This window comes from Copadichromis virginalis, linkage group LG14 (genome assembly GCF_057382275.1).
Source record: "Copadichromis virginalis isolate Kocher_CV1m ecotype Utaka linkage group LG14, C_Virginalis_male_GT1.1, whole genome shotgun sequence".
Taxonomy (NCBI): Eukaryota; Metazoa; Chordata; class Actinopteri; order Cichliformes; family Cichlidae; genus Copadichromis; species Copadichromis virginalis.
In genome coordinates, this window is record NC_140631.1 from 20,913,812 (window position 1) to 20,985,900 (window position 72,089).

Here is a 72,089-nt window from a genome sequence, read left to right on the forward strand (position 1 = left end):
CGTAAATGTATAAGGCGATGCTGCCTTTGTAGATTACTGACTTCTTCTGGGTATTTTGTTGCCTTTATTCCCAGCATACACTGTTTCTCACGCGGAGAAGAAGATTTATGGGAGAAAATAACGCTTTCAAGGATATTTGTTTCTCATCCAGAAGTGCATTAGTGGAGTGATGACGTGTCCGACGTGTCTCATTAATCCCGGAAAAACAAAATAAAAGAGAGAACAAAAGGGCCCCTGATGGTTCTTGCTAAAAATAAATGCATTGTACATGCATGGCTGCATTTTAAGAGGCATTAGTGGTGTTCAAGACAAGTAAGTTATATATTGCCTTTCCCTGAGATAGATTTGCCATCACTGCATATGGTTCTGTTACGCAGAATTTACTACTCCACAGGCAGTCCGAAATCAGCACCTTGGACAGCAACCAAGAAACATGGGGCTGTCTGATAGTGATGCTAGTACATGTATTATGCTGTTATGATGTATTAATTTTAAGTATAATAGCAATTTAGTATATAAATAAAGTGTTTTTGTTCCTTAAAGTTCTGAAATGTCTTTAATTTATGTCAGAATAGATTTATTGCTTTTCTCTTATAATTGCAGGAAGTTAATTGCTGCTGCTGCTTATTGTCCATCAGATTCTTCTCTCTGCTGCTGCATTTGTCATTCAGTTTTTGCATCTCAGTGTGTGTGTGTGTGTGTGTAGCTGCAAAGTGTTTGCTGTCTGTCTTTGCCTTGGCAGGGAAAAGACTAGGTGGAAAATTGGTCAGCAGTGCCCTTCCTCTCTGTGCCAACTGTGTCTCCTCTAGTGGATGTGTACAGAACAGCATGTGGACAAAATCTCCACATTAATGTCACCTTGTGCATATGTGTGTGTGTGTGTGTGTGTGTGTGTGTGTGTGTGTGTGTGTGTGTGTGTCTGTCTGTCTGTGTTTGTGTGTCTGTCCATATTTTTACATGCATGAAAAACTCTGTTTATAGTTGTACTCTGGAGTCACTGTGTATGTCTGCAGACAGAGTTCAACAGCTGCGGTCCTCTCTGGTGCCTTACAGCGCTATCTAGCAGTGCATGTGCAGCACTGCATACCAACAAGCACACTCCCAACTCATGGATTAATCTAACGACGCAAAAATGCAGGCATACACAAACAGAAAGGAAGCCATGATAATAAAAGGGTTATGGCTGTAAAGGTTAGGGAATTGAGCAAAACAAAGAAAAGAAAAGGACATTGAAAAGATTCTTGCATATTGCACTTTTAGCACTTGACATGTATATCTGATATTTCAACCTAAATTCTTAAAGCATGGAAATGACTCACTTGATCTTCTTAAAGGTAGCAGACAGAGTACAAGGAAGCGCAGATGTTGATGTGATAGAAGGTGGACTGCATGGATGGACGGATGGATGGCGAGTGGGAGGATAGAAAGGAGGGAGGTAGGTGGATGAGAGGTAAGTTGCCAGCCAGCGTGGGAGTTTGAGGCCATGTTTAAGAGTTGTGTCTGTAAGCAAACGTGTGTGAGTGCATGTATGTGTGTTTGTGTGCGTATGTGTGCGATTTCGCTCTGTGTGGGCGAGCGAGCATGGGACGAAGCGATGGCTCACAGAGAGGCAGTTGTCATGGCAACAGAGGATGTCGTCTTGTTCTGCGAGATCTCAGCTGTCCCAGAATCAAACAGACCTCGCTCCTCTCTTTTCTCTCTCTGCAATACTTAATCTGTTTCTCCTGTTTTTGAATACTTTATTTTTATTTTTAAAAAATGCCAAAACACCCACTCTCTCCTTTCTTCCTTGCCCTCCTCTTATCCCCTTCTCTCTTCTGTGACGTTCTCTATATCCCTTTTTCGCTGCCTCTTGCCCCATTTCCCTGCATTCTACAGTCACTAGTTCTCCTCCTCCCACTCACTTTCACTCCTCCTCTCCCACATAGCCGTAACAGATATAAATAGAGGTAATAAATTGCAGTGAATGTGCTGGGGTGTGCATTTATGTGTGTGTGTGTGCGCTCGTGTGTGTACTGAACTCTATACATGTTGCACACATGACACATTAATTTACAGCCATGCTGATTTCCAATTACCAAACAAAAAACAACAGCAGCAAAAAAAAAATAAAAAATAAAATAAATACTGATGGAACTTTACTCAATCTTAAATTTCACTGGTTTTTCACTAAGGGGCAAAAATACTGCACATATAACAGTAACAATTTAAAGAACAAAAAAACATCAAAATGCTGTTGGGTTTCCTTACACAAACATAAAAATACCACACATACATAAATTATTAATATTATATATATTGGTAATAACTTTATACCAATTTTGTGAGAACTTGGTGGAGACCAAAACAGAGCTGAAAAAAGACTGATTGTGATGTGTGTATTGATTGCACCATGATTTTGTGTAAAGGGACAACTGGAAATTGGTACATTTGGCTCCTCCCTTATTTCCCAAATTTCCACCCCAGTAGAGGATGCATTCATTTGATATAACACAGATGTGAGATGCCCTCACCTTTATTTGGACTTGGGATTTTTGTGTGTCCTTCCAAGTGTCATTTTTTTGTATGAACAAAAGAATCCACGTGGGTTGCCATTATCACACCAGAGGCAACTATTATTGCCCTCAGACCAGCCAGAAAAGCCATTTAAGTGCATACATGCATGCTGACTGTATCAGCTTAAAGACTAATGTTACACAAACTACACTTCAGTATTCACTTTTAATGATTCACTGGTTTATAATTATACTATATAAACTGAAAGAACACACATACATAAAAAACAGGGGTGGGAGAGCTACAGGGAGTGAGAAACATAGTGGATCATGGTCATATGATCTGTACTGTGAATTACATTTAAGGTCAAGGACTGTACCTTGGTCAGTTAAAAGATCGAATCTCTTCAAAGCCTTATCTTTTATAACTGATTTGTAAAATATTTGTATGTGGATCTGTTACTTGTATCCACATTAAGATGAATGTTTCAGTTTTTCATGATAACCTGAATGTGACAACTCTGAAAGTCCACAAAAGTCCTCTCACAATTGTGCAATGGCACAATTAGAATAATACTGCACTCTGTATACAACAGGATTCTTTTGATAAAAATCACAAAAGGTAAAAACATTCAAAGGAACTTGTGTATCTTTAACAGCATAATTGAGCATTGTGATTGGGTGGCGAGAAGCCAATAAGAGCAAGAGGGGGCAAACTAAGGAGTCACAGAGTCAGACAGCAATTGAAAATTATGTTAATTTATTTAAAATAAATATTAAATTCCTGCCCACTAAAACACGAATCTTATCAAAAAATAACAAATAAAGGTTTTTTTTGGTTTTTTTTGTTTTTTTTTTTTTGGGGGGGGGGGGGGGGGGGGTGTTACTGCCCAAGGCAGTAAAAATACAAAAATAATGAAAATAAAATTGCACAATGTCCCAGAGTAAAACCCATCTCAGCAGCTCAGCAGTGTAACAGCAGTACGCTCAGTCTTTCATGTTCAGTTCTCTATCTTTCTAAATCATCTATTACTGTTGGCTCTGTCTCCTCCTCTTGGCCAGATGCTCATCCTGAAGAAACAACTCCATGACCTCCATTTCCAATTGAAGATTTCCATTTTCTGTGGCCATTAAGCTGTGCCTCTCTGCCAACCCCTTGCTTTGCTAGTACGGTGGCCTCCTGTCTCCATTTAAACACAGTAGACTAAGCATTTGTGAACTGTTTTGTTAACTTGGAAGATGTGTGTACGAAGTAAAATGCCAAAAATTTTTAAAAATGTAAAACATGCAAAAAAGTCCACACCAATAAAACCAAACAATAAATCATGGGATAAAATACAAAAATTGCCTCTGCTGGGTGACACGCATAACTGCAACTGTGCAAAGAAAAGGTCTCTAGGAAGGTGCGGATGTGATCAGATTCCTCTCTTAGCCTTAAAGTACAAGCACAAAATAGATCATAAAATAATTAATCAGTATATAAATGACGACTAATTAATGTTAGACATTATTAGTCATGATATTAATTACTAATAAAGTAGTGCAGCCACCATGACAGTAAGTTCATTTTTATACCACTCTATTCATCTTTCATTTACACTGTATTTAGTTACACAGCGTTTTTATTGAAAAGTTTTGGGAGACATCCACATCCTTGCCACATGAGCTACATCCTATGACAGCTGGGACAGACTCTCTTCTATCCAATCCTTCTAATCTCTTCTAAAAAAAATGGATGAATGTACTTAGGAAGCAAGACAAATAAATACTTCTGTACAACCTGTTTCCCACATTTACTTTTCCCTGGTGGCTCTTACCTTATGTATTTCTTAATCACCTCTCAGTCCTTTACTCACACACAGAGGCAAGTAATATGCCATGTGATTTATGGTTGTATTAGCATCAGTATGTGTCCCTGGGTGTGGAAATAAGGTGGAAAAACAGAGCAAACAAATGAGCCCAGCTGAGACCTGACCCTACACTCATCTGTCCATTGGGGGAAAGAGATAGGAGAGATAATAGAAAGGCATTAGAAGATAAATGTGAAATATATTATATGAATTTCTAATCAGAGCTTATCAACACAAGACAGGAATTCCCAAGATTTATCTTAAAAAGACAGCGCTGCCAACTGAGGTGGTTTCAGGTTGCCATTTATGTCCCAAGGTCACTCTGTCTAAAAGGTTAGAGGTCGTACCTGAAAAGTGGAATATGACCACATCACGTCTATCAGTACTTACAAGTGTTAAGCATTTCATTGAAATCAACATGTACATAATGAATGTGTATCCATACCATTATCGTAACTGCCTACACAATATCATGGTCAATGTTTTCGATCAGCTACAAACAGAAAAAAAAAAGCTGCATTAATGTGAGTATTTAACCCTGTAGGAGAGGCTAGTAAAGAGAAATCAGTGAAATGGAGCCGCAAGCTGTGAGCAGTTCTAGAAGAATAGTGAAGCTGAGGTGTGATGAGGATGTGACGAAGAGATAGTGATGATGATGATAAATGGAAAGGGGAAGAGAGAGTACCATTGGGGGAAGGTTGGATGTGCTTTGAGAGCTCCAGTGTGTTGGTATGGCCTCTCCACACATCTGTCTCCTCATCCCATGGGGGGGCATTGCAAAAGCAGTTGCAACAGGGCATGTGTGTCCTCACCTCTCCCCTCCAAACACAAACATCTGGCTCATCACACAGGCCATATGCCTTGTAAGCCCTTACTCATCTCTATCCTCCTGCCTCACTTTCATGTCCTTTTCTCTTTCTGTCCCCCATCTCGTTGCCTTTGATGAAGTGCCAGGAGCTGGCACATGCTCTTTCTCCACAGCTTTATGGGCACACTGTCTCCCTCCGTAACTGTCCACACTTACACACACACACACACACACACACACACACACACACACACACACACTGAGGAGACAAATTAGCTGTCTAATATGGTTTTAAGGACCTTTAAAGCATTTATTAGAGTTGGATGTCTCGAGACCACTTTTACGTGGTCTTGGTCTTGTCTTGGTCTCGCTGTCTCAGATCGACATAGTGGTCGGGAGATTTGGAGTCGACAGTATCCATGACACACAATGTAATGTTCGATAATGTGTCATGCACAAAAGCTTCAGCTCTAAAAGCCGTGCTTAGAGAATGCTTTCTAGTGAATCAGGAGAGTCGACTCCCATTGAGCGAGAGCCAGCTTCTCACGTCATTTTTTTTCGCTGCTCAGCTCTCACACAGTGGCTCAGCTATGCTCCAATCCCTCCATATTGTGGCCAATCACATGCGAGGATATAGGATAATATCATTATGTGAAAAACTGAGATGGTGAGAGATGCGACAGTCAAGTGGAGCGTCTGTCTGTCCTCTCAGTAAGTGAGTGAGACAGTAGACAGCGGTGAGGAGGGCAGCAAAAACACATAAATATGCCTCACACCCGTAAACGAAGCAGCATCTGGCTGCAGTTTAAAGACTTTCTTGTCTCTGTCTCGGTCTTGGTCTTGACTCGGTCTGTCTTGGTCTTGTCTTGGTCTCGATACCCTCTGGTCTTGGTATTGTCTTGGTGTTAGTTTAGGTGGTCTTGACTACAAGTCTAGCATTTATCTCTTACTGCAGGTAGCAGCATACCCTAATCATTGTCTCACTGACAGATGAGAGAATACTACTTATCACTATAGTTAACTAACTAATGTAGACCACATTAACAACAACAGTCTCTTCCACATCGATATAAAGCAACAGCTTGAAGATAAAGAGGTTGGTAGAATTAAAAACATGAGGCTTCTTTATCAGTAACTCAATTTGCAGAGTAAAATCTGTTATGCTGTTTTTCACTCAGTACGGATTTACTCAGTTGCTAGATTTTGTTGTATACTCACAAGGATACATCTACATGTCCTTTTATACTTTTCAAAAATATATTATGATGTTTATGTGAGACATCACATTAACATCAAATTTATTTGTTAGCTGAATTTATTGAACATGTTTTTATCAAGGCAGTGTCCTCACTTGACTTCTTTGTCTTTCATCCCCTCAGAGTCACAGCTCATTGCTGCAACCAAACAGCTAGATCAGGGGTGTCAAACATAAGGCCCGGGGGCTAGAATAGGGCTACCAAAGTCTCCAATTTGGCCCACTGGACGACTTTGGAAAATGTGAAGGAGGGGGTAAATTCGAGACTTTGAAATGTATTGTCACAAGTCCAGCACCTTTTCCTACTGATAAAGACATTACTTCATGGCCATTCATAATAACCAGATGAATTAGGTAATAGATAAACAACTAAATTACAGAAAATGACTTTTACAGAGGGTTTAAAGTAAAAGAAAAAAATCTGTCAGTTAACAAAAAATTCAGTGCTTGTTCCACCAGGAGTTAACAGATATTTTTTTTCTGTAATTTTACACATTTATTTCTTGTTGGTTGGGCCCAAAGCAGCATCTTTATCATGTAGAAAAAATGAGATGTATTGATAAAATTGCACTTATATTAACATATTTCCAGTAATACATACATAGTTAAACTTCTTTACACCAACAGAAGGTTGATGTAAAACGTGGTCAGACTCACTTAAGATCAAATCAGGCTGTACTTGGTTGACATTCTTGCTCTAAATAAAGCAGGGTTTTTTCCGACCCGGGACCTGTGATTCGATGTGAACACGTTTCCTGTTATTTTCCACAAATCCTCACCCAGTTGTGTGTTGTGAGCCCATTTTTAATGAATTTAAGAGGAAAAGCGGATTGGTTATATAACTGAGAGTTTTGTGAATGAACAAAGACAGTAAGCTCAGTGCATGGGATCACTCAAACAGATGAGTAACAACAGTGAGCTCACTGACGGTCACAAGTTCGTCTCCAAAACAGAACACTTCTGTGTTAATGTGCTTAACGGTGTCCAAAAACATTGTCGGTTTGTGGGCTGAAGTGTTTTAATACCAACATACTGTATGCCGTTCTGCTGCTGAAATGTCAGGCAGACTAACTTCATCTGATCATGCAGAAATACACATTGCACCTGCTTGTTAGTTTTTGTAGTTACTGGTGGCCAGTTTTACTCTGCGTGGGTTTTGCTTTTCCGTAGTTACTTTTAGAATGGCTCATCAGTTGTATGCATGGACTGCAAAGTTCACATCTAATTAAAAAACAACAAAACAAAACAACAACAACAAAATTGGCTCACAAAAATGGTATAATCAGTGTGAGCTTTAAATATCATATGTGTGAGAGCTTTTCACACCTGAAATTAGCTCTCCTCCTGTAATGCCTGATGGAATAAATTATACCACTCAGATGAACAAACATGCAGACACATATTTATCAGCAGGCAGATGGACATGAAGGGAAAAATGAAGATGTGCTTGAGCACACACATCTCTTATATATCTCAGGAATCGATCTAAGCCATGTACCTGTCTAAAAGAGGATTTAAACCACAAGTCTACAAGCAGTCTGTCACGCTGCACTGCCCAGCACACAGACGTGGGCACACACACAAACACTCAAACTGTCTATTCTTTACCATCATCCACATTCATCCATAATGCATGAAGCCTGTGTCTGGTTATTGGAAGTAGAGAGAGAGAGAGAGAGAGCGTGTTTATCCTATCCTGTGGGTGTGAGCCTGTGCGTGTTTGGCAGAAAAAGGCAGCATAACAAGAAGAAAAAGTTTCACTCGTCTTAAACGAGAACTAGATATACCTCTACTATGTTCACATGCACTCTCTCTGGCTCTCTGTTGCGCACACAATCTTTCAGTGACTGCTTCCTCCTTTTGTCCTGTCACTCCACCTGTCTCCTGCAGCGGTTTCCCTGGGGACCCAGCCAGCAGTGACCACTAGAAAATACAGTGGGGCAAAAAAGTATTTAGTCAGCCACCGATTGTGCAAGTTCCCCCACCTAAAATGATGACAGAGGTCAGTAATTTGCACCAGAGGTACACTTCAACTGTGAGAGACAGAATGTGAAAAAAAAATCCATGAATCCACATGGTAGGATTTGTAAAGAATTTATTCGTAAATCAGGGTGGAAAATAAGTATTTGGTCAATAACAAAAATACAACTCAATACTTTGTAACATAACCATTGTTGGCAATAACAGAGGTCAAACGTTTACTATAGGTCTTTACCAGGTTTGCACACACAGTAGCTGGTATTTTGGCCCATTCCTCCATGCAGATCTTCTCGAGAGCAGTGATGTTTTGGGGCTGTCGCCGAGCAACACGGACTTTCAACTCCCGCCACAGATTTTCTATGGGGTTGAGGTCTGGAGACTGGCTAGGCCACTCCAGGACTTTCAAATGCTTCTTACGGAGCCACTCCTTTGTTGCCCGGGCGGTGTGTTTTGGATCATTGTCATGTTGGAAGACCCAGCCTCGTTTCATCTTCAAAGTTCTCACTGATGGAAGGAGGTTTTGGCTCAAAATCTCACGATACATGGCCCCATTCATTCTGTCCTCAACACGGATCAGTCGTCCTGTCCCCTTGGCAGAAAAACAGCCCCATAGCATGATGTTTCCACCCCCATGCTTCACAGTAGGTATGGTGTTCTTGGGATGCAACTCAGTATTCTTCTTCCTCCAAACACGACGAGTTGAGTTTATACCAAAAAGTTCTACTTTGGTTTCATCTGACCACATGACATTCTCCCAATCCTCTGCTGTATCATCCATGTGCTCTCTGGCAAACTTCAGACGGGCCTGGACATGCACTGGCTTCAGCAGCGGAACACGTCTGGCACTGCGGGATTTGATTCCCTGCCGTTGTAGTGTGTTACTGATGGTGACCTTTGTTACTTTGGTCCCAGCTCTCTGCAGGTCATTCACCAGGTCCCCCGTGTGGTTCTGGGATCTTTGCTCACCGTTCTCATGATCATTTTGACCCCACGGGATGAGATCTTGCGTGGAGCCCCAGATCGAGGGAGATTATCAGTGGTCTTGTATGTCTTCCATTTTCTGATGATTGCTCCCACAGTTGATTTTTTCACACCAAGCTGCTTGCCTATTGTAGATTCACTCTTCCCAGTCTGGTGCAGGTCTACAATACTTTTCCTGGTGTCCTTCGAAAGCTCTTTGGTCTTGGCCATGGCGGAGTTTGGAGTCTGACTGTTTGAGGCTGTGGACAGGTGTCTTTTATACAGATGATGAGTTCAAACAGGTGCCATTCATACAGGTAACGAGTGGGGGACAGAAAAGCTTCTTACAGAAGACGTTACAGGTCTGTGAGAGCCAGAGATTTTCCTTGTTTGAGGTGACCGAATACTTATTTTCCACCCTAATTTACGAATAAATTCTTTACAAATCCTACCATGTGAATTCATGGATTTTTTTTCACATTCTGTCTCTCACAGTTGAAGTGTACCTCTGGTGCAAATTACTGACCTCTGTCATCATTTTAAGTGGGGGAACTTGCACAATCGGTGGCTGACTAAATACTTTTTTGCCCCACTGTAGATTATATCCTTAACACTTTCCCTGCCAGTGACTCAAGACCTCCCAGAATTTTCTTGTTCAATACGTACACATAGGCACATTGAAAGAAATTTAGAGTTTTAACACCACTGCATGGTGTGAAATTACTCATTGCCAGAATATGTTGTCATCGATGGGGATAGTGTTAACCAGCCACGATGAGAAGATGGGAAGAAAACTGAGATTGAGAGAAGAGCGAGCAACATGGCTGAGATGGAGGGACAGGATGAAGCAGGCTAAGTGTAGGGGAAAAGGTATAAAGGAAATATCAGGTGAAAAGAGGAGCAAGAAGAGTCCTCAATGAAGAAGTGGTAAAGGTCTTAAATGGTTCATTAAAACTAGCCTGAACTGTGTTAAAATTGGGGAAAGACGAATGTGCGAATGAGAGAGAATGAGCAGAAGAAAAGTGAGGATAAGGGAATAGTCAATACTGAAAGTGTAAAGTTAAGGAACCATAATGTGGTCACTTTACCTTGTGATACTAAAGAGCTCCACTGTCATTTGTAATATTGCTTTAGGGCTACCAGTATTATAGCTAAAAATGTAAAGTTTGAGGGAAACAGGCCACGCAGCCATTAAACATTAAACAAAAAAACATTTATATAGATGAACCATGATGTGGACGCATCTTTCACGCTCTCCCTCCCTTATCTTCCCTGCTGCTGCTTCTATGTCTTTGTCTAGTCTCGTCTAACTCTAACCCTAAAAGAGTTTCTCAGCCTTGGTCTGAAACCTAAAGAATTATGGATTTGATCAACTGGTCCCGTAATGAGATTCACACCTTCCTGGGCTTGGGAGAGCCCGATTGTCCTGTGGAGACGTTTGCTGCCGGACACTCGATGGTCGGTTGCGTTGTGTGTCTGGCGACACTCTCGATGGAGGACATTGAATGACATCTACCAATTCAGAACCACAATAACAAAGTTCTGGCTGATTGGAGCTGACTCGGACCTGGCTTATCTAAGAACAAGAAGCGGCTACAGCTGTTCAAAACCCCATAAGGCTGGCCGACATGTAGATGTTGGGCAGGACTGTGAGTACTCAGACTGTATTTTGAACGCAATATGGATAAGATCTTGGAGAAGAAGAACGGGAATTGAGAGAATTGGTGACCAGTGATGGACACTAGACCAACTGTTAAAATTGGATGCAGTTGTTCGCGCTAAACCCAAACATTCACCATCTTCACTCATGCGGCTATCCCACTGGCGCCAGCTGAAGGCCTGCCAAGGTCGAAGCTGACTGGAACAACAAAAATTCTCCATGATAACAGGACTGTTGTCAGAACTCGTTGTACCTCCTTCAAGGCCACCTGGGTCCACTGGAGACTGTTGATCTTTGCTTAACGTGGAGACACTTTCTCTCAGCTGAACACGGGATACACACCCACACACACACGAAACATGTAGACTGATACTGATATGCCCTCACTATCACCACCCCTCCCCCGAATCCAACGCCTCCACCCATGCTTACCTCCCGTCCGATTTGGACAGCGGATCAGCTGGAGGCGCGATTGAAGATTGCAGCGGTCCCAGATCAGCTGTACACACTGGAATATTCTCCCATGTTGCTTGTCTGTGTTTTGTTGTGTTATGGTGTGTTGATATCTGTGCATTCCTGGATTATCCTTTTGTGTTACACATTTCAATGTTTTTTTTTCCCTTGCTACGTAGCCTGACCTGTCTCCCAAAGTGATGTTTGTGTATTTTATGTATGGTCGGCAAGGTCTGTCATCTCGGTTGTGGGCAACTGCAACTGACAAATAAAGGCTATCTCATCATCTCATCTCGAAAAGTCAGGAGATCACCAAAAAAAAGATGAATCTTATCCTGAAAACTTTTAATAATTTGTACAAAATGAATGACAAACATGCAGATAACACCTACAATATACAATACAATATACAAGACTACACTGAGAGACAGACAGAATATAACACATGGAACTCAATGCTAAACATGAGACACAAATCCTGAAACACAAATAAACAGAAACATGGAATCCCAACAGTAATAATAATAATAATCATAGCACCCAAAAAACACAACAATCATTCAAAAATAACCAAAACATCAGAACTCAAAATACTGACCCAGAACCGTGACAGACATTTAAGGCAACAGTAAACATTAAACTGTTTGCCCATCATATGTATGAAAAATGGATGAAGCAACTTTCAGAAATTCGTTTCTGGACTATTATTTTGAAGGCTCGCGTGTGGTTTTTGGTTGTTACTATGTTGATTTTTTTAAACTGCTCTGTTATTGAGTGAAGACGGGCTGATGCTGCAGCTAGCTACTGTAGCTTGCATGTTAATTCTAGCTGCATCTATATTAGTGAAAACTGAACAGCTGACTCCAGCATTACAATTGGATGTAGTAGCAACTCTTCAACCGCAAAGTAACTCTGCTATTTAAAGTAGACTCCAAATGTGACCATAGTTTACAAATAAGTATTATCCAGTTTTGAAGAAGAGTTGGAATTAGCTTTCAAAACCACAAACTCATCAGGAAAATGCTTACCGACTCCAGTGATACAGTGGCTAGCACTGCTTAATGGCAAGCAGGTCCTGGCTTTGAATTCAGAAATTGCCTGGGACTTTTCTGTGAAGGGTTTGCATGTTCTCCCCATGCAGTTAGTGGGGTTAGGTTAATGTGTGAATCTAAATTGCCCATGAGCATTAATGGTTGTCTGTCTCTCTGTATTAACGCTACTGCCAACCTGTCCAACCTCTCACCCTGTGGATGGCAGCTGGGATAAGTTCCCCAGTAACCCGAATTAGATATGCAGAAGCGAATAGATAGATGGATGACTAAAATCCAGTGAGGAATGGGTATTTTTGTCATGGTTTGTGTAGGATTGATCCCAATTTTCCATTGGAACAAATGCAAGTTTAAGACACTTTGCAATTTTTGCAGTTTTAAAGACCTGGAGTCTTTATTTCATATCCAGTCTATGGCTCATCATAATATGTATTATGTTTTGCAAGCATTTAAAGATAGCGTGACTAATTAAGAATGACAATCAATGTCTATTGTATTGAATGTACAGAATAGATTTATAAGAGAAATGAGAAGTAGCTTAAATATAAAAGAAAAGGCATGATGTGCTTGTAAATGGGTATGTGCGTTTGTCTCTATGCATCCATTTTTGTTCGAGTGAGTGAAAGTAGGTTTCTTGACATTTTACTTATACTGACATTAAAGACTTGTCTGACATTTAAATTTCCCATTGATTTTTGCAGACAACTCCACCGCTGCTGTACAATAAGACTGATCACCCACCTCAGTATGTGCTTTTGCTCTTAAATGCATGACAGCGATTATGTATACCTACAAAAGGCCAGAACCAGATATAAGAGTGACCTAATATGTAACGTTTATTGTTGCTTCTGCTTGTTAATGTTTTCAATCCAGTTGCATACATGCGTGTGTTCATCATACTGGTGAATGATATTCAAACTACTTATTGCTTTCAAGATCATACCCTTAACTTAAGTTAAGAAGAAGAAAATACAGTTTTAGTTTGACAGAAGGATGAGGAAAGCATCTACAGAGTTTGAGCAGAACAGCATTAGATGAAGCAGAATATGATGGTGAACATGGTCACATAAACTGGCTAAGAGGACATTGTATGCACTTTGCTCTGTGGAAAAGTGCCTACATGCAGAATGTCATGCTCAGCGTGCTACTGCTGGACCACACAGCACTGGTGGTTTATAAATGCAATTAGTGCCAGAGCTCCTTGAGCTGGTGATTTACTTTGCAGTGGTTTAACAACACCTGAAGCCATATGTTGTGGACACAGGCATGAATCACTGTAAGAAATGTGTAGCACTTTCCATTGATCACCCTTTGGTGACGAGTCAGTTCAGACAGTTGGGAGGCTTCAGGTTGGAACCTATCAGCGATTTTAGAATGAATGAGCATGTTAATGTTGGGGATTTATTCATCTATGTGGGTTTCATGAAGCAGACACTACTGTACATCCAACAGATGCTCACTTGTTTTTTTGAAGATGTTATACACCTGGGTTATTTTGTGAAGTTCAAATAATATACATTAGAATTCGTTCATATCTATAGACTATTCATATGTTTGTTATTCTTCCTGTATTCTTCGGCCATTTTCTCAGCAAGAATAACTAACATGCTGCTGCAAATTCAGCAGTGTCAGCGTCTATATCAGAGAGCTGTCAGCATTCCTGTATTTAGATGCTGCTACCAGATAAACCCAAACCAGGAAAATGCTAACAAACTGAATGATTCTCATGGAAGTATGTTAGTATTAAAAAATGAATAAAAAAAATAACAATGATGAGGGAATCCATTATTAAATCTAGGCTGAGTAGTCAGTTAAGTGATTGGTGAAATCTATACATTATTTGTTTAGGTAATACTTAGTTTCATGTATGAACTAGTCTCCACTCATGCACAAAAAAAAAGACAAATATTATTATTTTATTTAAGTTTTCTGAAACAGATGCCATGTGATGGTATATACCACAGGATTTATTCTATAGCAACACTCGAGCTACTTTTTTTTTTTTGTCGCACTCTGCTTTTTTTTCTTTCTTCAATTAAACTGACACAGAAATACTCCATTAATCTGATACATTGTATTGTTCACCAGCAGAGATCAATCACTGGTTGCTGGAGGAGCAGCGAAGTTATATGAAAAAGATGGTGAGACCTTGGGTTACTCTGTGCTTTTTTTAAAAATTCTTTTTTTCTTTCTTCTTTTTAGCTTCAGATGTGATGATAAAGGTGAGTCAGCCTACATGGACAAAACTATGCACTAATTGCTGCAAACCATTTTGTTCAGAGTGGGTAACAAACCAAACCAAAAAGAAGATCAACATTTTTCTCTGCTGTATAATTGGGCTTCCACAAAACAACATTTAAATTTAAATTTAAAACCATGCTTAAAGTAGAGTACACATGTTTTTTTTCTTATTTAAATATGTTTACAGAGCACTGACAATTCACATTTAAACATCTGTGTTTAAATTTTAAGTTACATATTAAATAAGGGGAAACTGAAAAGCTGCTAAGTGATTGGCTGAGTCTTACAAAAAGTTCATATTTTTCACACAACTTACAAATATTTAATCCCTGCAAGGCAGCTTCAAGTCTTTGGCATCACATTGTTACTGTAGAAAATGAATTCCCAGAATTTCCTGAAAAACAGGACCTCAGTGTGCTCAGTTGTAGTAACACTTCCCGTGTCCACCCATGTGAATATTCATGTAATAACTGGGTATGCAGTCCTTTACTATTTCATTTCTGTGGATCATTCATACTTCTAGCTTCACATTTAAACATTTCGTTGCTGAGTTTGTAAAAGGATCCCTGTACACGAAGAAATAACCAGACATTTAGTTTCGTAGTACAAGTAAAAGTATTAACTGTATTTCTTTTTTTTGTTTTGTTTTTTGCAGCAGCTGTCATACTCTCCTCCCGCTGCGCTCTATATATCCACCCAGATGGCAGCAAAGACTTTAAATGCTGCAGACTTCCTCATTTGATCATAATGCATATCATTATGTATCAGCAATGAAAATACCACCTGAAGTAATCCATCCATCATCCACCCATTCATCCATCTGCTCATCTAATTCATGGTTGAGCTGGAGCCCATCCCATAATGTGTTTTTCTAAAGTTATGTCACTACACTGTAATGTGAGACATTTTATTGCCTCAGCATCTGAAAATAAAGTGGTTGTGAATGTTGGTGGATTATTGTTTTTACTGTCGCTGGTTTGACATCGAACACCTCAGGCTTTCTCCTAGCAGGAGTGCAATGAATGGTCACTGGGACAAAGTACTCCATGGTGTTGTCTTTGAGCTAGAAACCTTTTCCTCCTGGACAACTCCATAGTTGCATTGCTGGGGGAAGAAGGAGCACTGAAGCTCTCACTTGTATTGTTATATTTTCCCAAAGTCACTGGTGGGAAGTGTTTATGGTTTTATCACAGTGATATCAGTGGCTTTCTTGGCCTAAGAACACACCTCTGTATGTGTCTCATATCACTGTACTTCCAAAGGCACAAGCACAGGCTTGTACTTAGGGATTGCACGAAAGAGTAGGATGAAATATATATATTTCTATCTCTACATTTCTGTAGGCAAATGGTTAACAATAATTACAATACTTAAATTAATGCAAACATAAAATATTATTAGAGATAAAATTTGTCATTTAAGTATATCTTTTACAGATCAAGCAAATGAATCAATAGCAGTAATTACTTATTAATTTATCATTTTAGTAAAAAGATAAAGGTGCCTAAAAGACCTTCAGTGCTTTTTTTTTAAACTCCTAAAACAAAATCCATCTTTTCTTTCACCAGAAAAACGGCAGCTGTGCATCCATACTTACACTGGTTAGTGTTCAGAGCCCAAATCCCTCATATTTTCTATATTTTCAGACATTGTAATATTTTGTATCACTGAACAAAAAAAAAAAAGAGTCTCTTTTCTTTTTTTTCCCCTCTCAAAACAAAACCCATTCTTCTCTCATTTACTGTGGAATTGAGGCCACACAGTGGCATTATATCCACTGACAGTAAACAAAGAGATTGTCCATTACCTGGCCGCAATGGCCCAGCTGGTTTCTGGCTGAAAATATATTTTTACAAGTATTTTTTTTACAGCCCGCTAATAAGAATGTTGCCAGCTGTGATATTTGTGGGCAGACAGTCTGCTACAGTCATAATACCACAAATCTGATCAAATATAATCAGAAGAAAGGGCACAGCAAACTGTTACCAAGCAGAGAGCAAGAAGAAGCCACAGTAGGACCAAAATGAATTTAATTTAAATTCAGTAATTTATATTTCTAAGAAATAAAAGAATATCCAGGGCTGAATGGGAAACTACTGCAATCACTTATCAGATAGTTTGCAATGACACTTTTCATTTTTGCATGTCAACCATCTCTAATTTCATCCTGTTATTTTACATTCTAATTACCAATAAATGAAAAACCCTCACACCCCTGCAGCATTGCGTTTAGTTTAAAAAACCCTCCTGACTATACACCACTGAAAAGCAATTTGATCCTGTTGTATTCAATATAATGTGAGACTAGCCACTGATGGGGGGACTTTGGAGCTGACTTTAACTAGTGTGCACTCTGGTTTTTTGCACTTGTACTGCCTCTGTGAATGTCTGATAATCAGGCAAATTATCAGACATTGTTGTTTCCTCTGCACCACGTCAGATTCACATACACTAAATGCTGCTAGTCATGACTCTGACATATTCTTTCCTTTTGCTCTACCCCTGATGAGTCCACTCAGAAATGGCTCTTCCTCAGTGAGCACCTACGGAAGTAAGCGATGTAAGTCACATGCAGAATTATACAAATACAATTGTTGGGCATCACATGCTTTTAAATGGGAATCCATCCATCTTCTGCCATTTGTCCAGGTTTGGGTAGCAGGTGCAGCAGCCTAAGCAGAGACTTGCAGACTTCCCTCTTGAAGCACATCACCTAGAAGGCATCCAGGTGGCAGTCTAGTCAGATGCCTAAACCACCTCAGCTGGCTTCTTTTGATATGGAGTAGTGGCTCCATTCTGATCCCTTCTGCAATGACCCACCTCCTCACCATGGCTAAGTTTAAAATTAAAATATAAAATTCTCAAATAGAATTTGTAAAAAAAAAAAAAAAAGTGTCCTGCAAAAAGGGCGTCTGTCAAATAAGAATGTTTGAGCACTAATTAGGTCTATCTTTGCTCATCCCCTGCTGGCCAATTTAAAGAATGCAGGTTTATGGCCCTTCTGCACTGAGCACACTTCTCAGACCAAGAAGTGTTGTCCATAACCTTTGTTCTTTGTGTAAATGCTAAAAATCAGTGTTTCATTATAGCAGTCTTGTGAGCTAACTGATTAATTTACTCTAAACACAGTATACAGTCTTAACATCACACTACCTAGAAAGCTTACCTGTAAATATGTATGGAGGGTGACCTGAACAGTGTGCACTGCACTCTACCATCTACCATCTGCCTCATCAATCTTTGACTGCCCCCCCCCCTCTCTCTCTCTCTCTCTCTCTGGGGCATTTTATGATCAAGTGATTGTTTAACTTCAGGTTAAACATTGTAGATGCAGGTGTTTCTGTATAGAGAGATGCCGCTACTTGTAATTTCAATTACACCATTACATGTGAAAATTATATTTACAAGCCTCGCCTGTTCAGTTCCATTTAGTTATACATGGCTCATCTTTTGAAGCATTTACTTGCAGCTGATGTCAATTATTATTCATGAAACCTTGAAAAGCTAAGATTTGTAATTGTTATTCTGCAACCCACAGACCGACTCCAGAGACCAGGAAACAGAATCCTTTATAGGTGATTGATTTGCTCACTTCACAGGAAACATTTGGACCTTTCTTAGTGGTAAAAGGACAGATGTTACTAATAACAGCAATGACCTATTCAACTGTTCCAGCACATGTTTTTCACATTAGACTTCGAGTAGGGGAGGCACAGGTGTATTAATGAGGCCTCGCTACATTTGCTTTGGGGCGGTCTGGCTTTTTTTTTCAGTGCTGGGCCACTGTCGAGGCTTACTGGGTCAATTAGTGGAACTTTGCCATCATTGGTTACAGCTGTGCTTTATATCTTTTACTGAAGAACAAGCACGTTGAAAAATCTAAACTGTAATAACTGTATTGTTTTCACTAGTGATGTTGACAAGAGGATATTTAGATCTAGATTGTGAAGAGCAATGAAAACACAGCAAGCATACACTCTGTATGATGTGGCTCCAAAATGACTTGGTATTTGTCTGTTATTTGTTGCCAATAGCTACATGTAATACTGCATTCAATTACTTAGTCTTGTAGCTTTGGGTGAGTCGCAAGATGCACAAACTGCCATCATATACAGTAAATGACTGCAACTCAGAGACAGACTCCAAAACCTAATTATGTCAATCACTTAGACTCATGGTTACACAGTCACTTACACTGCTCAGTAAATACTTTGCATCATTGTCTCCCAGAAACCTTTCTTGGTGATGTCTGCATAGCACTATTTATGTGTAACATCTAATCATGGTTTTTAGATGGAGCTTCTTTATTAAATGGCAAACTCTCGCATGACATCCAGCAGCATCCTTGAATTTACTAACTAATCAAAATTCAGTTCAAGATATGTTCATTTCCTTTTTAAGAATCATATAGCCCGAAGCAGCTTTTGAGACATTTTCTTTATTTATCCTGAATAAAATCTTTTCAACACAGAGTAAAAAGCAATGCCCTTCATGTAAGTTCAATTAAATGCTTTTTTTTTCTTTTCATTTTACCTAGTTTTGTTGCCATTTCAAATGAAACTGCCATTAATACTTTGACTGCTTTACCTTAGGCAGTTTTTGTGACATACTTTTCACATTGACCTGTTGGATTAATGCCAAGGAATAAAAATAAGCCCCATAAATGTCCTCAATTCTTTATTTCACTTGGTTTTTGCTTAGGGATATGGTTAGATTATTATTAGGAGAATTCATGAGATTTGAGGCCTGTACTTATCAATTTACAGATCCTTCTTTGATAAATCAGTAGCTTTAATAGCACTTTTTTTTTACATAAACCAGGAGAATATGATACATCCAATCAAACATTTCTCTGGAATGAAAGGTCAACCTACTTTAGGAGGATCACATGGATTAAGCAACAGTAATTATACCAGTTAAATTGTCTTTGTTGTAGCAAGAGACTTTTACATGAGGAAACGTCCCAACTGCATGCCAAACTGTCCCTTCAAAGCATATGTTACACTGCTGTAGCCCATTTTCTGCTGTAACTGAGAACAAACACCAAAAACAACAACAAAAATAACCTTTGACAGTCCCTAACATATTAATAGTACCACTATAACAATCGAAAAATATGGCTGGGAGCTGAGAGGCAAACAAAATTACTTAAAAGAGTAAGATGTGCAGTGGAATAGAACAAAACTAAAAAACACTAATTCAGAGAAAAAAACGATATTTGTTGGATTTCTTTCTTAAGTACAAATTCTTGGAAAGAGCTCATGTGTCCATTAGTCATGTGAATGATAAAATGCATTATGGCTGCTTTCATCTTCCTTATCTGATTGTGTTTGTTTTGTGACTGTAGTGTCTTTGAGTTTTAATTTGTCTGTGCATGGTCCCACATTTCCATATTGGAGTGACTGGGTGCAGCTGTAGTGTGTTAGACCAGTTCTAATAAGCAGGGCACAGCAAGTCCCGGATCATAGGCTTTAGATAATTGTCTCCTTCCTATGCGGGTGTCCAACGAAGTAGAAAGGCTGCAGCACAAAATGACCCATGAGTGAACAAAGAAACGTACACACCCACAAATGCTGTCAAATATGCGACGGTACAAAGCTTACTAATACAGCCCGACATTCAGGCACATAAGCTATTCAAACCGGATGAAAGAATAAGGGAATTAAAGGTTTACAGTTGAGAGAACACACACGTCTGATCCATTTCATTTACTAACTGTTCAGATGTTCCAAATTGTACTTCAGGTTTAGTTTAGAGTCTCTGAAGGCACATCGGAGTCATCTAATTAATATGTAGAAATGCTAAGTCAAAATTTATAGTTGACTTTACTGTTAGCTTGACTTTTTCTTAAGGGTCAGATTATGAGCCGTAGCATGAAGTAACAGTACGGCACAGTAAAAAAAGCACACTACAGATGTGATGATTGCTTTGAGACTGTTGATGGAGAAGTATCGAGAAGGCCAGAGGATGTTGCAGTGCAGAGAGAAACTATGATGCATGACGAAGTCAGGAGTGCCAAAGAAGTATGTGAAGATGGTGTGGGACATGTATGAGTACAGCAAGACAGTCATGAAGTGTGCGGTAAGGGTGGGGGTGGGATTACATCAGGGATCAGATCTGCACTCCTTTATTTGCAATAGTGATGGACAGGTTCACAGATGAGGTCTCTGTGGATTATAATGTTTGCAGATGACACTGTGATATGTGCTGAGAGCACTGAGCAGGTGGAAGAGGGGATGGAGAGGTGGAGGTATGCTCTGGAAAGAAGACAGAATACAGATGAATGAGAAGGAGACAGGTGGAAATATGAACGTCTAAGGAGAAGCTGTAGTAAAAGTGGATGGGGGCAACCATTGAAAGCAACAGACATTACGTAATAGAGATGAAGAAGAGAGTGCAGGTGGGGTAGAGTGGATGAAGGTGAGTGTGAAGGATTATAGGGAAGGCTTAGGAGTTGGTAGTGAGACCTGCTGGTCAGAAAAACTAATAGGAAGCAAACCCTGACAGGCTCTTGAATTTAGATTATGTATGAGTCATTTCCAGTCAGCCAGTCTGCCAAACTGACTGTCTAATTGACGAAAGCAACGGACTCATTATTTTGTTTTGGTTTTCAGGCTTTTCGCTGCATTTTTTTCTCTGACTTTGTCTTTAACACTGCCCCTCTTTTTCTCAGTCAGTTTCCCCTTCTGTTTCATTTCCTCTCTTCCTGCTCTTCCATCTCTCCCCCATCATTTTTCAGTCTGTTTTTCTGTCGGATATTCCCTGCTGCCCCACAATCCATCAGTGTGAGCGTGACTAAATTGAACCGTTGACATTTCTAAAGTTGACAAATGTCCTACTAAAATAACACGGAATCATTCAGCCTTTCACCCGCACGAGACCACTTTTTTTCCCACTGTCACACATTTGCTTCTCCTCTCATACAAAAACCACTGTACACAACGGATTACACCTCTGAGGGTTCATTATGTGCATATTAGAAAAAGTGCTAACACAGTTGCTTTCTTGTGTAACAGTCATTATCCTCCTGATTACATTGGACCGGTGAAAGCGTTCACCCGTGTGAATTCGCTCACTAGCTCACCAGTGTAATAAGGTAGGTAATAATATGGCATATATTATTCTGATAAATCCCTACAAAACCAGCCATTTAAAACACATTCTCAGCCGCTGAAACGTTCAGGCGCTTTGAAGGGTAAGTAAATAATTTGTACAGTTCAAATTTTGGCACATCTAATAAGGATTTCATTGTAGCAGTAATTGTAGTAGTATTAGTAGTAATATTGTAGTTATATTAGACCATGTAGTCAATGAAAAACCTAGACACCAAAAATCCAAGTTTACATCTTAACAACGTTACTTTTGCGTTCAATTGATCCTTTATTGGTTGCAAATTTTCTTATTTCAGAAAGAAAATAAGAAAATCTTGATTTTTTCATTATTTCATGTTAGCAGGCAATCCACACAGTGCCACCAGACAAGACTGCTGTTAGGACCAAATGGAATATAACCAAGTACATTTACTCAAGTAATTTACAGATGTGTACTTTATTTAAATATTTCTAATACTACTTTCTGCTTTTACTTAAATGCTTACTCAAGTTTCTACATATTTTAAAGCTTTATTTTGTTATTCATTTTCAAAATAACTTGCATTAACATAGCTCAAGCTATCAAGCATCCAATAATCCAATAATATAACATGTATGATTCTGAAAACTGCCATCCTGAGAATGTTTCCCATACGTACTTTGAATATATTTTAGTTATGCAACTTCTGCTTTACTTCAGTAGGTTTGTAACTTGTATATAAGTTAAATCTCTAAATACATTGGAAAACTATAAAAACTGTTATCCAACATGTATATAGATTATGCCCAGTGTTCCCCGTGGTCTTTGTTCTTCTGCCACAGCATTTAATAAATCCTAGAAACGCCTCTGTACAGGCCTTTAAGTTCAAGTCGTTCATTTACACACATTTAGAGAAACAAGCAATAGCGACGCTGAGAAAAGTGACACTGACAGTGGCACGGTGACATCTAGTGGTGAATGATGGTTTGACATGAAAGCAGCATAATTCATACAATCACAAATCATCAAATGTGTAAAGAGCAGATTTCATGAAATCTGGTACTGTGTCAGATGTTTTACAGCTTAAATGTTATGAGATGTTATCACTTTGTATTATTATACTGATATTATCATAGGGCAGTAAACACTGAAAGCCTAAAGAAAGATTTTTCCGTGCAAAGTCAGTGACATGTATGGAGGGTCTAAATAAGAATTTAAGCGCTCTTTAGGATGAATGTAGTTCCATCAGCAAAAAAGAATACTTACAATACTCTACTGCCAGATTATTATTGACATTACAATAAAAAATACACTCTACATGTTCCAATTTCTGGTCTGACCTTAACACACAGAGTATGGTTTTGTTAGCCAGAAAAATAAATTCCAATCTTTCACACTCATTGCCACGTAAAAAAGAGCTCTCTGTTTCAGCTTGATGGCAAATAATTTGCCAATCTGCCTCCTGGCCAGGCTTTTGGATTTCAGTCTCAACTCGTTAGCATGTTTGGCCCGAGAACCAGGATTTACAAATTCTTCTTGCATCGAATTGGCTCTTAGGCCAGGACACCTACGTCACCCAGAATCCCCAGGAGTGGCCATTACTCAAAACTATTCATACAACATAGATGCTCGGTAGAATGGGAAAATGATTTCAACATTGCTGAGAGTGAACAGCTGCAACCTTCTGCTGCTGGACGATGACAGATTTCCTTTCCTCTCTTTATCTCGCTCACTTCCTTTTGCGTTACTCTCTCTTCTCTAATTTTGTCAGTTTGATGTCGCTTTTCTTTCACTTCTCGCATTTGACTTGTTTTTCCCGACCCTGACTTCTAACTTTAGCCTTTTTCTCCCTTCACTTTACTGTGATTTCTTACCCCTCTTTACATACCGGTACACACACACACACATACTGTACATACACAATTACACACAAGGGAACCCGACTCTGAAAATACATCTCCAAGAATAATGGCTGAAGAATTTTATTAGGGCCCTTTCACATTTCATGTGGAAAAGAATTCTAACATGCTGTTCGCTAACATAGTGTGTGTAGCACTCGGTCTGTATGTATGGTTATTTCGTCCAAATGTCACCAGGAGAGTGGATATACAGAAAATATGCTCTAGAGCTGTCACTTGTGAGGAAATGTCACAGTCAGAAGTGGAATTTCTGTTATTTTAAGGCTTGAAAATTAGCATTTAGGGTGAGCTTCTCCCATTGCAGAATTTTGCTCATGACAAGCTGCGGTGTCTCTAAACAACCAAAGAAATGTGGAAACCAACGGGTAGATGGAGAAGCGTGGAGATTGAATGACCTGTGGCATTCACTGGGGGAAAAAAAGAAAGAGAAAAAATTGGGAGGCTGTGTGCTCGAATGCACCCTCGAGTGAGAACACACATGAACTCACTATACAAAAACCACCATATAGGGTATAAATTTGAGAGAATTTAACTCCTCCTCTTGCTTGTCTGTGTTTGTGAATGCACATGTCAATGTGTGAACATGCATGTGCGTGTACTCTCACTCTCTCTGTCTGCATGTACCGGTGTGTGTATGTGTGTGCTTTAGAGGAGCCACATCTGGAAACAATAGAGAAGGAGATGCTGTCACTTTCCCTTTACCTCAGGCTTTCGAGTGTGTTCTTAAAGAAACACTCAGTTCACTCACAGTAAATTACAGGAAGGCAATCTGAGCTTCAGACTTAGATATTTGGACTCTCTCGCTTGCCGACGCACACACAGATGCTCTCGGGCACATACACACATTCATTCAGACAGTCTAACATGCCCAGAATTAATCAGTTTCTCCAGATGTAATTTTACCCCTGCACCAGTAAATTGCAGCCTTGCTTGTATTAAGTGTAATTGTAAAGCCAAATTACAGCTAATTTTGAAGTGAGAGTCTGTGTGTGCTTCTGCAAATACTCCTGTGTGTGCTGTAAACGTGTGCGTGTGTTGGAGGGGTTGAAAGTTCATAGCTGATAAGATGTGATTGATGGTAAAGTCGTGTTTACACAGCATAATCACTATGTTTACACTGTGGATTCAAATGGAATTTAGTGGATATAGAGCATTACTTATCCTAACCCAGAGTGAATGTTAAAAAGAAACGCAAACTCGATAAAAGACCTAATAGGGTTGCGTGCCGGCAAATAATTGCGCAAATTGTAAATGCACTTGTGTCTGAAAGACCATTAAAATTGAATTTGCCTCATTAGACAAGAGGTGGCAGCATTGTTCAACCCAGTAAGTAAACACATCCCAGAGGACGTGCAAGGATGTTATACTGCATGGGCCAAAAGCAAAACAGTAAAGCAGTTATCCATGGGTTCACTCATTCACACTACTTTTAAGTGGCCTTTATGAGTCATGGACTGTCTGTTTGTTTATACAAAACTACAATTTTATATGATAACAATCTTACATTTTAAATGTCTTACCATTACAATAGTATGCTCACTAACTGCACTCTATGACCAAACTCTACTCTTCTGTACATAACACTTACTTTTTTTAAGTTAATTTATTCACAACAGACGGGAAAGCATTTTTCAGTCACCTCAAATATAAAATTCTGCTTTGGTTATTCGAGTGATGACGATTTGAAAATAGGAAATATTTACCGTTTTACTTCTTTTGGAATATTTGTCTGTAATTTGAGTATCTTTGTGTTCAGGTAAAGGTTTACCTTTAAGCTTTAAAGAAACTGGAGGGCAATTTTCATTTTTTTTCCCGATGTGCAACGAAAAATGTCACTACAATGAAATCAACACTCATCAAAGTCAGAGGCACACATATACCCCGTCAGCATGTCAGAAAACAATTTTTTTTATTCTTCTGATACAAAACTGTTTTAAATAACAAACACATTTTAAAATTTGTTGTCATTTTTTTTACAAGGATAAATTAGCAATTTCATTATAAAACATTGACGATACTGACTTTTCAACACAGGGGTCAGTCCAGACCTTAAAGGCTGCGATCAGTGCTGGTGAACTGACTTCGGCAGTCATTCATATCGGGGTTTCTGGCAAACATTTAACAAATCGGTATAATCAGTGGTTCTCAATCTTTATTAAGCTTGACACATACGCACTGGGTTTCAAGGCACATTCTGTGATTGTTTGGAAATGTTACCTGAAGCTCAGTGTGGTCATAGGGTAGACCGCCAAAACATTCGCAGGGAAACTACATTAGCTCAGAGGGGAGGTGGTCAGAGGTTAATTTAATTCACTTTGAGTGAATGTAATGTTTGTTTGACTTTGGAAATGTAATAAATGTGCCAGGCTGCGCTGGTTTAAGAAACACTTTCTTGAGGGGGTTCTAGGTTTCACCACAACCATTAAAAGTTGTCTCTTAATGTTAAAAAATGGCTCATATTTAACATATTTTGGGGCAATTGAATCCCCACAATGATTTTCTGTCCAATTCTAAACATTAAGCCAAAAACAGGGGTACGTGTGAGGCACTACAGTTACAGAGGACACACAGGAAGACAAAGCTCCAGGTCTTATATATTTCAACTGTTTGAAACAGACATTTCCTTATTCTTCTCAAATATGGAAGGCAAAATGTGACAGATATCACATATACTACAGATATAAAGGCTTGCAGAACTGCAAGAATGTTGCTGGGAAGATTGTCATGCAAATATACGGGACACAGGAGAAAATATCAGAATTTGGTAAATACAGCTCCAATCCAACTTGAGAGACAATAACTTGTTTTAGTCATCCATGAAAATGTGAAATACAATGAGCAATAATCTCTTCCTTTGAGGGTTTGATTGTCTGGGAAATTAGCCTTATAAAAAACACAGTCTAGGCAGAGAGACGGAGAGAGAGACATGATGTGACATTTATAGAGAAAGAAAATATACACACCAACAGACCAGAAAAGAAAAGCACACAAAAGAAGATGTTTGATTCCTGATACTGACCAAAATATAGTCATAAGTGAGCTGATGAACAAGATTTGTGGACAGAGAACCACGAGTACACTTTTATGTACAAAGGTTTTGGACAGTTTAGATGTTCAGATGAAGAGTAATGTCAAAATATCATGTCAGGCATTTACTGGTCCTACATTCAATCTGCAGCAGCACAACGAGAATCAGGAAGGACTCTCATCAGTGGCTAAAAGAATTGCTCTAACCTCCACATATCTGTGCCATTCAGGGATAATGTGATTAAACAGGAGGAATAAAAGAATTAAAATCCATCTAAGGACTCAGGTATGACACGTATCTTCATGCAGCATATACTGGGCGTAACTATACTTATGACAACTGGTGCTGTTTTAGCCCACAAATATGCCCCTTTGGGGCCCATGTGGGGTCATTGCGGACCCGTAGAACCCACAAGGAGGTCAGTGCAGGTTTTTTGTAGGTACACCAACTATAGCTTGCCCACAAAAAAAACACATGGGGATTCAAAAGGGCAAATCTGCTATGGGCCCAATATAAGCTAGCCATCATGGGCTACACCTGGGTTATTTTCTGGTCAGCCATCACTGGGATACCCACAGAATTCCCTTTTTTGGGACCTAAAGGGGCAAATGTCCCATTGGCCCCACATGGGCTTACTTACATTTACCTCACATTTGGGGGGGGTTGTGTGTTTTGTGGGCCACAGCGCGTAAAACTGCTGTGGGCCCTGCGTGGGCACACCCACATGGGGTCCGTGGAATAGCCGTGGTTGCTCTGCCCACACAGTTTACCCACAGCTACAGTCCACAATTCACCCTCTGTGGGTCCACACCTAATACAGACCGCTTGTCTTCACTTTACTTTTATTGCCAAACATTTTGACAGTGATATCTGTGTGAGCACATGCATGTCTCTGTGACGGCCCTTTGCTGTTGCGTAATGTGTATTATGGCAAGTGATTGTCTAATAACCTCAAATTCTCTAACCGTTACCCTGCCATAGAGACAATATTTGGGTAAGAACAGAGAGAATAATTTAATTTCCTGAATTTCATGGCGACTTAAGAGCATATACGGATTTCCAGGAAAACTATACACATCACTGGAAGTTAGCCGAGCTCCTCGTAGAAAAGCACAAATTCCTTCATTTCCCAGGACATCTTAGCAATTACAAATTTATGGGGCAATAAAAGTCACAGCTGGTATTACCAGGATTCATTGCGGTGTGGTGACTACTTCAAAATGTTTTCTTTTCTTTGCACCTACATCTGACCAAACTCTCCCCATCAATGAGGCTGTGCATATAAATGTGTTGTATAATGATTCACTTTCAGTCTTACCAATGCTTTCCCAACCCTTCACATATTATATCTCTATAGTGCATAAAACAGCTTAGAGCTGGTTTCCCAAAAAATTCTGAGAATAAAATTAACTGTTCTCTTGAACTGAAAAAAGTATAGTTCCCCAAAAAAGCAGAAAAATATAACCAAATAAGGCAGTGTATCAGATTCTCAGTACACTTTGTCTGATACGCTCAATGTGGAGGGGGTTTTAAAGGTATCGGGTGCTTCTTGGAAACTTCAGCCCACACCTATATGATACCTGCTCCAGTGTAAAATTTAAAACTTGAAGGAGACCCTAAAAGGACACAATGGCGTTAGGGTTATTTGTATTCAGCAGGTTCAGTCTCTTCTGCTGAGGCTCTGGAGAAAAGAGAGACAGAGAGGTAGACGTGGTGCTGTACAGCTTATTGGTGTCCGGTCTGCTTGATGATGCTTTAGTTCTGCCTTTTCCATCTCTCTTTTTCCTTAATTTGTTTTGCTTTCTCCAGCTCTCTGAGCAAAGGAAGTCTATCAAGGTAGAGAGGCTATTGTTGCTACTAATGTATGACTCTCATCTTGTCTCCTTCATAGAGGCACATGGTCAAGGACTGTCTTTACTTTGATGATGCAATTACATCCAGAGGCTGTTTTGGTGATATTCCTGCAACGTTCCTGTGCCACATTTGCAATCTCCGTCTCATCTATTGATTATCTGACCTCCTTCATTCGTCAGAGTGAGTTTCTGTACATGAGAGAGAAACAAGCAGAACTCCATTCCTGTCCATTCTCTCCTTCTTTCTCCTCAGACCACCGTCTCATTGCCTTTCCCTGGTTTGATCCAGCTCTCGCCCGGTGCCCTCTTGCCACCTCGGCTCGCTCTGCTGTCCCTGAGCAGGCGCGCAGAGCAGCGCTGCCAGGTGTGGAGGGTTTTTGCTGACCAGATCCACATGCCCGACGTGATGCCCACAAGCAGTGACATGAAGATTCGAAGCATCTCTGATGCCACATATGAGTCCTGGGTGCTGGCCCTGAACTCCCCCCAGTTAGAGAGTTGGTAAAGATAACAGCCAATAACGGTGGATGCTGGAACGGTGTAAAGAACAGAAAACACTCCAATCTTCACCATTAAACGCTCCAGCTTGTCTGTTTTGGCACCGTCCTTCTGCAGATTGGAGCGAATCTTGAAAAGAGCCACAAGGCCAGCACAGATGAACAGAGTGCCTGAGGAGGAGGGAGGAGGACATGTGAGGACCACCAGATTGAAAATTGTAATGAGAAACTGAGTATGTTAAAGAAACGCTGAGGAAGAAGAACAAAGTAGAAAATAAGGAAACCCAACATAAGCAGATGAATGAATACCAATATTATGCTTTAATTACCTATAAGCAGGTACGTGGCCAGTGGTGCAACCACAAAGCCTGTGAGTGCTTCCTGCTGCTGGTTGCCAACATAGCAGAGCCCAGTCAGGTCATCTGCATCCACCAGTCTCATGATGAGGATGACAATGGTTTTAACTGCTGGAATGGCCCATGCAGCTATGTGGAAATAGGAGCTGTGCATTTCTATAGCCTCATGGCCCCACTTTAGTCCTGCAGCCAAGAACCAGGTGAGGGTCAGGATTACCCACCTGGAAGAGAGAGCAGACAAAGGAGCGATATAAGCAACACATTTTCCTCATGGGTACACTTATCAGATTATCTTTTTCTTTTTATAGTGAATAGAAATCATCTGTTTCTAGAAACTAAGATACTTAGAAAAAACCATAGGCTCCTGATTACTGTTGGAACGACACGTAATTTTTCATTTATGTAACTTTTTCATAACCAATCAGGTGGACATGGCCAGTCCTCAATTATAATTAAGTTATCCTGACACCGGCTAGCCATGAGTTGCATAATACAGGGTTATGATCATATTTTAGGAGAGAGTGAAGTCATTGGTCTGTTGCTTTTCCAAATAAGGAAGAGTGTAGGCAAACAGGAAAGCAGGGCCCAAGCAAAAAGGAAGAAAAACAGCTGTAACAGCAGTGTTTCCAGTGCAGGACAGATTTAAGAAGTGTCACTTTTACCTTTGCATGTGTCGGAAATGAACCCAAATGGTACATGGGTTATGAGACAGGGCAGTAAGACTTTAAGGAAAACAGGATGCAAGTCTCATATTCCAATTGTTCTAGCAAAAGGCATTCCCAGCTGCTGATGACAATGATTAAACTGGGGAAAAGAGATGAAGGATTTATAAAAACTCAGTGTTTATTTGCACTAACCAGAGAGAGGACGCCATGCCAAAGAAATAAAGGAGGAGGAAGACTATGGAACAGCCGGTGCTCTTTAATCCTTCTTGTACCAGAATTGGCACTGCTGCAGCATCCAGATCGCAGGAAACACGTTCCCTCCCAAGAGTCAGTCGTACCTGTTAAATGACATAGAACAGAAAGGGAAAAGAGGTGAGGCTGAATTAATCCCAGAATAAAGTAAAAAGAGAACGAATCGTCTTTCTTTCTAAATGCAAAGAGGCAGAGCTGGAGATTACTGAATTATCTCAACGCAGTGATGAATCAAAAAGGGCTTTTAGTATTTAATCACTGATGTAACATTTTGAAAACTCAAAAACAAACTGTACTCTTGTTGGATTATGTTCAACTGCTGGCCCTGGTACTCTACAACATTTTTATAAAATATAAAAAATAATCAATATCCAAAAACTGGTCCATAAGGTGCTCATCTGATTATTTTTGATGAAATAGCTTTATTGATTTGCTCACAACAAGTGAAATTAAATAGATCAAAATTATTACTAAACCTCCTGCTTACCAGGTAGGCTACGCTGTACAGGTTACAGCACATGGAGAGAAAGATGATGGGCCTTTCTGGGTAGGAGAAACGCTGAGAATCCAAGAGAAAGGTCAGGACTGTCAGAGTGGTTGAGAGGAAGCACAGCACAGCCCACACTGCCATCCACGCATCCGTGAACACTTTGGCCCCTCGCCTGTAGAGCCCGCTATCGTAGCCGCACTGCAGCGTACAGCTTTCAGTCTGTTTAAGCCAAGTATATTGGTCAGGTGCAGATCCCAGGGCGTGACACTCCTCTTGGTGGGGAGGATGGCGGACGGGCTGGTATGGAGGGTCTTCATCCCCTGGACCCTCCATACACATGTGGTTGTGGTCGTTTTGAGGTGGGAAGAGGCTGCAATTGAGCTCCTGGGCAGAAAACATAATGGGTAATGTCAGTAATGGATTTAAACGTTTCTTGGTTTTCCACATTGCTAAACTATATCCTGAACTTCTATTTTTTTAAGACATGCATGATGTCTTTGATGGTGATACGACTCACCTCAGGCCATATGAAGCCAAACTCGTGGAGCACGGGGAGGCATTTTTTCTTGACCGACAGACACATGCTGCCACATGGACCAATAGGGATGGGAACCTTGTCTGTGCACATTGGCACATAAACTGAGCACAAGAAGAACTGTTGGAAAGTGGAGATAAAGAAATACATGTTTAACATGTGATCCTTTGTGAATGTAATCAAGTTTGGCAAACTATGTTTTCTGTGATGAGATTTAAAATCATGGAGCAGGGAGTGACTGCAAAGCAACTTTTGATAGAAAAAGCAATGTCACACGGACAATATATTAGTCTAATACTAATATACTGGCACATATGCACTTCTCTTTGGGGAGATTGTTCACAATACTCTCATCGATGTCTGCAGTTGTGTTAGGGAACCACAGCCAAGTAGGTGCATGGTCAAGTTGTGTCTAATTTGTCAAACACATTGCCGGAAGTTCAGGAACAATGGCCACTCATCATTTTCCTGTTCAGCATAACTCAAACATAAGGTATGGGCAGAAAAATGAAGGACAACCAACATAAAGCTTCTTACTTAAGGTGTTGGTCCATTACATGGCTGTCAGAAGTGCTTCAATAAGCCTTGGCACTGATTCTTCAAGTGGAGGCATGGAAACTACTCTTCTAAAGGATTTTCACTCATTGGTTATTTTTAATGATGCTAATGGGGAATGCTGTCTAAAACATCTGTCCAGAATCTCCACAGATGTTCACCTGGGTTGGCACCAAGTGACTCTAAACCCCCAGTATATTATTCAAATCATTTTCACTCTAATCAAATTATTCAGATACCCTTTCTTCACTTGAAAAGGCCAATACTATCAAGATAGAAGTGTTTCATCATAATATAAAGGGGATCCCTCGGAACAACTCTGAGTTGGAGTGACCCTTCCCTCCAAGGCCTCTTCAGAAGCAGGACAAAAGCTAATGCTCCACACCCAACAACAGTTAATAATTTATAAAATGAATACAAGTTGAACTGTAGTGAAATAAGAGCCAGCATGATATCATCTGTAAATGCTTGTTTATTTTCAACCACAATAATCATTATCATTCAACTTGGCCCTTTTATAGTCCAGCTCAAGTGGGCCTCTTTGGGGTCCGCCCGACAGTTCGAGAACCACGGCTCAAAAGGGGACAAGTGGACGCTAATGATGCCAGCAGCACTCCTTCCATAGAATTCTCAAAGCAGTGAACTCTAGAGGGCTTTTTCATCCTCTGTGAAGTATAAGGAATATATATGAATATGTATCTATGAATATCAGAAGTTTTTGCCCATTAAAAACTGGCACTAGTATTGGCCCCAAACCCCACTAGCAGGCTCCAATTCCAATTCATCTAGAGCAGGGGTGTCAAACTCAAATACACAGTGGGCCAAAATTCAAAACCGAAACAAAGTCGCGGGCTAAGGTTAATATTTATTGAAATATATTTATTCCTCCAGATATAAGAATGAAGCTTTTCTTATGGACTCAAACACGTTTTGCTGAAAAACTGAATATGGAACAAGCAAAGCTTAATACTAAACAATATATATATTAGCTGTATAATACTAGTAGGCCAGCTCTAATAGTCATTTGTATGGCTTCGCCAAATTTGGCCCGCAGGCCAGAGTTTGACACCTATGATCTAGAGAAAGTGAAAGCAACAGTATACTTAAGCCAGTTTCAATTAAACACTGAAATTGCAGTAGGAGCGCAACAGTTATCCAATCTTATGTCATAATTTTTAAGACTTTGATCCACTTCAATCAAACTGTGAAGCACAAGGTAAATTGTGTCATTTGTGTGGTGTATTTTAGAGGAGTGAAAACAGTGCTGTGGCCCTGCAGGCTTTCTGTATATTACAACTGGATTACAGCTGCTAACTGTACAGTACTCCCACATGTGGCTCCTCCAGCTACTTGCATATACGTCTCGCTATCCTGCTGCTTTTTCTGCTCCGACTTTCATTACATTGCATCACCTCTTCTATTAGTAGCTCTCTATTTTCACCTCTAATAAGGAATGCCACATCTTGAGTCAAAACAGAGAGAGTCAACACTAACCTGCTCCAAGGTTACGCATACAAATCCGTACCATCAAAAACAATCTGTGATGATTACAGCAGCGAGGGCATGTGCCGTGTAATGCTGCATGATCCCCCTGATCTAAGCCTGAGTTTTATTCTGTCCCATGGCAATAGTTTTGAAATAGATATTTAAGTCAGTGTTATAAAGATAGTGAACAGTCTGGAGTCACATTTGACTGTGTTTGACACATTTTGACAGACATTCTGGCAGCAGTGAGGGAAGAAGTACTCTGGGGTTACAGAGGGTAGCAATTTTAAGTGATTTCATGCATTTATAGTGAAATCTGTTTGAAGCCAGAGTGTAAAATTGTACCAGGCTCATGATATGAAAACACACAGAAGCAGAAAGTGCATTTCACTCAGCTACCATGAGATAACGGAAACAAGCTCTAGGCACTTGGAGTGGTTAAAAAAAAAAGGTGCTGGAGTAAAAGGTTTGATGCTGTTTTTCCATTTGAAAAATATCAAAATATGTATTGGGCCACAGCAGGAACTACATGTTACAGAACTGCAGCCTTGATCCAGTTATAAACAAATCGCAGCTTGAAATTGGCCCTTGAACGGAGCCCAAATGAAACATGAATCCAACAAGGGTGTCAAGGTTGGGAAATAAATATCAGGGAAATGTTATACAACTCTTAGTGTCTGTGAGAATTTACTGGCGGGGAAAAGTTAAAATTGTTGCCTCTGTGCACTGAAGCATGTTTGAGATATAAACAAATTTAATATACATTGAATGACTGAGCTACTGTTCTGCTACATATCTACAAGCAGACAATGTTGACTTGTCTTCTGATAATGAATCAGCGACTCGTTACCACGGCAATATCAAAATCACTAATCCGAGTCTAAGAAAACGTCCTTTAAACTCTCAGCTTATTACACTGTTCCCTGCTCAGCATCTGGGTTGTCATGTAGTTTCACTGGTCTGGCCCAAAGTGGCCTTTATGTGGCCAACAATGTAAAATGAGTTTGACATCCCTGTTATAGTGTTTCTCACCAAAAACAGAGAATGTCTGTTCTTGAATTTTATTGAAGACCTGCCATCCTGAATAATTGTGACTTGATAAAATGCAGTCAACCCAGATGTTGTAATATTGTCTTGGTTTGACTAAAGCATTCAAAGAAGTTCATGAGACATACAACACATGTTATACTTCAAATAATTCTCACGGTGGGCTCTGCATACTCAAGCGGTGACAGTAACCTCACATATTCTGGGTGTTTTCCCTGACTCTTGGTAACCTGAGTCCTGTCACTTTACTGCGAAAAGCTACTCCGGTTACTACTCAGGAAGCCTCCCATTAGAGCAAATGTTAAATGATACGGTTCCTCTTTCTCCTTTCTCCCTCTTTAGCATCTGTGTGTGTGTGTGAGAGAGAAACTGGGTTGTCAGCTAAACTCATTGGACAATTTACAACTGGAGGAGGACAGTTTGGCTTCATACTGCAGTTGCTTCTTGTTCTGTGTGGTTGTCTAGTACACACTGTATGCTTCTTAAGCAGTGTATTAATTTAACATGCCAAAATATTTTTTTACCCCTATTTCCCAACAGCTGCACACAGCAATAAGTCACTCTAACGCTGTAATAAAATCACATGCCACTCCAGACAGGGCAGTGGACTTAAAATAAGGACCGAGGGAGGAAAAAAGCACTTGGAAAGGTGTGGGCTTGGTTTCATGTCAGTGTACGGGGATGTCTAGACGATCTGGACATGCTTGCATGCCTTTGAAACTGGGCGTCTCTAAATAAAAGGAATAAAAGCAAATTATAGAAAAATGTAAACACCACTTGTCCACACTGAAACTTGCCATCTCTAAAAGAAATCTCTGATGTGCCACCAGCTGCTCCAATAATTGAAAATGAAATGACACATAATTGGTCCAATCTTTTTCTTTTTTCCTTACATGGTGCAGGAGTCAAACAAGCAGCATTTGTTTTATGACACTGAGGGCATCATTGTTAACAAGACAGTGCAGTATATAGCACTAAAGACTCAGCTGTTGCTGTGAGGGGCATGAACTCAGAATGTCAACAGACAGAGGGGGCATTTTCAATGAATTTAGCATGACAGCCTGGCACAACAGGAAAGGAAGGAAGGCACGGAGCCCCCAACTCCCGCCCGATCCTCTTGACTTCGTGGGAATCAACCCATGTTATGGCCCTCATTATCACCGGGGCCATCAGTCTGATCAGTTCGCGGTGCTGCAGCTCTGTCATGCGCTTTGAGACAAACACACTGCTTTCTCTCTTTGACGCACGCAAATAAATATAGCGGAGATTCCAGACTGAGCCATGCTTTTTTTAGACCAGGCTTGTTCCTAAATTTGTGCACGTTAATGGTGTATTATTATCATCATCATTATTATTATATTTGCATGCTGGTTATTCTACTTTGTTGTGGTGGCTTGACATCAGTCGCTACGATTTGCATGGGTCCACTACCTTGAGTTGACTTGAGCAGCCGTACTGAATGAGCGGCGTGAACGTGGTCAGTTGCAGCTCTGCGTCCGACTGCAGAACGTTGCCGACCAGGTTGGGCATCTTGGTGACGTTGTAGCCGAGACCCTGGCACATGCTGATCCGGATCGGGTCGCAGGTCATCTCCTCCACCTCATCGCCAAAAGCCCTGACCAAGCAGAGCGGAGCGACCAATCCGGATAAGAGAAGCACTGCTGACCCCGTGAGCGACACCATCATCCCGGGCATGGTCACCCTGATATTGAGCGGCTGCCCCTCTGTAAATGTTGCCACAGTTATTATCTCGTCAAACACAGTCGGGTTAAGTCGCCCTGGAACCTAGAGCGGCGTTTGTAGTCCAGCTGGAGCGGAGTGCGTGTTCGTCCGTGCGCTCTGGGAGCTACACAATCCCACTCTGAGCCATTCAATAGATTCAAATATCCTGAACGCAGCAGTGGATCATTGCGATATCAAAAGCGCGTGTTTTCAATTAAAATAACGTGCGCACTTGCAGTTTGAGAAACAAACAAACAAAACTGCATCTTGATAAATCCTCAAGTCCTTCTTATGACGTCTCCCGTCAGTAACTCCGTGTGGGAAAGCGCAGCGGACCGACAAAACATACAGCGGGACTGATTTTATGCCTACTGCTTCCAAGCGTCCAGCATTAAACTTTATTGTGTCTGTGAAGGGAGACTATTTTCCTCGTCCAGAGAAAAGCCGACCAATCCAAGCACAGGAGTTGGGTTTCCCTGACCAACCCCTGGCCAGGTGGGCGGGATCCAAGAGAAAAATAGAAGAGCGAGCTTCATCCACTCCCCTCTCCCCTTTATACTCTCTACCCCCTCTCGCTCTTTCCTTTCCTTCAGCATTTTGCCTTCTCCCGACTCATTTCCTTTTTCATGCTTTTCTTTTCTTTTCTCATTCTTCTCACTGTGTTTCCTCTCCGTTCCCCCTAAAAAGAAAATGAGAAGCATTCCCCAGTTAATTCTGACAATATCCAGAACGTGTATTTTGACCGGCTGATGTGGTCTACATATAATTTTATTGGCTGTATTTTTAGAAAATATGCATCTGAAAAGTAGATTTAGTGTGTGTGTGTGTGTGTGTGTGTGTGTGTGTGTGTGTGTGTGTGTGTGTTTATATTTAAAGTCCTTAATTGTCTTTTAAGGGCATCTGGCACGTCACCACAGGTTCCACTCCCCTTCTCTAAAGGCTTGTCAGCTCTAAGTGCTCATGACATTGTAATTGAAAATAGGGCCTTAAGTGATGCTGAAGCATTGGAAATCTGTTTTGCATTGCAGTGAATGCACATACTGGACAGGTTTTGTTTGCAAGTGGCACCCAGGGATAAGGTTTCTTTTTCTTTTTTTTTTACAGCATGATACTAGCGGTGAAGAGTGTTGCTTTGGATTTTCTGTGTTGTTAAGTGGCCTTGGGTGAGAAAGGGCTTGGATATGCTTGCAAATATTTTGGGAGAAAAGATGCTTGATGTGTGTGTTCTTCAAAGTAACATGCAGAGTTATGACAGCTTAAAGAATATCTCAGATGTAATCCAACTCAGAAAATTCAGATGCAATTGCAGACTAGCAGATATGCAGTACTCGGGCTTTTCTGCAAAGTTATGATTCTCTAGTTAAATTCCATCTATGTGCAAGGACTGCTGTAGTTCTGTCATTTAAATATGTACCACGTCCAAGCATTATTTATCAAGGTTCAGGAGTTAACCTATTGAAACAACTGAATACACACCCTTTCATGGACACAAATAAAAAAGTTCGCCCTGACCCCAAATATGTGTCTGTTTAAGCTCTACTATCTACGCACACAAAGTAAACATTATCAACAAAAACTGGAACACACAGGACGAGAAAAGAACAGTAACATTGCACAGATAGCTAATTGTGATATAATTTGACTTGAAACTTGAACTAGAAACACTTTTACACATCAGACCGTTTCTATCATATTTTATGAGATTTCCTGTCTATATCAGAGAGTTGCACAAATGCTGAAAACATGTCCAAATCAGCAGCAGTCAAGTTGACTGGTGTCATTGTGCTGCTATTCTGGCTCCCTCTTAGATCACCCCATGATAGTTTTGCAAATCCAGTGTGAAAACTGATTGGCAGCACCAATGACCTCCCCAACCAACCACCCCAACCCCCAACGCAGAAACACTCACACATTCAGAGGGGCACATATTCGCATATGCACCTTCCCCCTCTATTGCTCTTCGTCTGAACCCGAGGTCAAGACCTGAAGTAATTAGCACCGAGCTGAAACAATAGCGTGTGCCTTGGAGCTGATGGCTATCTGGGGAGTGGCTTGTGTGCATGAAAGTGTGTGTGCATGGATTCAAAAGAATGAAGTGAATGCATGGGAACTTAAAACGAAGCAAACTTGGGACCAAAGTTCTTGAGCAAAGCTTAATTTAGGAAATTGTGATAGTTCAAAATGAGACTGCTGGAAAAAGTAAGTATCCGTGAAAGCAGAGAAAAGTGGCATCAGCACACACACACACACACACACACACACACACACACACACACACACACACACACACACACACACACACACACACACACACCACCTCCCTCACCTTCCCAACAGAGTGTGAATAGCAGAAGTGAGCATGTAGCATGTTTGAATGGATGAACTAATGACTATTACACTGGGTAGATAATGACCACAGTTACCCTTTAAGCCGTAAAACTAACACATCAGACATTACACACCTACACATTCCTGAACTGACATTCAGCTGCTCAGCAAAAAAAAAAGTAGTCCCATTTAAATATGTTTATACATGTAACTTGTATTTAAAAGAAACAGATGTGCATTATAAATATTAATACAGCTGACTGATTGCATGGGACGCAGATGTTCTGGCTGTTCATAATAAATTATTTTAGTACTTTGATAGTAGTTTTTATGAATCCACATGGAGGGTATTTTTCGAGCCATCCTGCGTCTTAGCGCAAACCACGTTCTAACCAAACCAGCAATCAGCTTTGAAAGGAAATAGGTCTGCCAATACTTTGGTCAGGCTAAGCATAACATCAACATTTACACTGAGTAGTTAATTTATAGTGACTGTACAGAAAGCAGGATTTGAAGGCTGCAGAGGTGGGACCTGGTCGAGTAAATATGTAATCAAAATCTATTAAATGCTTGTGTGGATGTGGGAAGGTGAAGAATTTCAGCCATTCAGGTCACCAGTGGCAGAAGTCGCTTCAACAACAGCATAACAGCGCAGTTCCGTTTGGTGTGTTTTTACTGATTTTGTAACAAGAAAGAATAAACCTTTAAAATGACTTTCTCAAACATACCGCATAAGGTCTGTGTGCGGTTTGTTTTGCAATCCAGTAATGCTGATTTCCACTGCTGAAGGCCAAGCAAAAATAGTCAGGGCTTTCTAATTATCAATGCCACACAGTTTTCTCCAAGACAGCGTTCATGTGACTCTTTTTGCATGCTGATGCCAACAGAAAGGACTCGGTGGTGTGGTTCTCATCCCCAAATTACCCACCCCTGCTAACATTTTGATGGTTTAATGCCTAAAGAGCCCTGCCTTTGGAAGGACATGTGCCCCGGTTGGCCCGAGTTCAAACTTCCCTGAGGTCTTAACTTCCCCTAATCCCTACTCTGCACCACTGCCATCTTTGTTACTTCCACAATAACAAAAAAGTACATGTGCAGAATTATAGACACCACAGGAGGTAAGCTGGTTGGGCAAATATAATAACTGAAATGCCTCACCCACTCCCACTCCTACCAGTTTAATTCAGCTTTAGTCTTTGGTTAATAAAGGGAGAAGTGAGGGAGAAGAGACAAATTAAAGAGATGTCTTGACAGAGTCGAGTCTCTGCATCTTTTGTTGCGGTGACTGCTGGTTTTAAAATGGTTGTGCCAATGCTGAGCTGATTTTGGTTACTGGTAATGAAGCTTCACTTGAGATGACAGCTGCTAAAATCAGATACAGTCTGTGAGTGGGCAGGGCACCTGCATCTGTCCTAATGATTTAATAGCAGATGTTCAGAGTGAATTAGATTTTGTTACTTACTTCCTCCATGGTTGCTCTGTTTATTTTCTGGGGGGGAAAGCACATTATAGCAGCTACACTCTCCTTTCATTTTTGTCCAAAAGACGCACCATTATACCACATGAAACCTTTAAAACAGCACTAAATACAAAATGCTTTTCCCTAAAAAATATATATTCATATACTAAAGACATCTGAGATTTGTCACAACCCTGTGAAGGCCTACTGGGTCTTACTGTGGGAATGTAACCATTCTAACCTTTCAGCTTGGCAGGCGGAGTGAAAAGCACTACCCTGAGGACAGAAAGAGAGACACAAGTGTGTATCTGTCACCAGATAGCATCTTATGGCTCCATGCCCGATCCCTTAGTCCTTGAAGTGTGGTATTAATAGGCCTGCCAACTCCTTGGAATGGTGTGAGTGTGCATAACTGAAAATGTTCGACATAGACTAGTGTGCTGCTAATGATGTGCGGCTTTGCTTCCATGAATTTAGCATTTTAAACTCCTTTGCATGCGAAAGTTTGTGTAGGGTTGGTGCTACATGTTGATGATGCTGAAGTGAGTGGTTATGTCAGTATGGGGTTCGGGGCGTTTGACAGAAGAATGTTTTTTTTACCAATTTTTTTCTTTTTCCTTACAAGTGATCTGTCCCCCGTAGGATAGTAGGTTCACATTACTCCATTGTATAATGCTATATACCACACATTCTCTTTCATCAGCGCTCCTCCATCGTAATCTAGCCCCTGACTCCAGCTCTTTACTGCCACTACCAGCCTCCTTTCAAGCTGTCAGTCTTCTCCTCCTCCTCTTTTTAGGACTGAAGTCACAAAGCTTGCAAATGACATCAAAATTTAGATGAAAAAAAATATTACTCATAATTTTAGGTCTGATATGAACAGTTTATATGTTGAAATGTTCGGTAAAACGTTTGGAGAATCATGTTCTCGGTCTTTTGGGTTGTGTGGAAGAGAAAATGTTCAGTAAATCAACAAGATCAGAAAGGGACCCTTCTAATGTTAAAATCCTGAGCTTTACAGCAAACGAAACAAGTTTACAGTCAGTTACAGTGTTGCCAATATTCAAGTTCATTGCAACAAAGTAATATGTCAGCCAGGGCAACTATATGGCTCCTTCACATAATGGATTGCATTTATATAGTGCTTTTCGAGACCCTCAAAGCACTTTACAATTCCACTATTCATGTAAAATACTCTCATTATCTCAGTTTAAAATGACATGGCCATGAATTTAATGTGATTTGTCATTTGACACTGAGGTTTTTCTCATGTCTTCTTGGCAGGATATTGGCATATATGCTGTGTGCCTGACTTATTTGCACTGTAAACAGTGGCACATGTGACCTAAATAGGGAAAAGAAATACAATCAAAATGATAAAATACGAGATTTATTTACATTTTTTTTATTTTATACATATTATAAAAACAGCTCAGCTGTAAGGCCTCTTATAGGCAACAAGATTTATGGCAGTTTTTCCTTAAAAATTCTGTTTTTCTTCTTATCTGAGCATGGGACGTGTATATAATAATACCCTACATAAAATATTGTCATTAACTTCTGCATAAAGACTTGACCCTCACTGGCAGGATACCACTGCACACCGGGAAGTGTCTTGTCTATTCATCTTAAATTCTTAAGCCACTTTTCTGAGTGGTGACTTTAGCCCAAGGCGGCCCTGTTTGGCTTGTTTGGTGACAAGCAACAGAGTGCTGATAGATGGTTCCTGTCCGTGGCTGTAAATCGGCCTCTTGTTGGAAAGTTAACCCCTGTAACCCTGCTTGTCTGTAACAGCAGACTCCTCTCTCACAGCCCAGGGCAGCTGATGAGCTTTTCCCAGAAGTCCGATGAGCAGGTGGTAGCGGTCCAGTTGGGATGCGGACGGATGTGCTCTCTTCTTAAAAATGTCCCCATTTCTGTATATGACTGCGTGGGTGAGTATTTGGCTCAGAAGAGAAAGAGAGGGAGAAAAAAAAAGAGTAAAAAAAAATCAGCTCCTATCTTCGGAACATCTGTGCAAGCAAATGAATGCAGCTCCCTGTGATTACAGCAGTGCCGTAATAATGGATGAAAAAACATGTGTCTGTGCAGAGCATGTCAGGAGAGGTCAGCTAAGTAGGCCGGGCAAACCAATTAGGTAGCTGTTGCTGCTGAATGTGTTTCTTTGTGTTATGACTGTGTCTTTATGGTCATTATTAATTAGAAGGGAGATATATTGTGCAAACGCTTAATTCTGATGAACTGTGAACACATTCGTGCTCACAGAGAATTAGGGAGTAGTTCACCTCCTCCTCCTGACCTTTTGCAGCCACAGCTGTTTCTCCTCTCCTCTGGCTGGTGACTGGGATGAGTTTTATTAATGTCCTGTAACTAAGTAACTACATAATATGGATCTCTGTGGCCCTGCTCAGTGACTGATTTATCTCCCTGCTTGCTGGGAGTGGGTGGGTCTGACTTTACAGTATTTCATGTATGAAGAGCGACATGCCTTTTTGATGAGCTGAGTAACTTCAGCATTTGTTAACTAACTGTATTGTAAAATATATTTGAGTATTGCTGCAATTTGTCCACTGCTTCTAAGTAAAGCAATCATTTTTGTGGTATGGCGATTTTTGGCAAGTGCGAGTGTTCAATCGAACATGACAAAAACCAAGCACGACTGTATGTCTGTGTGTGTGTGTGTGTGTGTGTGTGTGTGTGTGTGTCTGTGTGTCTGTGTGTGCGTGTGTGCGTGTGTTCTTGGCACACTATTCATTCATGAACTGTAGAACCACCATGACACCATAAGATGACTGCATACACCATGAGCACGTCCAATAATACCTTTTGGGTAGTTTGTGCATGTTCCCTCCGACTATTGACATTTGTGAGTCAAGGAAGAGCAGACAGAGTGATGAGTGGTTTAAAGACTCAGAGCACACACAGTAACTCACAAACACACATAAGCACACGAGTTTGGAAGAAAAATATGTGATAAGAGCAGGCGTGTGCTCGTTCTGACTATGAAGTGGAAATGTTCTGTCAATTGTTGTGTCGAAGGGCTGACATCCAACGTGCAGCTGTGCACCGGAACAGAGGTGGGGAGCGGGAGAGAGCAAAGGAGAGACTGATTTATTATGCTTAGAGGAGGAAGGTGGACACCCTGTTTTTCCAATACAGTGGGAGATATGCAGAGAGGAAAGCAGGAGCGACTTCAGAGAGCTGGAAGCGGATACAACTGCGGTGTGCACTCACAGAGAGACAAAAAGAGAAAGCAAAGAGAAGACGAATCTGTGTTTATTTCTATAACCAACTGAAAGAATAACTGTAACACAGTCATAAAAGGAATCGTTGTTTTAGTTGTTGAGTGCTCAGTGTTCTGGTTTCTACAGCAAACACACCATCATCTGCTTCTCCCTTAGTTTGTTATTCATAGACCTCTGCGCTGACTTCCTTGGCACCTGTCTCTTCCCCATCTTGTTGCTCCGCTCCCTTAAATAGAACTCGTGTCTCCAGAGGAAGAGTAAACACTAGCCCTGTCGTGGGAATACAGACAAGCACAAATACACACACAAGCATATAGCAATGTACTCATTGTTTATATCTGAGCACACATGGGGTGAGTAAATCACAAGATCAATTGTTTAGAAGTGGAAAGTGCAAGAAAAACAACAATGTAAGATAAAATGTGTATTTTATGATGCAAAATACCTCTGTTGGATATTTATATGTCAGCGTTTAGTTTGATCTGGCCTCAGTGTTTTGGACCCAAAGCAAAGATGCACTGCCTCTGGGTATGTAGGAGGAAAAGGCCATTACGCTTGTGTAGGCTGAGGCACTCCCCTGCATGTGTGCCTTTGTGATAATATGAAAACATTCATAAACAATCTGCAGCTTCAGGCATGTTTAAGTTCCACACTTTCCTGAACTTTTCTAGGTCATTTTACAGCAACACCAAAAATGTTTAATGTTAGGAATGGTGATAAGTCATTGTTGTTCCAAACTACAAGGATAAAATTGGTTTAGGAAAAAAAATAGCAAGGAGTGTTTCGAAAATAATGATTTGTAAAACGTTACATATTAACCCGGTGGGCTGTTTGTCCTGCCCACCAGGTCGTGCCGCCCCAGACTTAAGTACGAACTGTTCAGTGCTACAGAGAGCTGAACTGGTCCTAGCCTGAAGAACTGTGGTGTAATCACTGGAAACACTGTGAATGCTGACTGTTGATGTTGACTAGACAATATTGGCGCATCTTTTTAAAACCAAATGTGTGCGTCTATATCTGTGTGCATACACTGGTTCCATAACGGTTCCACCTTATTATGTACACACACGGGTTGTGGTTAGAGTGTTTCTCTTTTACATGTCTGACAAGAGTTAAAGAAGCAGCACACAGCCAGACTGTTTGATATGTGGAGTGCCTGCTAGACACAGTCCCCTCCCTCACAGTGTTGCTCTCACATAAACACAAACAGTTTTCATTCAACAGTCAGATTCCTGTTTTCGTGCCGCTCATTCAGTCTCTGGACAAGAATAACCTGAAAAGAATTCACATTCTGACACGCCCCGTCTCGGTACTGATGATATTGTCTTTTGATGCTTTTACACTCATACCTGCGTTTCAAATTCTCCACCACAGAAACCGTATAAAGCATTCAAAAGATCACAACCGTATAAAAAATGCATCTGCGGCTCTTTCTCGTTTTTAGTCAGTACCTGAGTGTGTAATGCCTCTGTGTACAGTGTAAGCGAACGTCAGTTTTGATACCTGATGTGGGTTTGTGGTCATACGTCATCCAGCATATGGTGAGTGTGAGAGTGAGTGTGTGCTTGCAAAATGCTTTATACAAACGGCTTATTCATCTTTGTTGCAATAGTGGGTGCCCGCCATAGCATTCTCACCATACCACGTCCGCTCAGTCCAGTTGTGTGTTTATGTGTCCCCTCTTTGTCTCACGGCTGCTAGCTTTACTGCAGACAGTGGCTGACAGACATAATCTTGCATGCACACTGAACCTTTCTCTGAAGACACACACACAGAGAGACACACACGCGTGCACGGACTGGAAGACAAATGATCCTTGCTGACACACAGACAGAGATGTAGACAAGCTGCTTTTCCGTTTGAATGCTCAGCCAAACCGCAAGCCGCAATTACACTTGTCCCTGTCTGTTTGACTGCGGCAGAGATAGCGTGCTGTGTATTCACTCTGTGGCAGAAGATGATGACAGACAACGTAGATGTCATGGTCTTCTTTAAAACTAATTGTAATGGTAAAAAAGATCAGTTACAGTACTACAAAACTAATTCTCAACAATATATGCATTTTTTTTGACCAGAGTAAACACAAAAACTTGGTCTTCTCCCTTTTTTTCACTCTCTCAGCATAAATCTATGTGTCACAGTGAGGAGGCTCTGTGGAATGTGTTGTATATGCTTTATAGAGCAGCGTTTCCTGGAATTAATTGGCAACGTTTTTAGAGGAGCATAACGCAGGTGCAGAGGAATTTTGGCTGAACTGGTAAAAATTTGTCAGAATAAATTGACGGAATTACAAGTGGAGTAAAACAAACTATGTGAGCAAATGGTGCGCAATAATTCATGCAGGATTTAGAAAGAGCTCAAATCCACTGGCTTTACATGACCGTTAAAGCTCTGAAATATCAACCACCGTTTTTTGGGGATAAATTATAATGAAGTTTCATAACAGCATAGCAAGGCATGTCAGCTCCCTGCCAGACACTTCCTTAGTTTCATATGTTAATGTCATGTGTTTTAAATATCAGTCATAAAGCTTTCTTTCCCCAAAAACTCCTTTCCTTCTCTTCTCTCCGTTTTCCTGTTTTTTTTCCTCGGGGTTTCCGACCCCTGACCCTCGTGAGGTCACTCATGGCAAATCATCAGATTGTTTTCCTGGCTGCTGTCAGCATCTCCCATGAATTTATTTTTTCCACTTCCCCCCCTTCAAGGTTTTAAAAAAAACAACTATATACATTTCAGGATGTGAAGTCTTTACTTTTGAAACTGTCAGTCGACAGTTGAGGATGAAAGGGTGAATCTGTACGCGTGTGTGCATGCAGTGTGTGTTGCTGCGTGTGCAAAAGTCCAGGGGGATTTTTGGCCGCAGATGTAAAAGTCATTTCTGGGCTATTTCTCTCTGGATTCTTTGTCTTTCCTCCATCGCTTTCAGACTTTATTCCCTTCCTACCAAGTTTGCTCTCATTTTGTTCTGTGTCAATTTGTACCTGTTTGTCACTCATATTTCCATTAGCATCTCCACCTAACTTACTTTCTCTCTTTTCATAAATCCTCATTTAATTATTATTGGCTTACTTTCCCTTTTTCCCTTCGTTCTTTTAATGGCCGACTAACCCCCCCTCATCTCTGTTTTTTCTTCTTTTTCCCCCTCCTCTACTCTACTCTCCCTCTCCAAGGCCTAGTATAAGTGTATATATCTGGCAGAGTGTTTTATTGCACTGTCAGGGGGCTGGGGAGGACTAATTTCACCCATAAAAGCAGCTCGGAACAAGAAAAAAGGGGCGGCAAACGGGGATTGGGGGCAAATTTATTGGAACAGTTTGTTTTTTTAAACTGTGAACAGCTATTATTTTCCTTCTCCTCTTTCCCTTTTCTTTCCATCCTGGCAGCGGAGCGTAGTTTTCGCTCTCGCTCGCTCGCTCGCTCTCGCTTCTGCGCACACAATGAAACACTGAGACATGCTTGTGAACTAATACTGTACAATCAAAAGGTGTCTGGGAACACGAAGAAATACAAAGATTTGATTATACATTAAGATAACCACACACACACATGCACAGACTCTTTGGTGTGGTTTGGGGATGATGTGTTTGTTTGTCTTACTGAGTGCTACCGCTACCACAGACCACAGTGTATTTTGTGAGGGCAAGCCATTTTGTCTCACTGCAATTTGGCAGACAGCCTGCAATTGTCAGCTCAATGCACACAGATGTGTGTGAATATGTGTGTTTATGTGTGTATTCCCTTAGTCTGGTTCCCATAACTTAGCCCAGCCATAAGTTAAGCTTCCAAAGGAAACCCACACCCACTGAACCAGCTAAAGAACTAAAGAAAGCCATTATTAGTTGCGACAATACATCATATATGCAATATCTTGATATATATGGAAGTTAAAGGGGAACTACTATGCACGTTTCCAGCTCTATATTTTTCCACTGGACTGGCTCTCCATGGCTCACAGTTTAAAAAATGTCACACTTATCTTACACTTGGCCTTGGGGCAGCTTGTAAGTTCAACCAATGTCTGAAACAGTTTGAGCTCCATTTCCTCCATGGCACGCCTCCCTGAAAGCCCACATTGTTCTGATTGACTTATAATATTCTGTAAACATAGCCTGCATTACCTCATTACATGTTTGTGTGAAACAATGGGGGAAATGTGCTAAAATGACAACTTAATTAAGAAACTTTCAGTGTTTGGATTAACCAAAGGTAGCACGATGGGTAAAAAGTTCCTGCCGTCACTAAATAACTGCACAGTATCTCCCCGCAATGCAGATCAGCTGCACAATCCTGCACTGGGTGGGTTTTTGGGGGGAAATTTGATTTAGATGCTTGAAGATTTTGTCATCATGATTCATGTTCGATCTCCTTAGTTAAGATGTTAAACTATAACATTACACAGCCTCAGCCCACTGGCCAAGAGTCATGACTTTTCTGGCCTCAGGAGGACTCAAACAAAACATCTGTTGTCTTTGTGCTGAAACAGTAAATTCTGTCATTTTTGTTATTGGTTGTTATGTTGACTTGTGTTTTTCAGCTTGTAGATGTGGATAAAAGTATTTGGCCACAGCTCTTAATCTTTAAATTCAGGTCTTTCCAGTCCCATTGCTATAGGTGAATAACATCAAGCAACCATCCATGCTGTGTGCCTTTACAAACATTTGTCAAAGGAGTCGTTAAGAAGAGCTCACTGAATTCAAGCATGGTACTGTAATAAGACGCCATCATTCCAACGAATCAGTTTGAGAAATTTCTTCCCTTCCAGATATTCCACCATCAAGTGTAAGGGGTGTTATTGCAAAGTGGAAGTGTTTAGAAACCACAGCAGCTCAGCCATGAAGTGTCAGACCACATTAAGTTACATAGCAGCGTCGCCAAGTGCCGAGGCACAAAGTGTGTGAATAGTCACCATCGCTGTGCTGACTCAGTAATTGCAGGGTTAAAAACCTCCTCTGGCATTAACATCTGCACAAAAACTGTTCACCGGGAACTTCTTGGTTTGAACTTTCATGAATGAGCAGCTCCTGTAAGTATAATGGACAGGAGTACATCCTGGTACATTTGTCCATAAAATAGGGGAAATAATTACTTGAGCCACTGCTGAAGAAACAAACAGTCTCTAATTTTTTAAGGCAGTTTCATTATAATAGTGAAATCTCCAGATCTCAGATGGTTATGTGTGTAAAGCACACCTGCCCACAGAATCAGTGTCTTTTATCCAACCTCTCCATGGGAAAGACCAAAGAGCTGTTAAGGGATGGCAAGGACAAGGTTGTAGACCTGCACCTGGTGTGAGACTGGTCATGTGAAAGGTTGCAGATGATTCCCAAACTAATCATGTGGATTGTTAAAGAACTGAAGGCCATTAGGACCACAGTCCCCATGCACACCATTGATAACACACTACACTATACTGAACAGAAATCTTGCGAGGGTCCCCTTGCTCAATAATGAACATCTACAGGCCTGTCTCAAGTTTGCCAGTGAACATCTAAATGTTTCAGAGAAGGTTTGGGACAAAGTGCAATCATAAACAAACTCCCACCATCTTTGGAGGAAGAGAAATACTAAATATGACTAAAAGAACACCATCCTCGAAGCAAAGCGTGGAAGTGGAACCACTATCAGTACAAGATGACTTCACCACATTGAGGGCCCGATGGACGGGGCCATATACCATATAATCTTGGACGTGAGCCTCGTTCCCTCAGCCAGAACACTGAAGATGGATCATGAATGGGTTTTCCAGGAGAATGACCCAAAATACTGTATACTGCTGAGGTAACAGAGGGGTGCCTAAAGAAGAAGGACATTGAGGTCATGGAGTGGCCTAACCTGATCTCAGCACTATAGAAAATCTGTGGAGGGAGCTGAAACTGTGATTTACTGTTGGATATGGGAGATGAGTGGGCCAAAATCCCTCCTGAGATGTGTGCAAACCTGGTGGCCAGATACCAAGTCTAATAGTAATGCTTTGCTTGAGGAACAAATACTTATTTCATTCACTTTCATGCAAAAAAAATATTACTTTTATGTTTTTTGTGAGTTACAGTTGGTCAAAGAGCCAGAGAGTTTCACTTGCCTCAACCAAGCGACAACCTCCAGCACCAGAAAAAAAAAAAGCTGACTTGTAAGTGCCAAAGTTTAAATTTCCTGTACTGAACCTGGCTCCAAAAGTGCGTCAGTCCCTGCAGACTATAACTTTGAAGTGCCCAACTTTACAACATTGAAAAAACATGTCTACATCATGGAACAAAAATTTGTTTGGTCCTGTTTGAATCCCCACCCCTATAAAAACTCTCCTAGGCATGCAGGGGGAGATCTTCAAGACTTATTTTTTATAACTCATCAACTTTCATACTGGACTTAGGGAGCACTGATTGACAGGCGTTCTATCTGCAAGGCTTCATCTCTGCTAATTGGATCCACTGAATTGGATTTGAATGCATTTGAATGGAACTGCCTGAGAAATATTACAGCCTTCTGTGTGGTGCTCTGTGCAATGAGCCTGTACAGTGTAATGCTGACATGTCCTGAGATCACATAGCTTATAGATAACTGATAACTCACAACGCGAGTCCAAAACGAATGGATGACGTCACTGTTTCTGTGTCCATGTTTTATATCGTCTATGGAATCGAGCAGACATCCTTTACCATGTTTTATAGTTTTGCCGTTACCTAATTAAAGGGCATTGCCAAAGCAGCTCTTGTTGACTGCTATAAAATGATGAAGTGCTTTAAAAATGTTTATTGTTGTGAACATTTAAGTATTCTGTAAGAATCTCATAGTTTATTGTTCTGTAGTAAAAAGAATTTGCTTAAAAAATTGAGAAATGGGTTTCAGTATATTAGTTATTGGATCAGATATGAAAATAATACCACCCAACCATTATATGACTTTCTGAGGGTGTTTATATTTACCTGGAGGCCTGTTTGGAAGAAACACAGCTCTGTGTACCTTGTAGTATTGGTAACAATAAAATTGCATGCTGAAGTGATTAGTGAGCAAGAGAAAGAAAGCTGTACTGCTTCTCTGCATGTGCCCACTTATGCTGCCACCCAGAAGCATGAGTGCTGTTCTCAATATGCGTGTGTGAGCGTGTGTTTGGGTGGGTAGGAGTTTGGTTCAGTATAAATTGAATTCCTTGTTTCTAACTATATAAACAAGCACATGCAGTTACATTTGCAGTATTTTGTCCTTGGTTTTCCTGATTAGCTAACAGCTAAGTTACAAGGGACTTTATAATGCTGTGGTTTTCAGGCTCGTGTATTACTGAGTGTATAATGCTGGACCAAAGAAATGCAGTGCCTGAATGTGTCTGTGCGTGTTAATGAAGGCAGATTCCTGTTTGAAAGTGTGCAGATTGGGGCTTCATTTGCTATATGTACCATGTTTGTATGTTAATGGTGTCCAGCTTTAAATGCACTTTTTTTTTTATCTCATTCAGTTCAGGTATGTAAACAGATTCATGCTTGACCCTGATCACGGTGTCTTTGTTTTCCCTCAATGCCAGTTTTACAGTTTCATCATGATTTATCCATCCATCCATACATCCATATATACATATATACATTTGTCTGTCCATCCTTTTTCTGCCACACCAAATTGTTCCTGTAGGACATGTCCAAAACACCTCACCTGGTTCATGTCAAAGTAGAAGAAAGAAGATCATCAAGATTTTAGAACAATTTTTATTTTCCTCCCCACTTTCTTTATGTGAAAGTCTTTAGGGAAAAGGTCCTTTTTCTACTTGTGGAAACCCCCACAAAGCACAATGACACACTTTTGTACTGTGTGTATAATTCTTTGAAATATGAAGAATCAAGCTTAATTTTATCCTACAGCAAATTACCTCAAAGCCCGTGCTAAGCCTGCAGTCTACGGACCCACTCATTTTGTATTTCTGAATGTGTGTGTGTGTGTGTGTGTGTGTGTGTGTGTGTGTGTGTGTGTGTGTGTGTGTGTGTGTGTGTGTGTGTGTGTGTGTGTGTTTGGGAATGGGAGTGAAAGAGGATATCTTTTGCTGAATAGAGGTTTCAGGAAATGCCGCTATAGGAGCCCAATGTAGCTGGACTGTATAACTTGGTGTTCTCACACACACACCTACGGACACACACACACACACACAGTTTGACAGGCCGGTGTTTTATGGTCACCAGTTGGCTCAACTTAACTTTCCTTTACATGTGCCACTTGTGAACGTGTGTGTGTGCAACGTTTCCCTCTAACACAGGTCCGTGCACAAGTTGTGAGTGTGTGTGCGTGGGTGTGTGCACATGTGTGGCTATGAGGTCATTAGAAGCAATTAGCTGTGGCACTGCAGGGCTAGTTAGGAGGTTGCTGATGGATTGGAAACATCCACAAAGCAAACTCACACTTCTTCAGTTACATCCTCTCTTCTCCGCTCTCCTCTCTCACACAGTCCACACAACAATCACTTGCTGTGCTCTCAGACAAGTTTGTGTGCGTGTGTATGCCTCAGTTCAGGTAAAACTGTGTGTATAGCTGTTGATGTGTGTGTGTGTTTTTGTGTAGCTGTAAGTGGATTTGATTTCAAAGGTATGTCTTAGGCCCATTTGAATCATTAAGTATGATTAGTGGAGAGGGAAGGAGGCCTCCTACTTGCTCTTTACCCACAGAGAGAAAATGTACTACACTGTACTACCAGCTGTGCTTGTGCCAAAAAAATGAAAACAACTCTCTCTCTTTCTCTTTCTCCCTCTCGCTCTCCTGTTTTATGTCTAATGTTTTCCTCTTTCTTACCTCACTTTGTTTTTCATTTTCTCTCCACTTATTTGAAATATGTCAGCTAAAGCTGGTACACTTGATATTTTCGTATGCACACTTCAACCTGTTTTCCATCTACAGTCTACTTAAATTTCTATAAAGTGGTATGTGTGTATAACACACAGATTTGATTAAGGGTCATAAAGGCTACTAACCAAGGCTTACAAGGTTAATCCCCAGGCTCTGAGCGCTAAGAGCTCCAATCACATGAGTAATTTATACTTGCAGAAATATGGACACATTATATGCCCAAACCACTGCATTAGGACCAGTTATATACATAGAAAGAGTTCGTTTTAAGGTAAGGTAGAAAGTTAGCCTTTTGCATATTAACGATTCTTTAAAATCATTAGTCTACTGCCAAGTTCAACTTATTTGATGTCGTACAGTCTGGTTGGCAGAGGAAGAGGAAGTGGAAGAATAACATATGCGTTTACAGTGTCATCTGATACGCTGAAGTGAAAAGGGGTATCTACATCTGGATTCTTCTTATTTTCCCCAGCAATCTTCAGCTGTCTCCAGAATATTTTGGTATTTTCTCTGTGCGATCGACAATCTGAAGCTTACCTATAAGCTTCTGTGATGGAAGGGAGACATCCAGGATGGATGATTTATTTGTTGAAGTTATAAGGACTTTCTGCTCTCAATCCACATCAGTACACTGCTGTAAATCAACAGGCTGGGAACCTGTCCAGCTTGCTCTCCTTTTTCTTGTTTTGATGGAGGTTAGTGTCAGGCTTTCTTCTCTGTCTCTTTTTATTTTTGGTGTAAGTGTCACACACTTCTGGGGGATTTGGTAGGAGCCTCTCAAAGCTGCATGTCAGACAATATTGAGAACCCGCTACACCCCTTTCAAAACTTCAACTCGAATGCTCATCTGCCCGTTTGCTGTGATTGGCCAGCTGTTTGGTGATGACAGAAGATCCTGGCTGTGCCTTTCTGCAGATTTTTGCATTCAAATCCGAACACACAAGGGACAACACACACATGTGTGAACTTTGCCGTGCACTGTACACCCACATAGACTAACCACAGCATCCCGTCCTAAGGGGAAAAAAAGAAAAACACGATGATAATAAAGTAAACATGACTGCTGTTCTGCTGTGTAGGTACATTTACATTTATGCACACAGGTGCTTCTGTATAATGGCTTGTTGCCACAAATGATACAGCAGTAACTCATTGCTTTTAGGCATGTGGACGTGGTCAAGACCAACAGTTAAAGTTCAAACTGAGCATCAGAATGAGGAAGAAAGGTGATTTGAGTAACTTTGAATGGGACATGGTCGTTAATACCAGACGAGCTGGTCTGAGTATTTCAGAAATGCTGACCTACTGGGATTTTCTTGCTCAACAGTCTCTAGGGTTTACAGAGAATGGCCCAAAAAGAGAAAATTTCCAGTGAACAGCAGTTTTCTAGGCCAGAGGTCAGAGGAGTATGGCCAGACTCTTTTGAGCTGATAGAAAGTCAACAGTAACACAAATAACCATTTGGTACAACTGACCTATGCAGACTTACTTAGACTTAGATCCGCCATCGAACTCGGTCTATCACGGCAGACCGAGTTTGATAACGTTCTCTTGTCGCCCGATGTGCCGATCGGCGCGGGAGGATATTTCTCTCTTGTCGTTTCTGTAGCGGTAAAAAAATTTTATGGGGTCGGGTTGCTAGCCCAACGCCCGACCCTCCTCCTCTCTCATCCTGTCTTGGGACCAGCCATGGCGGAGTTATGCAGAAGGGAATCTTTACATGAAGCAGATGGACAACAGCGGCAGAAGATCACACAAGGTGACACTTCTGTTAGCTAAGGTTGGGAAACTGAGGCTGTAGTTCACTCAGGTTTATCAAAACTGGACAATGGAAGATTGAAATATGCTGCCTGGTCTGATGAGTCTTAACTTTTGCTGTGACATTTGGATGGCAGAAATAGCAAATGATAAATGAATGAATATAGTTGGACCTTATCTCACCTCCAAACAGGGTTTTGTAGAGCCCCACAGGTGTTTGCCTATATATATATGTATATATATATATATTTCTCCTAACTGACCCTCAGCCTGGCAAAGCAGTTCATTTCACATTCAAAATGCACTACAACTACCAAAACACTTCATTCAGGTCTCAAATGAACACATTCCTCCAGAACACTAGCAAAGGTTGACAGCCGACAAACACACTTTGTCACCCACAAAACAATGACCTAAAAAACACTAACAACATGTAGCATTACACAGCGTTTTCTTGTGTAAACCAAGGACACATCTCTGTTTATAATTTCAATATATGTTACTGGAATGAATCAGACATCATGTATTTATGTTTATGTATTTTTATTTTTTTGCACTAAGTAATCCCAAAATACAAGAATTTGTATACACACCATCCACTGATACACATACAATAGTAATGCTAATCTACTCGGTCTCCTCCATTTGGCCACAGGTTCTCATCCACATCACATCTTATGTCATCTAGGGTAATACACCTAGGAAAGAATCTTCTGGCTGCCAGAATTGAAGGAGTTGAAAAATTGAAGGAGTAACACCTGTGTAGATGTTCATCTACAATGAGAATCAGCTGTGGCTGGTTAAACTGCATTTTTAGATTTGAAATATGTTTCAATAAAATATTGCTGTCTTTTCAAGTTTTGCATTGTGTTATTGTTTTAAGATAAGATAAGATAAGATAACCTTTATTAGTCCCACACGTGGGAAATTTGTTTTGTCACAGCAGGAAGTGGACAGTGCAAAAGTTATGACGCAAAAATTAGAAAACAATAAGAATAAATACAGTACACAGCTGTACAGAATAGAATAAAATAATATACTATATACAGTAGAATAAAATAGAATAAAAATATACAATAAGATAAAAATAGAATACGAATGCTATATAAACTGAGTAAAAATACAACGATGCCAGAAAAGATTATTGCACTTAGTGTTATTGCACATGTGTGGATTTGACCATGAGTTTAACAGTTTTGAAAACAGTATGTAAGCACATGCAAAATGTCCTGTACGTACAAAGCTTTTTGGCAGTTGTTGTGTCTGAGTGAGAAGATGATTCATGAAATTTGAGAGATGTAGTCATTGAATGCATTTTGAGCCAAGACAATGATAACTGGTCCTCAGTTTAGCCCACATAGACTTCTGTTGTGCTCACTGTGTGAGGAGTTTTGCAAACGTGACCTAAGTATTGAGAAATGTGTCCTAGCGTCTGTAAAAAACTGTAAGCTTAGTATGATTTTTTTCTTTGTTGCTCCCAGGTCACTGTTACCTTCATTCCCTCAGCTATTGGATCACTTAACACCACTTAGACAAATCCTTATGTGGTTGTACATTTTTAGACATTTCACCTTGTTATTCTATTTCTTATTTCACTTTTAATGTATTTATTTATTTATTACCTCATTGTTGTTGACATGTAACAGTTTTTGATTAGTGGTTGTGTGAGTTTGACTGTGAGATTAGGATGTGTGGGTAAGCTGTGAACAAATTCCCATTTTAGGGGGATTTGTAAAGTTAATCTCAATCTGTTTTATGTCTATTGTCACTGTTGTTGTCTTTCTACATTTCTCCCCTTGGAAAATAAAATATTTACTGTTCAAAATGTATTTAAGTAAGTTTCCTGTTGGCTGTTACATGCATTTGGTGCCTTTTTCCCACCCTTTTAACAATTAGCATCATTACACCTAATATACTCCATTCTTTATAATCATCTTCCCACTTTTGTGCTACAGTCCGCTCCACTTCTGCTCTTGCCTGTTCTCCTCGGCTGCGTGTTGTTTCAGTGCCTGGAATTTGTTTTAGGTAAAAAGTCATCGCTTCTCAGCACCACACCACACACCACAAGTAATAGTTGTTTTAAGATGTAATCTGGGGGCACTTAGGCTTGTGTATTTCTGCAGCGAGAATGTTCATGCATGTATGTTTTTTCTGCTGTGGAAGTGTGTGTGTGTTTATGTGTCAACAGCCACAGAACTGTATTCTCAAATTAGTCTGTGGTTTGTCAAAGCTTCAGAAAACAGCTTTTTTTTTCAGGCAGCTGAAAGATGTGTGTTTGTGTGTGTCACTGTGTGTGTACGTGTGTGTGGTGTGCGCCTCTCTGTTGGCTCTATGTGTAAGCCTGATCTGAGCTCGTGTAAAACTGTGAATGCTGAGAAATCAGGCAAGCGCTGAGGTCATATTGTGCTTTTGGCCAATTTCTCCTATCAGTAACAAACCCACACTCACACACACACCTACACACACACGCACACACACACACACACACACACACACACACACACACACACACACACACACACACACGCAGACTCCTTTACCTGAGCTCTCTCTTTGTTTCTCTACCTTTTTGCTTTACCTTTGATCTTCAGACATTTTAGTTTTAAATCTAATCCTTACTCTTTGCATAAATGCACCATTATCAGTAGTTTACAGTAAACCCAATCCCACTGCTGTGGCCAGTTTACAGTCGTCTCTTTTTACTCCCTCCTTTTCTTTCTTCTCAGATGACTTTTTAAAAAATACAAAAAATATTACACAAATAACAAGTCCTAATTTGCTTATTTTATGCCTCTTTTTAGAGACGGTGTGTGGCTTTTTATTGTGGTGTGTGGGTGATTTTGTCTTGCAACTTTGTTTGTTTACTCACAAAAAGAAAGAAGGAGGAGGAAAAGGTGGAGGAGGGAATGGAAAAACTTCAGTTTTATTGCATGTTAAAAACAGATCTGCGTAGTTTACGACTCTTTAATGAAGGAGCGGTGCTGCTGCTCCTGCTGTGTCTCCTCAAGTGACTGTTTTCAGGAGAAGATGAGGGTTTGAGAGAATATAAAAAATAAATAAATAAAAGACCCGGAGCTGTGATTGCAGCGGTGGATGAAGCATGGATATGAAACGAAAGAATTGTGAACGTGTGTGTGTTCATATGTGTGAACATGTGTTTCAGCAGTATCTAATAGCTGCTTCATCTGGTCTTCATTTGGTAATAAATGTTTGGCTGCTTCTGTACTGCTTGCACATGTGTGTTTGTGTGAGAGTGTTTGTCACAGAGAAACCATAAGAAATGTCTGTATTGGATTCTGATGTGTCAGATGTGTCACCAGGTGTGAAGATTTGTCTACTTCCCACATTGCTGTCTGGCTTTTTCTTTCGTTATGTGATCGTAAATAAAGCTAGTTAGAATGAGAAGCTTTTTATTTACTCTGTACAGTTGCTTCCCCCAACTGGAACTCTAAAATCCCCCATCAATGAGCAAAGCATGCCAAATGTTTTGTTGCAGGATGCGAGCAAAGACACGATTCTTTATTTACTTCTGCCAGCTGAGAAGCTGACGAACCAGTGGATTAGTTATACCAGCATCAGTGCATCAGTATACTGGCTCAACATTCAGATTTTAAAATTACAGGAGTTTTTCCACCCTAGAGCATCAAATACTGTCACAAAGTTATAAATGAGGTGGGGGGGGGGGTTCACATCAGTGCCTTTATGCATAAGCTATGGCAATATTGGACATCAATAACCAGTGGTGCTGTTTTATAGTGTCAAACATCTGCATAAGGAAGTTGGAAGGACACCAGTGGTTTGTTTTGTGGGGCTTTCTGTTTTGAAAAAGTTGCTTCAAGACACTAAAGCAGCTTGTTATGTGATACCGAAGAATGTAACAGCACTGAATAACCCAGGTAAATATTTAAATGGTGCCTGTTTATATTCATTTTCCTTTTTAGATTCTTATAGAGAAGTATTCTAAAATTATGTCACTGAATATTTTGAGGTCTCTCAGAGGTTTGAGCATGGGTATAAACTGTGCAATCTCCTCTACACAGATGCTCACCAGCACAGATGCTTGCAGAGCACAGGACTGGTTCTCAGGCTCTGCAGTAATTTGGGGTCAGAGTTTGGGCCTCTTGTCAATCAGCAGGTCATTAGAGCTCTTTAATGACCCCCTCCTTCGTCTTCTCTTCCTCCTCCTTCTACTGCTCCATTTACTGCTCTCCCTTCGTCTCTGTCCCTCCTACCCCTTCATCCCTGTCCCCTAACTGCACTATATTCTAATGCTTCTTGTTTATTTCTTCTCTTTCCTATATCCTCTTGTACCATGTTTGATTTACCTCACTCTTGATTCTCTGTCTCTTTTTAGAAATCCAGCAGATTATTTTCTAACGCTTTACCTTTGCCTCTCTGTTTCATTCACTACTTCTTTTCCTCCTCTTCTTATTTTGATATCTCCTCCAGGGGCAAGTGAACTGGCTGACATGGTGCAGGCCTGCACTATTTCACGTCTTGGGGTCGATTCCTTGCATTCCCTCAGATAACAAAACAGTCCGAGTCTGTTTTTCTTCTTTTTTATTTGTCATTCCCTGATTTGTCTTCCTCGCTCATTCCCTTCTCCCTGCTCACTTTTTGAACCCACTCTGTTGTCTTTCTTTACATTCCTGCATGCCTCACTCTTATGTCTCTATGACAGTGAATAATTCGGCAGCATCTATCTATTAACTGTGTGTCAGCCTAAGGGCGCTTTATCATTTGTCAAATGACATCACCCAGCAACTGACACTCAAAAAAACAAACAAAAAAAAATGTGCACAAACAAAAACTGTGTTTGGCTTTTTGTGGGGTTTTTTTTTTAATTAATTGATTTTGGATGGAGGCTGAGGACTGTAGTGCCTGGAAAATGTGTTCTTTAGACTGTTTTTGATCTGTGTATTTGATCTTTGTCTGGCTTTCCATCTTTAAAATGCTACATTTGTTTTAGGTTTTTTTAAACTATCTTTTCCAACTTCCACCTGAAAGTATCAAACCATTAAGAATGGTATTCATTGTAACTGATTGTGCAGTTCATTGGTTGCATTCAGAAGATCTCACCCACTCAAGACAAGGGTTGTGATTCTACCAAATACGCCATAGTTTGTTTCAGAAGCATCCCAGAGGCAGCTTCCTGCTCCAAATCCCTAAAACTAGGTTTATATTTTATGGAAGTCAAGCTGCTCAGAGCAGATGAGGAGGGCAGGTAATACGGTCAATTATCCCAGGAAAACACCACGTACGCAACAAGAGCGCCACTTCTGCACCTGGTAAGAAACCGAGCAAACGAAGAAACACAACTGCATTTGAGTCTCGGCGTCATGGACATGCACTGGGAGTATTACCAGGGATATCCTCATCTCAAGTGTTTCCTGACTAGCCCTGACAGTGTATGGCTATAGTTTACTTGATGTACCTACAGTCTTTTCCTAACCCTAACCGCACTGTATTTTCTGCAAATATTATAGAGCTCTGAACGTAAAAAAAAAATCTTTGACCATAATCTGGGGTTTTTCCATCACTGCCATTGAAGTGGACCTTTTCACTCTAAAGCCATATTGGTTATCACTTAGGAGATTATGCTTCTCAATATATTTATCAAGTCTATTAACAAATAACTTTTCTAAAATTTTTGAGAACTGTGGGAGTAGTGATATTGGCCTATAATTGGTAAACTGACATCTCTCTCCGTTTTTATGGATTGGAATAACTTTTGCTATTTTCATTTGTGAGGGAAACACACCAGTTTGAAAGGACAGATTACAAATGTATGCGAAAGGTTGCACTATATATTCTATAATTTTCCACAACCATCTATTATCAACACTCGTATCGGATGTCAGGGCTTGCTGGAAAAGTATGATAATGATCTCTCAAATCTGATTTGCAATCAGATTTTACACCGATCTCTTCCTCCATGAAGTGTAGCTTTAGTTTACCCCAAATGAGCTCCACTAGTTGAAAGATTTTTATTAAAGGCAGAATCAGAGCTGTTGGAGAAGTTGACGGGATCCTCAAAGAAGCCAGGAGAAACGCCTGCTTGAAAACTGCACTTTTCAGCTCAATTTCAACAACTAACCCAATCCAAGTTTCTCACCTTCAGTACTGAGTGAGGCGGTCTAGACGTTACAAAATGCTAAAACATATTTAGCATTTTGTACTTTGAAGGAGACATCCAATTATCTCTGTAACAATGGGAACATTTATTTTTTAAAAATGAGCACAATTAGAAAAGGGTCAAAGGGACCAGCTTGAGTGTGTGCTGAACAAGCTCTGTTTGTATTCTAAGAGCCCCGCCTCCTATCTCGACAACATGTGGAAGTAATATCAGCACAAATGTGTTTCTCATTAAAGCAGCATCAGCAGCGCGTATGAACATGGTCAGGATACACAGACAAATTAGACCATTTCCCCCAACATGCACATGCATGCCTAAACACACACACAGCACACACACAACAGCACATGCACCCATGCATTGACACCTAAACACATGCAAGCACATACACTTTTTTATGAGCACATGCCTGCCTAATAAGCACTCAGCAAAAAAGCAACATAATGACTTTAGCTGTGTGTTGCTTAGTGTTCTGTGTTTTCTTGTAGAAGACAAACTAATTAAGCCAGGCTGCTGAAAAAGTGTAGGAATGTGCTTACAGTTTTTTACAGACGCTATAGGACACATTTCTCAATACTTAGGTCACGTTTGCAAAACTCCTCACACAGTGAGCACAACAGAAGTCTATGTGGGCTAAACTGAGGACCAGTTATCATTGTTTTGGCACAAAATGCATTCAATGACTACATCTCTCAAATTTCATGAATTATCTTCTCACTCAGACACAACAACTGCCAAAAACCTTTGTACGTACAGGACATTTTGCATGTGCTTACATACTGTTGTCAAAACTGTTAAACTTATGGCCAAAACAATAACACAATGCAAAACTTGAAAAGACAGCAAAATCCAACAGCAATATTTTATTGAAACATATTTCAAATCTAAAAATGCAGTTTAACCAGCCACAGCTGATTCTCATTGTAGATGAACATCTACACAGGTGTTACTCCTTCAATTTTTCAACTCCTTCAATTCTGGCAGCCAGAAGATTCTTTCCTAGGTGTGTTGCCCAAGATGACATAAGATGTGATGTGGATGAGAACCTGTGGCCAAATGGAGAAGACCGAGTAGATTAGCATTACTATTGTATGTGTATCAGTGGATGGTGTGTATACAAATTCTTGTATTTTGGGATTACTTAGTGCAAAAAAATAAAAATACATAAACAAATATTAACGAATTCTGCATGATGTCTGATTCATTCCAGTAACATATATTGAAATTATAAACAGAGATGTGTCCTTGGTTTACACAAGAAAACACTGTGTAATGCTACATGTTGTTAGTGTTTTTTAGGTCATTGTTTTGTGGGTGACAAAGTGTGTTTGTCGGCTGTCAACCTTTGCTAGTGTTCTGGAAGAATGAGTTTATTTGAGACCTGAATGAAGTGTTTTGGTAGTTGTAGTGCATTTTGAATGTGAAATGAACTGCTTTGCCAAGCTGACGGTCAGTTAGGAGGATTGTGTGAAGTGTTTTGCAAAAGTGACCTAAGTATTGAGACATGTGTCCTAGCGTCTGTAAAAAACTGTAATTATGTGCTGTTTGTCTACGTGTGTCTGTCAGTGGGGTCATGTAGAACCAGGCATAGCAAGCTTGGTATAAGAAAGATTATGAAAATCAGACTGTTTCAGCTCCACTTATTTCCCCATTGGGTGTGTGGATGAATCTACAGTATGTGTGTGTTGCATTTAAACGGAAGGGATTGGCTTCCTGTGTTCTGATTGGACAAAGTCTGAGGAAAGCCCCCTCTGGTCTCAGTCTCATTCACTGTTGTCACACTTTTCCTCCATAAAAGTGGCTATAAATATTACATGATTTATACTTGTACGTGGACAGAAAGTGCAGTGTGTGTGTGTGTGTGTGCGTGTGTGTGTGCGTGTGTGTGTGTGTGTGTGTGTGTGTGGGTGAGCGAGAGAGAGAGAGAGAGAGGGTGTGTTTAGATTCATAACTTTTATTACCTGTTCTTAAAACCTGGAATCTCAGTATAGTAACATTTTATGGTTTTCACATAAAATATGTATATGTTGATACATTTGGTGAAATAATCAGACATATACCATATATGTGTTTATCTATAATTGAACTTGGCTCACTCACTCACTCACTCACTCACTCACTGTGGGCCCTGTCAGAGTCATTGTTGATCCTGGTCCTGCTCTGGGTGAGGGATGTTTGGATATCCTCTGAATAATAGCGAGAGACGAAAGCTTGGGCGGACACTGTAAGTATGTCTGGCGTGGTATTTTTTTGGAAGTACATTTGTACTCTTGCTGAGATGAAATCTTGGCCAGAGCTGCGAAAACAGAAAGACAAAAAAGATTAATGACTGACTAAATGTCCATTTTAGGTAGTGAGACTTTTGAAATCTTAGAGGGGGGAAAAGAAAATAGGCAGACCTGCAAATTGATTCATTTTTTCATATTGTCTTTCCTGGGAGACATTCAAGAAGAATGGAATGAATTCTCATTTTTATACCCAAATTTGATCCGACACATTGAACATAAAACCACTAAAAACTCATTTTTCTTTTTAGGAATGCCTGAAAATTTCAGCATTTTTTGTAGAATAGTATGGAGTGTGTACGGATAGCAAAAAAGCTTGCACATACTGGTGGATTATCAGGGCAACATAAAAAAAATGATTTTGGTAATTTCAAAAAATGCTAAATCAGGGTGTAAAACTTTACATTTATAGGTGGTTTTATGAATTTGTTAAGCTCAATTGTTCCATAAAGCATATGTGAATGTCAGAGGATTGGATGTTCGGTGTCAGATATGTGTGGGGAAAAAAAGAGGTTTCTGAAAGTATTTCACAATCACAGCATCCTAAGAATGAAAGTAAGGCTACAAATCACATAGAAATACCGACTGGAACAGTGTGATCAAAAGGCTTAAGGAGCCTGCCTGTAAAGATCAACAACAGAGACAACCTTTCCCGTTAGAGGTCATCTTCTAGGGTACGTCCAGATCGGCCTTAGCACTGCTGCAAAAATATATTACCACTTGGAAGATTCATTAAGAGCACTCCCACTTAGCCTCTCCAATGGACTCCTTCCTCGAAGGGAAGACCATGAATTTTGTTTATTCAGACAGCACTGCAGAACTCTTACACTGAAATTTGTATACATATGAATGTATACAGGATCAAAAAAACCGAGACAAACAAGAAAACTCTGCAGTAATTTTGAAAGTTATCTGAGTGCTCACTATAATGCCATTGTAGTTGCTCAGTGAAGCTTGGGGAGGAAACCGGTTGAACCTGCTGCAGACGGACTCTGAGAAAGATGAGAGTGTGAAAGAAAAGTGAATATAGAGAGAAAGTTTAAAATGGCCAAATGTTACCCAGCTAGGTGCCTTTTCATAGCATCTAGTAATAGCTAAAAATAGTTTGAAAGTGACCGCCATGCCAACGTTATGATGTTCTTGTTAAACTCAACACAGCAAATGGGACCAACTAAGCTAACCCCAAACCCTCGGCCCCTCAACACTCAGGGTATAAAATGATGACATCACGATGAGCTGTATGGTGGCTTTCCAACATGCTAAGTTTGGCGTGCAACAAACGAGAGAGAATTTAAACATACAGAAACATTTGCAGCTTTAAATACTAGTCTATGTATTTGATGCTCTATTCACAGCCATGTAGTGACCAAATTAGCCCTATTTTTTTCAAAAAACAAAAAAACAGCTGCATTTAATTCTTTCAATCTGATATTTCTCTCTTTGGCTGTCTTCATTCTACATTGTGTACGATTCAATTTTTTTTGCTGTGGTGTTTCTGCCGTGTACTGATGAAGTAAAACTTTTTCGCTGGTGTATAAATCCTGAGGCTGTTGTTTGCTGCACTTTTTTTTCTCCATGTTTAATTACCTGTGGACCAGCATGAAAAAATGAGGTGTTCAGGGCTTAACAGAAGCTTAAATTAGAAGAAAATACAAAATGTCACAGCCATCTTTCATCCAATTATTTTGTACTTACTGGGGCAATAAAATTATTTCAGGTTTGTTCACAAGTCAAGATGTTGATACTAAGCCAGGGAAAACAGTTGTGCAATACCTGCTGTGGCTCTCACCTTTTCCAAGTCTGATCGAAGGATCCCGCTGATGTCATTCGGGCTTGGAGGCAGTTTAATAGAAAACCTATGCTGCAAATGGGAGTTGTGGAGTTCATGTCAACAAGAAGACAGCACTGGTTCCATTATCCAAAATACAAATATGATTCATTTCTTTGATCGGTACATGCAACTACAAGAGAGGATACTGACCTAGCATTATTTCACTGGAGCTTCTTATAGTGTCTGCTTATGAAAGAAACCGTAAAGTACAATCAAATGCAAAGTCCTCCATTGCAGCACCATCCTCTGCAGATGTGTTTTGCAGATATTGTCTACAAGGTTGACCTTTACTCTGGAAAACCTCCCAGTTTTCCTTCTCAGAGTTGACTTTACAAATCAAAAAAAGTAGAATTAATCATTTGACCAGTGACGGGAAATGCATGTGAGCAGTTTGACAAAACACAAATGCACACATGCAAATACATACGTGCACACACTTAGCAGGGGCTTTATGGTTGGAGCAGGGGCGCTGGCTTATATATTCAGTCTGCCTGTTTTCCTAATCTTTGATAGTCCCCTGACGCAGGTCTAAGCCTCGTCACTGTATTGGTTCAAAAGGGGTATTAATCACATTTGGGAAACGTGCCCAAATCCTCTTTCCTTCCTCTTCTATTGTTTTGGTCTCCTTCTTTATCTGTTGCTTGTCTTCCTCTTCTGGATTTTGTCTTCTCTTGTCTGAAACGCTTCACTATCAGCCTCTACTGCCTCGTCCAGTTTTTCCGTATCCCAGGCCTTCATGTTTGTAAGCGTGTGTTTGCGTGTAATGTGTGAGCACACATAAGTCTACGCCCCCTCCCCTTCGGGCAGTGTCTTGTACTAAATACAATGCTAAACTCGCAACAATGACACTTTACCCTGCTTCTCTTATAGCCTTCTTATAGCAGGTGGACGGGTGTGTGTGAACAGAAACCGGAGACTGAATTGTATACCTTATGGTCACATTTGTAGAAGCAGAAGTAGAACAAGATCGACAAGCTCATGAAAAAACAAACTGAAGGAAGTGGCTGATGGATATGACAGAGCTCAATAATTGTAAATGAGTACACCAAAATAGAGGAGGGGAGGTGGGTTTTATAGCCCCATCTGTCTAACTGAGTTAATGATCAAACAGATACTGGAGCTGAGTCTCACTTTAAGTCTCCCCCTCTGTCTAACGAGACAGGGGCACTCAGCCCAGACTAATGCAGCTTTTCTTCTTCCTCTTCCTCAGTCTGTTGCTTAATTAGTGGCCAAAGAGAGAGAGAGTGGGGGTGGACTGAATGAAGAAAGAATAGAGAAAGAGATTAAGAGAGCGATAACCTAACTTGTCACGGCTCCACCATTTCTTTGGCCCTGTCCATCAATTCTCACATCTTGTTTTCCTGTACACGACCACAACTTTCACTCTCTTCCTCTGCAGGAACCAGAAGTTTAGGTGGGAAAAAACAATGAGATAGTTTCTTGTAACCAGGAAAAAGTCTGCTTTCACACACAGCACCATGAATAGGGCTTGGCCAATACACAGTTTTAAAGTAAAATAGACATACATGAATACGTTTGCTCTGACAATGGCATTTCTTATTTACGTATGCACTCATTCAAATCATGTGTGACGTTGTGTCAATTACAGATGAGCCTTCTCTTTTGTTAAAAGAAGGATGCTGTTAAATGCCTCAGACTGCTGGTATAGTTCAGTCTGTACACAACTCCACTCGCCCATCAGCTCCGAGTGACAAAAACCTTGTCTTGCTTACTGCAAAGGAAGCAGATATGATTAGCCATTTCAGTTAAATAGCAGGGGAACTATGGAATTATTGGACATTCAAATCACTTGTTTTCAACCGTTTCCCCATTGTGTTCAGCAGGACGTAGCGATAGCAAAACAGCTGGAAGCACTGACGGTGAAAACCTGTGGGGATGTGATTGTTTCCCACAAAGAAACAAGCGGGAATCATTAGGAAATTGATGAGCAGAATCGATAATCCCTTTGATATCAATAAAAAATCAATTCCCTTTTCTGCTCGAGAGGACTTGGAGAGCTTGGCTTGATGATAATTGGGCTAAAATTACTCCACAGCAAGTCATCTGAGTCGGGTCGATTATGTTGTGAGTGGTGGAGCAGGAGGATAAAATGCGAGTCAGCTTTGACTTGGATGTACCTGGGGTAGGGTTTGAGGATGTGGGATTGCAACAATCTAGGTGGAGAATTGTCTGGATTTGGGTGCAGTCTGGGCATTTTAAGAAATCACTGTGCACAGTGGTGACTCCATGGTAGTTCTAACTGAAAGGCAATCCTGGCTTAGGTTGAAAAACACTTTTGTTATAGAAATATCTGCTGTAAAATGACAAAAATTGTCTTTTTTGTTCATTGAGGGGAATTATCTTAAAGGCACTGATTTCGCTAGTGCAGTTGGGTCCAGTAAGTGTTTAAAAAGAAGAAAAAAGTGATCTTTTCTATGGTGAGAGCCAATAGAAATGGATAAAAGAGTAAATCATTTTGGGTAAACTATGATCTCATGATCCAGTCTGCTCCATTCACCCCTTCTCCATCCTTCATCCTCCGATCTCTTTCTCCCCCTACTTTTCCGCTCTGCAGGATATCAATTGGTCAGACCACCTGTTGCTGTTGGCGACGGGGCCCTGACAGGAGAATGTGATTGGACGGCGAGGTCGTTAACCTCTGTGGTGAACCCTGGCAGGAGGGGGTGACGAGGACACACACTGCCATAATAAACACAAACACGTATACGCAGACGATCCCACTGACATGCACAAATACCCCCACACACCAAAATTATACACACCCCAAGGAAACCCAAACAAACACACACACATTTAAAAGCACTTTCCCCTCTCCCTCCCCCGTTCATCCTCCTCCCTTCCTCTGAAGGAGTATTTAGTAAAACAGCGATTGGCTCTATTGAGGACCAGTCTCTTTTCTCCTCTTCTCTTTGTCCTCAGCTGATTGGCAATTTGTCTGGAGATGAATCAGTTTGCTGGTTTCACAGGAGAGGCTGAATGGAATAAATTCCTAAAAGGCAAAGAATTAGAGAGCTAGTTAAGAGAGAGGGGGTAGGACAGAAAGGAGAGGGGAGTTGGGGAATGAGAGAGACATCGAGTGAACTAGAGGAAAAGTGAAAAGGGTGAATGAGAGTGCTGATTTAAATGGTGTATATAGCACTCCAAAGAATTAGAGCAGAGACAGAGTGCTTCGGGCAATTAAAACGGCTCGCTGCACCTCTGGTCCTGCTGTCATGGGTGGAGGGTCCTTTGTAAACCTCAGTGCTCAAACTATGGCTCCAAGGTCTCTGAAAACAAATGATTTTATCTAAACTCTTGAACGACTGTTGGTGGGACTTTTTTTCTTAACTGTAACATTATGTCAAAGCTAGATGGCTTAAACAGAAAGTTACAGTATTGTGCAAAAATCTTGAGTTACTCCTCATTTATACGATGCTAGGAAACTAGGAAAAAGGTGGGTGAGAAAAAGATCTATTGAAACGAGTGCAAATGTACATGGAAATACAGTATAAAGCAGCTTCTGTACAATTCTAATGAATTCAAAGTCACTATTTCACTTTTATTTTTTTGGCACAGTCCTTGAACTCTTTTAGAAAAGCTTTCTAATTATTTCTCTCAGCAGTCGTCAGGAATAGTTATTCAGGTTTCCTGAAGGACACTCAAAGCTTTTCTTTGGATGCTGGCTGCCTTTCGTTCAGTGTTCTGTCAAGATGATCCCACACTGCTTCAATAATGTTGAAGGCCGGGCTCTGGGGAGGCCAGTCCTTGACTGATACTGTTCCACTGTGTGTTTTTCTATTCAGGTATACTTTTACTTACTTGCCAGCCTGTTTGGGATCATTGTCATGCAAAAACAATGAAGCTGCTGCCAGTCAGGTGCTTTTCAGATGGGATTGCATGGTGGATAATTATCTGACAGTACTTTTCTTCAGTCATATTTACATCAATTTTAACAAGATCCCCGATACCACTTTGCGAAGAAGCATTTTAAAATAGTTTCTTCTCCTGATTTAGTTGCCTTTTTATGTTTAAATGATTCATAGATCAGTGTTAAGTTGCAAACAAACAAAACAAAAATATTCCTTTGAAAATGGTGAGGACAGGACTAAACTGAAAATAAGAAAATGTCTCATAGACCATCAGAAAGCCGGAAGAACTATTGTTATTGTCAAGACCACTATAAAAATTACAAAGTCTCCTTAGAAGCAAAACATGAAGAAACAAGGAACTGCACAGGAAGAGTACATTCTGGAAATGTTAAAATTACCAGTACCTTTCCAGCACCAAAGGATTTCTGAGGCATTTTGAAGCTGAAAAGCATCAGAGACAGCAAGTAAGAGAAAAAAAAAGCAAAAACTAATGGCGTATTAGTTAGTGACAATGCTGGATGTGTAAATATAAAACTTCTAACTCTGTTATCACATAACTGATGAAATGAGAAACAGGTGCAGTGTAATTTAACATCTAAACAACCTTTCCAGTTGTCCAGTAAATGAATCATCAGCAGATGTCTCATAACTGTGTCTTCATCTTATGTGGAGCCATGGAGCCATGGAGAGGTGGGACACATCCAGGCAGCTATGGTCGTTTTCTTCGTAAAAAAAATGTAACTGGAAAGTAATGTGTAGCCAGCATGTGATTGTAGCTGGAAACAAACCACATGTCAACATGTCAACATCACAAAAGAAAATCCACAATTACACAAGTTATGTTTTTAATTTATAGCCATATTGCAAGGTTCAAATAAAACTTCACAAATGCTTGACTGTCACAATAAGCTACCAACAAATAGTCACACTCATACTCCCATGCACACAGACACAGACACACAAACACTTCCGTTGGGATGTCCCCTATTCTGTTATTTTGGCACAGTTGACAATATAAACCTTCCTAACAGACAAAGGCTCTTCCTGAAAGGCTGTATATGATATCCTCTATCTCTGTTTTACTCACATGCACTCTCACACACACACACACACACAACAGCATAAATGGACGGAGGCATAGATTTCCGCTGGGATGTCGTCTTCTTCTTTGTTTTGCGACAGTTGACACTGCCAAACTTCCCAAGAGACAGTTGCTTTAAGGCTGGACATTACATCATGACACACAAACACGTACAGCAACATTATACTGTACTCATGCACCCACACGACCATGGGTGTTTGAACAGAGTGTGATGTTCAAACTCTCTGTCACTTTGTTTTAATACTGCACAAATGACGTGATACATTTCCTGAAACCTTTCATATTTTCTCATAAGTGTAAACAGAAAACACGACGTGAAACTGGCCCAACCAGTCTCTTGAAATTTGTTTTATTCATGGACGTGGTTTTCAGATCATACAAACATACAGATGAAATTAAAAAATAAATATTTCTGAGGCTTTCTGACACTCAGCCATGTCTTAAAGAAAAGATTTGCTGTTTATAATGTGTGGCAACAGTGCTAACCACCGTGCCACCATGCTGCCCCCAGTCACAAACATATTTCAGGCATTTTTCACTATAAAGATAGAATGTGATACAGTAAAAATACAGTACTGCAAAGACACAATGTATATCACAACTGATTCTGCATCACCTCTTGTTGCTACACAGGATCTGACCCCATGTTTGATCCTCCCTTTAAAGAGTAACATTATACAATTTACTTTTGGTAGAGCATAGATGTTAGCCTTTATTTTATCTGAGCCTTCTCATTGTGGGGGCCACAGATAAGTAACAGATGTACTCTGTTTTACTCTAGTTTCTACTGATGTTGATGGCATTCAAGAAATTTTAGATCATTTCTCATCTGCTGCAACTCTGTTTGTGAATGTCTCAAAAACAAACTTGCACCCAACCCTGAGAAGAACCATCCACCTGACATACTGCTCACTGGGGCAGTGCAGTCACCTACACCAACTCATCAAACATTGAAGGTGAGAGGAGAATCCTTTCAGCAGCAAAAAGCTTTAGTACATTACATAAATGACTCATGACATCAGAATGGAAAGAAAAATCAAAGTGTATAGCGTGTTTGTTCTTCCACTGTCAACCAGTAAGCTAGCCAGAACTCAACTCAGACACCTGCAGCATGTACAGCAAATAAAGCGGGAAAAGAAAATGCCACATGTTGAAGTGCTTAAATGAGCCGGGACAGTCAGTGTGTTATCCCTTAACACAGCTTCTCAGCTGCGATGGACTGGCTATGCAGGCCTGTTCTCTACAGAGAGTTCAGCCATGGACAAAGGAAACCAGAGTAACAGAAACTCCACCTTAAAGATTTCCATCATGTGAAGAATGCTGCGATAAATGACGACACCTGTGAGGAGGATGCCTTAGACTGAAATAAATGGTCAATTCAGGCAACCGAAGAAAAGCCACATACAGAGAATGTCAAAGCACTTCCTACCAGCAAAATCAGCACATAGACGCAACCGCTGTGGAAGATACTATTGATCTGTGGGTCTTGTGGACCACAAAAGTTCCTGCCAAAAAATTATATCTCCACACTGTCATCATCGAAAGTGGACTGCTGACGTGGTTGATTAGGAGACTGCGAATGAGTGTGTGCATTTTTCCAGTGAGATACCAAGAAAACAACTCAATCACTGCAGAAAAAAGATAAATGGACTGATACTTACATGCTTTTCTGCTATGACGGACCACTCAGAGCAATTTTCACTACGAGTGTGTTTCACACACGTAGGTTTTTGTAAGCACCTTGTCTAACATTGACACACACTCTCACGGATTCAGGGTTTAGTATCGTGCCAAAGGACACTTTGACATGCAGCCTAGAGGAGCCAGGAATCAAACCTCCAACTGTCCGATTGTTAAGCAACCCACTCTACCCCCTGAGCCACAGCTGCTTCAAAAAAAAAGCAAAGCACTCACTCATCAAATCTTTATGTATGTATGTAACCCCCCGTGTGGAGAGATATGTGCATGTTTTAACCTTCACACAGAGGATCATCTCAAACCGACAGGTACAGTTCTGTCTCTTTTTGGCAACTCACACAACACCTACTGTCTAACTTTTAGGACACCTGAGAGTTAAGTGTTGAAACTCTAACTACACGTTTCTCCATTGTGGAATTTGATGTTTTTTTTCTGGGGCTCTTTTCTTTGTCTGTGTCTACATAGGAGTGGTAGTAATTGCACAGGTACATTTTTCAGATGTCTGCCAGTAGACCACCTCATTGGGGCTGTCAGCACATACAAGGCATGAAAACATACAGCAAGAATGAGTAAGGATGAGGGAGGAAGGAGAGGACAACAAAATTAGATGGGTACAGTGGCAGGAGAGCAGTACAAAAGGAAAAAGGTCAAGGAAAATACGGAGAAAGATGGAGAGGTGAGATGGACAAGCGACAGACAGCATGGAAGCATAAAAAAGAAGAAAGGGGGAAGAAGAGAGAGAGAAAGGAGAAAGGAAAGACGAGAGAAATAGACAGGGTGATTTAATGGAAACACACTGCTGTCATCAAGGCTAAAGCCCAAGAGATATTATACACATCCCTCATTATATATGGATTAAGCAAAGACAGACACATGGACACACACACACACAGTGCCCACACATATAACGCTTATAGCTGCACACAAAAATGTGCTCAAAAAGTCAAGCACACACATGGAAATGTTCTCATGGTCAAATTGTGATAGCCTGTCCCGATTTTGTTAACCTCTACCCTCTCTGCCTCTGAGGCATGTTTCCTAAAATGTTCCCTGGTCAACTGAGCCTATGGAGTTACCCTCCTGTATGGAAAAAAAATCAGCACTTGGAAATCTCATCATTGCTTATCTGTGTTTGTTCAAGACCCTTTAAGGGCCTAGGCTAAGTGATGGTCTTATTATTTTAATTTTGCCTCATGCAGAAAGAAGCACTTCGTAGAGCTTTCAGATTCAAACATACAAAGTCGTGACTCATTGGTTGCCGAGTACATGAAACCGAAGAATGCATGTACAGACAGTCAAAACAAAGTCAGGCAGACAAATAGTCTGGCAAGCACC

At 40.4% G+C, this 72,089-nt stretch overlaps 1 protein-coding gene across 1 annotated transcript; it reads right to left on the minus strand.

Annotated features, from left to right (window-relative positions):
- Positions 1–25,633: 25,633 nt before the first annotated feature.
- On the minus strand, positions 25,634–36,640 carry fzd4 (frizzled class receptor 4). The gene is made up of 6 exons (XM_085429876.1): positions 35,936–36,640; positions 31,400–31,537; positions 30,880–31,266; positions 30,333–30,478; positions 29,449–29,696; positions 25,634–29,290 (listed from the first exon to the last, which is right to left on the minus strand). The coding sequence occupies exons 1-6, from the start codon at positions 36,197–36,199 to the stop codon at positions 28,872–28,874; spliced, it is 1,602 nt and encodes a 533-aa protein (XP_085286002.1). The 5' UTR covers positions 36,200–36,640; the 3' UTR covers positions 25,634–28,871.
- Between the last annotated feature and the right edge of the window lie 35,449 nt (positions 36,641–72,089).

Excerpts from the sequence above, each read along its gene's own strand:
- fzd4 (XM_085429876.1), bottom strand. The coding sequence starts at position 36,199 with ATGCCCGGGATGATGGTGTCGCTCACGGGGTCAGCAGTGCTTCTCTTA. Across the intron at positions 30,479-30,879 it reads TGTACAGCGTAGCCTACCTG|GTACGACTGACTCTTGGGAG; the intron begins GTAAGCAGGAGG and ends GTCATTTAACAG. Across the intron at positions 29,697-30,332 it reads GGCATGGCGTCCTCTCTCTG|GTGGGTAATCCTGACCCTCA; the intron begins GTTAGTGCAAAT and ends TCTCTCTTCCAG.